We start from the raw sequence: 69,027 nt of genomic DNA, 5'->3' as shown, positions 1-69,027 counted from the left end.
CAAAAGATATCACGATTGATGACAAATTTCAAAATGGCGGACAGGCTGATCATCCAATCGTGACAGAATCGTAATCGTACGATCCGGCATGACACGAGGAATCCGTAGACACCGAGATCTCGGTTTTCTGACAAACATTTACGAGCAAAAATAGCAAATTTTCGTGACAATCGGTCACAATTTCTAGGACTATTAGCGAAAAAACGCAATACTGTACTTTTCAAGATGGCCGCTACTGTAATAGGCAGAGTCTTAGTGTAACGTGTGGGAATATTTTTTAGATAGAAGTATGATTTAAATATCAATATAATCAATAAGTGTTTTCTTTCATTTGTTTCATTAAGCTGTGTGTTTTGGTCATGTGCTTTCTATTTCACTCAGTGGAAAGTACTGGGGCAAACAAAGAAAACAGAGAAAGTTGGGGGTTGGAGTCGTAAATTATCTAGATCAACACACACACACACACACACACACACACACAAAGAGTGTTTTTCACATAAAAATGTTATGAATCAATCCACTGCATATGTTTTAAGTATAATCATGAGTTGTGATGTGTTTTAATGAATCATAGGATTAAGAAACAACGCTATATAATTAAAAACATTAGATGATTAGTGTTTTCTTTTTACTAAAAGAATGTTAAGAATGTTGGTATGTTGTCCGGCCACAATAAACTGTTTCTAGGAGACCACTCCCCAAAAGAAACTGTCCCTGGAGAACATTCCTCAGGACTGGCGATTGACCACAGGATATACTGTTTTGAAATGTTATTTTACAGGAACTAAGAAAAAGGACTTCACGGTGATTGGTGGAAAGGGCAGCACCTAAAAGGCAGAGGAGGAGTCAGAAGATACGAGCGACGTCACATACTTAATAAATATGGGTGTTTTTGAATATTTTGTGTTGTTGGCTTGTGGTGGAGTGAGGAGATCGTCTGACAACCCAAAGCTTTGTTACCTTTTTACATCTGATAATAAAACTTCTGTTTAATTTTGGAGAAACGTCTCTGTGCAAATTTTTGAGCATGCAGGACTGCCTTTAAAGTCCAACAAATGGTGACCCCGAGACGTGATTTGACGAGACGTGATTTGATGAGAGACGAAGGCATTTTCTGCCAATTTCGTTCGGAACGAATTCAGATTCAACACACAGGTCGACCTAAAAATAAAAGGTAAGCAGAAGCCTGTTTATTCAAAATTCTGCTATTGAATATACCTAAATTGCTGTGTTGAATTTGATGAACATTCCGAGTAAGTACAAGTAAATTATAAAAAAGAAGTTTGAGAAATCAGATTTAAAAAGGCCAGGGTATTGTAAATCCCTCATGAGTCTGGGACTCATAAGTTGCGTTGTGGTATTCGCGTCTGGGACGAAAAAGGCCAGGGTGAAATAAATCCCTTTGAGTTTGGAACTCATAAACTGCGTTGTGGTAATCGCGTCTGGGACGAAAAAGGCTAGGGTGAAATAAATCCCTTTGAGTTGGCGAACTCATAAAAGAATATTTAAAAATTGTCTGTTATATGTTTGAATGTTTGAAAAAGTGAATGCAATTGTTGATGTGAAAATTAATGTGAAAACTGATTTAACCGTGTGAAAATAGATACTGTATAATTTTTGCAAACTGTGAATAGAATTTGTGTATAAAATGGCTGAATTTCAGAAAGGAATTGTAAGTGTTGGGTAGCATATGTGATGATTGTATGAGCGGAAAATAAGAGAATAAACTATAAAGTGATTGTGATGAAAAGGAGATAGAGAAAATAATAATAAAAGCAATAACTATTTAAAAGCTAAGGTTTGTTGTAATAAAAAGTAATGGCAGCCATAAATGCTCCAAAAGGCAGAGAGAGAGACAAATGGAGGGTGTGTGTGCAGAACCACCTCCTTATGTGACCTCTAAGGTCAAATTACCCTAACTCACAGGAGTTGTAAAAGTTTCTGGAGTTAAGAGATGAAAGAAAGATGGGGCCATGTAAGACCAAAGAGCAGACAGTAAGGATAGCATAGGAAATAAAAGTAAAAGCAAACGTTATTAAGGGCAGAGTTAAATAGGAAAATTAAGGAGATAGAAAAGGTTGTGGATAAGACATGAATAATTAAGAAAAAGCAGACCACTAGCAGGCAGAGAGACAGAGGGAGGAAGGGAAAAAGAGCCATCATTTGATGAAGGAAGGAAGGTGTCACAGGAAATAAATCATTTTAAACCACTGACTGAGAAACCTTTATTTTGAAATAAAGATACAGTTACCAAGAGACCCTATGTGTTCTGGGCCACATCAGACCTTGAGAGGCTAATGGTCACTCACCTCCCTGACATGCACAAAGGGGCTGGGAATTGGATTAAGGTGGTATTAGCAAAACAAGGGCAAACTTTAACATCGGAACTTGACAGAGATGTGGACTCTCATTACATGAATGGGATTATTTTGATGCACGTGAGGCAAGCACTGCATGCTGAATTTCAAGCCATAGAGGACCCTAAGGACACACACAAAAAAAAGGGGGAACAGCTTTGAGAAAGAGAAAACCCAAAGATACACGCCCAGAGACATTAAAACAGAGACTTAAACTCCATGGCACATCTGAGTGGAGTTTTTTTTTTTTGGCACCAAGTGATTCATGGCTCAAAAAGAAAATGGACTGAACAATGAGATATTGGCCAGCCTGAATGGAAAAGACTGCCCCCACTAGTCCATGAAACAGCCGCCTGTGGGTGAAAGGGAGCAGGTGATAGTAGACTTTTGAGGTCCAGGTCAAAGAGCAATAAACCATTACAGAGAGAAAAAACAAAACAAAAAAAGAAAAACAAGGATATGTGGAAAGCCCAGTGTAAATATATAAAAAAATAAACGAGATGTGACCAACCTTTCCTTATATCAAATCAGACTCCTATTAATCTGTTAGAAAGAGATGCATTGTGTAAATTGGGTCTTCAAATTTGGTGTTCTACAGAAGGAGTATATATATATAGACATAGACAAAGGAAACTCAACTGATGATCACTGTGCCAAAAGCAAGCATGTAAAGGATAGGACAGATAGAGAAAGATGTAAGACAAGCAGTTGATAAATGGGATAAATTCATTGAAACGCAGATTTCTAAAGCACAGTTACCAAAATCAGAATTCCACTGTGCAATGATAGATGACCCCCTGAGAAATTCAAATCATACTAGGTAAACAAGGAACAGCTATAAAATAACTGAGAATGAATTTTAAACAAATGGTTCAGCGTAGCAAATTCTGTACTACATACTGCATATCCTTATATGTAGGGAAAAATTGGGAAACAACAGATCTAGAACTGATGATGAAAAAAAATTGCACTAAGCCAACCACAGTGAAAGACATGTTGTCATTTTTAGGCCTCACAGGATTCAGTAGGCACTATATTCCTATGTATGTTTCACTGACCAAACCACTCAGACAGTTGATCAAAGAGCATGGCATGAAAAATCTGAAAGCAGAACTTCAGTGGACACAAGAGGCTGAACGGACGTTCATTGACCTCAAGACACAGCTAGCTCATGCCGCACACCTGAATTGTGCCAATTATGAGTTACCTTTTTTCCTGGATGCCTCAGAATCTGGCTCCAGCGCACATGGTGTCCTGTTTCAGAAAGACCAGGGCAGAAGAAAAGTGTTGATGTATGCGAGTGTGTTGTTAGACTGTGTAGAACAAAGACAACCACTTTGTTCTCGATTTGCAGCGGGTTTAGCTAAAGTTGTGCATAAAACATCACACATTGTAATGGGCCACCCACTGACAATACTCACCACACACTCCATCATGTCATTCGTAAATTCAGCATCATTCACATTTTCACCACTGAGACAGAGAAGAATAGCTAAGATTTTGACCAGTCCCAATTTCACATACACACATAAAGGCATTAATATGGCTGATCTGATGGGAGATGGACAGCCACACGATTGTGCACCCATCACCGAGAGAGCATCCAAAGTAAGAGAAGATCTGTCTGCGGTGCCATTGACAACCCCACCGCCAGTTATGACATTGTTCACAGATGGTTGTTGTTTCAGAGCAGAGGATGGGAGCCTGAAGGCAGCCTATGCAGTAGTTGAACAAGTGGGAAGCTCATTAGTGACAAGGAATGCAGGGAAGTTAGAAGGAAAACAGTCAGCACAGAGAGCAGAGATGATAGCAGTGACAAGAGCCCTGTACTACGCTGGTGAGACCCGTGTGAACATATATTCCGATTCAGCATATGTTGTAACAGCTGTCCACGTGGAATTGCCCTTATGGCAGAGGTGTGGTTTTATCACATCCTCAGGTCGACCAATCACGCATGCATGCGAAGCCAGAGACCTTTTAGAGGCTCTGATGATACCCAAAGAGGTAGCAGTTATTAAATGTCCAGGACATTCCAAAAATGATTCCCCTATCACTGATGGAAACAATGCAGCTGATCTAGCTGCCAAAACTGAAGCTGGCTATGTTGCAACTCAGCAGGTGGTAAGATCAGATAGAGCCTGTAGTGATCTTTTGCCTCGTTTCACTCGAGAATATTTGGTCAAAGAACAACAGAAATCTGCCCCTGAAGAACAATCAGTCTGGTCACAGCATGGAGGCATCTGTGCTAGTGATGGTCTATGGCAAGCGCCAGATGGACGCCCGGCATTGCCTGTCTCTCTGACCGGTTCAATGTTAACACAAGCCCATGGGGTAAGCCATGTCAGTGACAAACAAATGATGAGAGCTCTCGAACATTGGTGGCATCCATTTTTGCAATCCATGGTGTCAGGTCATGTGACGAGTTGTTGTATCTGTCAGGAACACAATGTAAAACCTAGCATCAAACCCAAACGGGGGTGTTTCCCTTTGACATCTGGTCCAGGGGAAGAAATTGTGATTGACTTCACGGACATGATTACACGAGTACATGGCAAACGCTATGTTTTGGTGATTGTTGATTATTTCACTGGTTGGCCAGAAGCATATCCTGTCGGCCGAGAGGACAGTACGGCCGTAATAAAGTGTCTAATCAACCATTACATTCCACACTATGGGTTCCCACGACGTATCAGATCTGACAATGCCACCCATTTTAAAAATGAACATTTGAAAATTGTTGAACAGGCTCTACGCCTAACACATGCGTATGGTACGGTTTACCATGCGGCCAGCCAAGGTAAGGTTGAACGTTTAAACCTGACAATTAAACTAAAATTGGCTAAAATCTGTGCACAGACTAAATTGAACTGGCTGTCAGCTTTACCCATTGCTCTCATGTCTATTCGTTCTTCTGTCAACAGGATCTCAGGCTTTACACCTTTTGAATTGCTTACAGGTCGTCAATTTCCAGGACCAACCACGGCGTTGAGAGAGGACACAGTGCAGCCATTGTCACATACTGTGTATTTTGATAAACTAACAGCTCTGATTCGAACCTTTTCCCATCAGGTAACTCCTGTACCAGCACAACCGGAGGAACTGCCATCTCCAGTCACAGCTGACTGGGTCAGGATCAGGATCTTCCGCAGAAAGTGGAGTGAACCACGTTGGTCTAAGCCCCATCGAGTAACAGCTCGCACCTCACACTGTGTGCAACTACAAGACAAAGGCGATACTTGGTTCCATTTAACATCCTGTGTAGCTTGTGACCCACCTTCTAGGTCTCTTGCTGACACTGGTTTGGACCTGAGGACTCAGGTCCAAGAGAGGGAGGATAAACAAAGTGATGGTAAAACAGACGCTGAAATTGGTAAAACAGACACTGAAATTGCCACTGGACAACACCAACAGCTCCAAATTATACACAAAACAGGCGACATTTTCACAAGCCCACACACAGAACCATTGGCCCATTGTGTAAGTGCTGACTGTGCATACGGAGCAGGTATAGCTAAACAGTTCAAACGGCGATATGGTACAGAGAAAGTAATTGATCAAAACAAACAACCAGGTGAATGTGCAGTAACTAAAGAAGAAGACGGCAGAATTATTTTTCACCTAATAACCAAAGAACAATACACTGATTTACCAACATATGACTGTTTCACAGAAAGCCTAAAACACATGAGAGATTGGTGTGTGGCTAATAAAGTAAGAAGTATCTCAGTACCCCGGCTGGGGTGTGGTCTAGATAAACTAGACTTCAAGAAAGTGCAAAAGATTCTGAGTGAAATGTTTACGGAAGTAGACATACAAATAACCATTTATTCCTTATAACCAAGTTTTACTATTGTGTGATTTTGAGTGTTTTTCAATATTTTTCATTTTTTCAGGTTTAAAAAGTGTATTTTTAAGAATGTTTTCTTACAAGTTTTAGGGTATTAAGTTTTTAAGAAGTGTTGATTTTGTAAAGATAACAAGGCATTACTAGAGAGGGTGAATACAGCAGCAACAAGATGAAGCTGTGGGAAAATTGGAAGTTGTTGTGCGTATTAGGGATAATTGCAGGAACCATCGTAGGGATAATTTTCGGAATACAGAAAAGTCAGGAAGGTAATAGCACCACACTGCTAACTAGACACAGAAGATCAACTGCATCAACAGACCCATGTGTTTGCAGAAATATGGGGGAATAGAATTAGATTATGAACAGAATTCAACCACTTCATTTCAATTCGATTTATGTAAAGGGGGAATAGAATTAGATTATGAACAGAATTCAACCACTTCATTACAATTCGATTTATGTAAAGTAATAGACCTTGGGGAAATGGAAAGCAGTGGTGATGTCTATTGTAGTGTCAATAGGAGTTTTCCTAGGCATATTAATCACCTGTGGGTGTTGTTGTATTCCCTGTATTAGATCACTGTGCAATAGATTAATTGTTACAGCTATTGAAAAGAAAGAATCTCCACCCCCATACAGTATGCCTTTGTTATCAAGTGATCTAGTAGAAGATGAAGGAGAAGATGATGTGTGACCTCTTACGAGGTCAAGAGAGGGAATTGTGGGAATATTTTTCAGATAAAAGTATGATTTAAATATCAATATAATCAATAAGTGTTTTCTTTCATTAAATCATTAAGCTGTGTGATTTTGTCATGTGCTTGCTATCTTACTCAGTAAAATAGTTACTGTGGCAAATGGGGGTTGGAGCCATAAATTATCTAGATCAACACACACACACACACAAAGAGTCACAAAGAGTCATAAAGAAAAGAAATGTTATGAATCAATCCACTGCATATGTTTTAAGTATAATCATGAGTTGTGATGTGTTTTAATGAATCATAGGATTAAGAAACAACGCTATATAATTAAAAACATTAGATGATTGAGTGTTTTCTTTTTACTAAAAGAATGTTAAGAATGTTGGTATGTTGTCCGGCCACAATAAACTGTTTCTAGGAGACCACTCCCCAAAAGAAACTGTCCTGGAGAACATTCCTCAGGACTGGCGATTGACCACAGGATATACGTTTTGAAATGTTATTTTACAGGAACTAAGAAAAAGGACTTCACGGTGATTGGTGGAAACGGAGCAGCACTCCTTAAAAGGCAGAGGAGGAGTCAGAAGATACGAGCGACGTCACATACTTAATAAATATGGGTGTTTTTGAATATTTTGTGTTGTTGGCTTGTGGTGGAGTGAGGAGATCGTCTGACAACCCAAAGCTTAGTTACCTTTTTACATCTGATAATAAAACTTCTGTTTAATTTTGGAGAACGTCTCTGTGCAAATTTTTGAGCATGCAGGACTGCCTTTAAAGTCCAACAGTCTCCATAATTAACACACCTGGTGAGTTGATTCATGTGTGTCATGAGCAACGGACAATAGTCTCTCCCAAACGTGGGAGCGAGGGGAGGGTCGGCCAAGGAAATTTTTTTTTGTGCCATGAAAAGTGAGATATTTGTCATACAAATGTAGTGAAGTACAGTAAAAAGTAAACAGAAAAAGTAATACTTAAGTACAAATACTCAAAAAGTGTACTTAAGTACAGTACTCCAGTAAATGTACTTCGTCACCCACCTCTGAACTAAATAAACCACCAAATCAGGGTATTTAGCCTATTATGTACTTTGCAAAGTGCAAACGCCATAAATTGGGTTTTACTAATATAATTTTTAATTTTGTCATTTAAAACACCTCTCCCCTTTAAACTTTAAAACTACGCAGCTTGAAGAGATGCATGCAAAACACGTCGGACTTTAAAACTACGCACCTCGCGCTGCACGGAGAGACGCACGCACCGAGAGACACGTCTGACTTTAAAACTGCGCAACATGTGCCGCACGGAGAGACACGTGTGACTTTAAAACTGCGTACCTCGCGCTGCACGGAGAGACACGTGTGACTTTCAAACTGCGCACCTCGCGCTGCACGGAGAGACGCATGCACCGAGAGACACGTCTGACTTTAAAACTGCGCAACATGTGCCGCACGGAGAGACACGTGTGAGTTTCAAACTGCGCACCTCGCGCTGCACGGAGAGACACGTGTGAGTTTCAAACTGCGCACCTCGTGCAGCACGGAGAGACAAGTGTGACTTTAAAACTGCGCATCTCGTGCAGCACGGAGAGACAAGTGTGACTTTAAAACTGCGCATCTCGCGCTGCACGAAGAGACGCATCCACGGAGAACCATGTCTGCATTTAAAACTGCGCAGCTCATCCTGCACGGAGAGACACATCTAAAACGGTCATTTTAAAAGGGAAGAAGACGCGCTTGATTTATAACTGCGCAGCTCGCAAGTGACGTCACAGACCAACAAATCGATAATGAAATTCGTTGACAACAAATTTCATTATCGATTATTATCGATTTTATCGATTAGTTGTTGCAGCCCTAATGCGCTATTTCATTTTGCGCATTTTGAAGGGTAATGGAAACCTGGCTTGTCAACAAGACTCGATGAGCATGATTATGCAGGCTACTGGTAAGAAAACATTCTTACCAACAGTATATTGACAAAAATATGGGACAAGTTACATCACATATTGATTCAGGAACAATGTTTTTCCCAATGCATGACAATCCCGTATTAACCGGATAAGTTGTCAACTGAAGAGTTAGTCTGTAGGCCTACTTGTTTTCATCTATGAACATAATTACATATAGTTGAATATCATGACAATTGACTGTTTCATATGCCTTTATTAGCTAAATATATGGAAAAACCATTTTTCCAAGTTATGATCCAAATTTTGTATCTGTCTAACTGTTAGAGATTAGTTCAGCGGTGTGAGGGTTATGTTTTAGGCAATGTAAAATGTATATCATTCATGAACATGATATGAATGTAAACCAAACCAAAGTAAGCCACTTAAACTTTTTCTTAATTGCTTTTGTAATAATTATAGTAAGCAATCAATGTCTAGGCCATTAATGTATTCATATGGAATGCATTAATGCATTATTTTGTGAGGTCAGGTGACAGAAACAGTCCTGTCATGTTGTGGAGAGGCAGGGTCACAGATGAGGTCAAACAATGACATAGTATGTTAATTGTGAAATTCAGTACTGTTATAAATGTTAGGTTGAGAATCTACAATATAGTTTCTCCGTGTGTGTTTAAAATGAGAGCTTAGAATTTTTCAGATGCCATGCACCACCAATTATGTCATTTTATTAGGTGGCAGAAGCAGACTTGCCAAATCGTAGCTCAGGTGGAGAGGCAGAGGCAGGGTCACAGGTGATTAGGCTATTTTTGTTATTTGTTGTGCATTATATTAAGGTTATATTAAGGGTGTTATATAAGTCTGTTAAGCACTCAGTCACACATACAGTAGTTTTGCATAGATACGAATGTATATAAAAAGTATTTTTATCCAGACTGTAGATGCTGTTTATTTAATGTATTTATTTAGAGGGAATGATAAAAAATTGAACTGAACTAAGATAGAGGTCAAATAGTAGGTAGTGGGTTCCCTTGAAAACTTCTGTGTATATTAAAGTTTATACCTGTAGGTTGCAGAGGTAGATCATACTGTACATCATCTGTGTGACACAGAAGCAGTGGCGGAAATTATGAAAAGGATTGTTCCTGTAATTGTCATGGATGCAGAGCTGAGAATGAACAGAGAACAAGACTCAGAGACACAGAATAAAAATAGTAAAACATTACATTGAATACAGGCCTTAAGTCTGGGACCAGAATGGCCATTGGCAAGAACTCACATTCTCTCCAGGAATACCACTAATTATATCATCTGTGTACAATTTTTGTTAAATTATAGCTATAGTTTTCTTACCAGCCACCTTTTCATCATGATAGGGTTTATATTAAAGTCCCTCACTAGTCCCAGGTCATGGTACATATGCTCCAGGCAACTCAGCATCTTAAAATAAAATAAAAAACAATGATGATAGCATCTTCTGCAGTATGAAACATGACAAGCCCAGAGCACTTCTCCTCCGGGTAAGGAGAGGGTTTAATAGTGAGGAGTCGGGGTGGAGGAGGGATATTGCAAAAATGTGGAGTGAAGGAGGTAAGGCGATTCATCTATTTATAGAGTTTGCTCTTAATTTGATAGGACGGGAGATGTAATGGCTAATGGCTGGCTGCTGCGTAATTATTTGCACATCCTCCTCACGAACTTTGTTAATAATACATAATTAGAAAAAAAAAACTTAGCTCTGTATACTGTGATAGGCTATATGAGACCAATTTTCTTTTATTGCACTTATGCTTTTTGTTGTCCTTATGTTGTTCCAATTGCTTCCATTGTTTCCTTCATCTGTAAGTCGCTTTGGATAAAAGCGTCTGCTAAATGACAAAATGTAAATGTAATTTCACAAGTTCGCATTAGCAAATAATTAAATAGGCGGCAGTTTAATTAAGCAGAGAATATTGTATGCGTATTTGGCGTGCTGTCGGGGGAGAGGGCTCCGGGGTCGGCATTCTCTCCCGAACCCGGAGCACTACCCCTTGTCCGGGACGAGGGCTCCGATCTCTGTGTTTGCCCGAGCCCAGAGCGCTTCCCCCAAAATATGCAACTAGCGCGGGATGGCCCCCAAAATATAGAAGAGCTTGAGGCCGGTGAGTTGCTGTCCTTCGTTTTGAGTAGAGTCGCGGCTGAGACCTCTGGAATAGGATTGGCTTCTGTGGGCATCTGTGAGGTACAGATACTGCTGCAGCCGTGGGAGATACAGGTAAAGGCTTCTGCTGGGGCGACACTGCTGCGGCAGTGGGAAATACAGAAAAAGGCCCTTACTGGGCGGCACTGCTGCGGCAGTGGGAAATACAAATAAAGGCTCTTGCTGGGGCTGCGGCGGTGGGAAATACAGAGAAAGGCTCCTACTGGAGCAACACCGCTGCGGCGGTGGGAAATGCAGGTAAAGGCCCCTGCTGGGGCGGCACTGCTGCGGCGGTGGGAAATGCAGGTAAAGGCCCCTGCTGGGGCGACACTGCGGAGGTGGTGGGAAATACAGGTAAAGGCCCCTGCTGGGGCAACACTGCTGCGGCAGTGGGAAATACAGGTAAAGGCCCCTGCTGGGGCGACACTACTGCGGCAGTGGGAAATACAGGTAAAGGCTCCTGCTGGGGCGACACTGCTGCGGCAGTGGGAAATACAGATAAAGGCTCCTGCTGGGGCGACACTGCTGCGGCAGTGGGAAATACAGATAAAGGCCCCTGCTGGGGTGACACTGCTGCGGCAGTGGGAAATACAGATGAAGGCCCCTGCTGGGGCGACACTGCTGTGGAAGTCGGAAATACAGATAAAGGCCCCTGCTGGGGTGACACCGCTACGGCAATGGAAAATATGGATAAAGGCTCCTGCTGGAGCGACACCACTGCGGTGGTGGGAAATACAGATAAAAGCCCCTGCTGGGGTGACAGTGCTGTGGCAGTGGGAAATACAGAGAAAGGCTCCTGCTGGAGCGACACTGTTGTGGCAGTTCGGAAATACAGATAGATAGCAAGTGGGGAAAGGTGCCTTGCTCAAGGGCACCTTGGTCGTTGCCCGTCGGCATTGACCTCTGCATTTAACTCGACCCGTGAGTAGTGAACACACGCACTGCAATACGTTAACACACTTGTACCCCGAGCGGAGGGCAGCTGGCGCTGCAGCGCCCGGGGAGCAAGTGGGGTAAGGTGCCTTGCTCGAGGGCACCTCGGTCATTGCCCGTCGGCGTTGACCTTCCAGTCATGGGTCCAATTCTCTAACCACTAGACTGTGATGAAAGACGCGGGGAGTGGGTGTGTCGCCGTTACCCAAAGTTATCATGTATGCAATAAAATGATGTATGTCTTCAAATTGCTGTGTGCCAAATGCGATTTACGTCCACAGTGTTTTAGTTTGTGTCTGGGGTCATATGTCTGAGATGCCACTGCATATGGGTTTAGCGGACGAGACGAAAGAGTTCTTGCGCTTTCGGCATTGTCGGAAATACTGATACATTCCACCGTTTCTGTCATTTAGGTGTAATGACTGCGTGAGTTGTTTTGAGCGAGACGTGAGTGGGAATGGCACACTATGTAGAAAACTTATTCACGCTGTATACGTGGTATGGACAGGTTGTAGTTAACTGGCAGTTACTCTTGGATGCACCGTTTATGTTTACTATTCTCCAGTAAGCATATATTCTGCTCGCTGCCGCTCACTGAATGAACGCCGAGAAAGTGTGCCCGTGCTGGCAAGTGATGTCTCATACTTTCAGCACAGCCGTGGCGACGCGGAAATAGAGAGATTGTCCTGCTTTGCCTATCAGGGGTACGTTTCCCAAAAGCATCGTTAGCCAACTATGGCCACAAGTTCTGTCTTTCCAGCATGGTACAACGATTTAGGTGTTTTCCGATACCATCGTTCCAATGCTCAATCGCAAGCAGCATATCAAGTTGCGTGGTTGAAATTACGGGTCTAGAGCTGTGGTTATATAGTGGTATACTTGGTGTTATGATGTGTTGGCTTGCGTGCATCGTGCTTTTAAGCAAATAAGCAAGCACCGTGTAGTGCATTCTTTATGCATCATTCTGAATGTATATGAATTCAATTCATTAATTTAAAGTTCTAATGTTCCTTTAAAGTAGTCAGATGATCTAAAAACTAGATTCAAACTAGATTCAAACTAGAGCTGAAGATCTTTGCCCGAACCCGACGGACCCGACGTGACCCCATGGGTTCGGTCGGGTTCGGGCTTAATTTCTATCATTTTACACTTGCGCGGTAAATGAGCGGTCATGTGATGCGTTCCGATTAGCGCGAGAAAGATGTGAAAATGGATGCTGAGGAGGTGAAACGGAGGCTTGCCTCTGGCGATTACGTTTTGGTTGCACCAGCAACTAAAGCAAAGTCTGAGGTGTGGAAAAGTTTTGACCATGTGCATAATGAGAATAATGAGCCAGTGGGATATGTGAAATGCAAAAAATGCGACATTCTGTTAAAGTAGGACAGCAAAACGACAGGGAATTTGTCACTGATAAGGCATGTTGATCAAAGCTGTTCAACACCTGCCAGTGCCCAGGATCAACCTACAATCAAATAGTTTGTCACAGCATCAAAACCCATCCCTGCAAAGGTGAAACAAACGATGACTGACAAGTGTGTCAGCTTTTGCTGTAAAGACATTAGGCCTTTTAATATCGTAAATGGCAAGGGGTTTGAAGAGCTGGCGCAAGAACTAATTAAGGTCGGGGCTGTGTATGGGAGGGTTCCCGTAAACTCTGTTATTCCCCGCGATGTGACAATTGCGAAGAGGTGCACTGACATGGCAGAAGAAAAGAGGGAAGCTTTAGTACAGAAACTTAAGACTTTGTTGAAGGAGGGCACAGCCGCAATGACCACAGACATGTGGACAGAGGATTATCGTAAAATTAGTTATTTGACAATCACATGCCATTTCATAAGTGAGGATATGGAACTGGTGAATAAAACCCTGACAACTACAATGTTCCCTTTGGAAGAGGCAAAGACGGGAGAAAATATCAGATGGGAGATATTGAAACTACTGGTGACAAAGTTTGGCCTTGAAAGCTTCCTCTCTCAGCAAAATTGTATGGGTGACCGATGAGGGGAAAACATTAAATTAGCTCTGCGGCCATACCAGAGATTGGACTGCATTGACCATGTCATTAATACGGTACTGCACCATGGACTCGACATTGCCGAGTTATCCAAAGCCGACGGTGCTCCGGACATAGGAGATACCATTTCTGCTGCTAAATCATTAGTCAGGTATGTTAAACAGTCAGGGTTGGCTGCGCAACTGTCAACAACATTGCTGCAAATGGGAGACACTCGGTTCAGTACGGTGTACCTCACACTGACATCTATACAAGCCATCTATCCTGAGCTCCATGAAAAACTGGAGACACGAGGGGGGAGCGCGCGCATTGAAAAAATAGCGCATAAAGTGATAATACAGGACCTCCACAAGATCGCAACATTCCTCTGGCCAAAATTTAACCAGCTGAGAATGTTGTCACACTCAGACAGGAATGCCGTACATGCTCATGCCCACACTCTTCTGCAAGCCATGGCTGTAGGTGCACTAGATGTGGAGATTCGAGACCCAGAGCTCTCCGGATTTGAACCCACTCCTCCTCCGGCAAAAAGAGCGAATTTTGTGGAGTGGGAAAATGTACAGCAAGCTAACTGGGAAGATGACGAGGTCACTCGCTACATTAAAACGGCTGTCATGGAAAATGAAATGGATGTTCTTGGCTGGTGGAAGATCAACAAACCATCCTACTCAAAACTTGCAAAATTAGCCAGATCAGTATTATGCATCCCGGCCAGTAGCAGCAGCAGTGAAAGGGTGTTCAGTGCTGCCGGACGCACCATCAGTGAGCACAGGACCGCGCTGAAGCCATCTACAATGGATTCAATAATTTTCCTCCACAAAAACATGTAGCCTAATCTTGGTGAGTAAAGGTTTTTCAAATTATAACTAAATATTAATTGAGTCTTAAATGCATAACGTAGACAGAGTATAATGACAGAGTTGGCATTATTCTTTTATTAAATTTCAGCTGTGCCGTCGCGTTTAGGCCGGATTGTGGAGAGAAGTGGCAAAGCAAATCCCGCCGAGCCTTTATCTTAATTTCGTTATTGCCAAATACCCATCTTAATTTAGAAGTTATCTTAATTTAATTAGTTAAGAAAGACTCATTTTATTGGCCTATATAGGCTAAGTGTAATGCCTATTTACTGTAGAGTGCTGAGATGTTACGATGTTACAGAGGACTTATTTTATTTCTTTGTTCCAACTTCCAAGTGGCCTATAGCCTACATTAGTCATTAATAAATTATGTTAAAACATGTATAAATGACTCATTCTTGACAAAAGCTGTGTGCGTGTGCACATTTGAATAGCCTAATGTCGGGCTGTAAACGGGTTCGGGCTTTTAAAAAGCTGTCAATCAAAATGTACTTGATCGGGCTCGGGACGAATTCTGTCGAGCTCGGGCCCTGACAGGCCTAACTTTTAAGGCCCGATTACAGCTCTAATTCAAACAATAAGATTAACCGTGTTATCGATATAATAATCGTACATTTTCTGTCGGCAAAGGAATCTAAACAGTTGCTCACCTGTCTAGTAAAACACATGCAAGATCAGCGTCTCTGTCTAGTAAAAATTTATTTGTTGACAGAACCAGCTGCAAACAGTAAAGAATAATTGTGCTCCATAACAACTGTGCAGAACAAGATAGTTGCTTGATGGACGCTACGAACTAATACTTTCACATTTGTCCGCGAGATTGTGTTGTCATGGTTTCTACGGGAGTAAACGCGGGAACTGAGGGTAATGCCAGAGACTGTGTTATTAGGGAGATGCAAGGTTTGGAGGAAGCAATAGCAGCTTACACTATTCATGTGAGGCACCTCAGCCAATCATATAACAGCCTCTAATCTGCCCTCCTGCACGCGGTGATATTTTGACTAAAAGTTGCAGGCTTTCCATCCAGTGTCTTTGATAATGCGGATATGATGCCATTGACAGGCGACTGCCAGACACGGCATGGTGTCACTGGTTAAAATGACAATTCTCTCACGATTTGCAAATGGTTGGAAACATTTGAGATGTTATAGGTACTTAAATGAACAAAATATATATCGCTGGCCTAGTGGTTTTTGGATATTTTACTTCAAAAAGTTATGGAAAGTGCGCGTGTGCCTGAGCCTGTATGCTTTAGGACCTTGGGGAATCCCTGTGCTTAGTGACGTAGGGTGAAACTTATGAATGAATTTGGCATCGTGAAATAAAACGACAGAGCAAGAATACGACAGCAAAATAGTTTTTCCAGATGCGGCGTACATTATTAACAGCAATAATATGACGTTAAATCATTTTGAACAGATTAATTAGAAGACGGTATTAACTATGTTGTTGAACCAGCGTGGTTCAAACGACAGATGAGCAATGAGGTTATTTCCGGGAACAGTCATGGGTAGCTAATTAGTTTTTCAGACGATGTATCTTACTATAGTGGTTGACCAGCAATTTGTCATTGTTCAGGAAAACAAACCCAGCATGATCAGCGGAGGCTCAAACACGAGTAAACACTGCTTATATGAATGCCTTATGTATGAAAACGAACGGTAACGGTATCAGTAATGACATTGAAAATCAAGTTGATAAAAGCAACTGGATGAAACAACTGAAATAATTGTTTCACCCAAGATGATTGGTTTCACTTCGCAGAACGAAATACAGCCATTTCGTGCGAACTGACGTTGTCGTTTACACTACCAGAGAAAACGGTTATAGCATAATAACTCTGGCGTGCTGTTTGCCCGATTGGGATGGAATATGGTGATCAATTCCCTTTAAATACCTTGTGTCCACCTCGGCAACAATGAAAACCTTCTTTAGTTTACCCATTTAGGAATTGTTTTGTTGAAATGAGCAGCTTCAGAGGATGAATAGCGTGTAGTTTGGTCATGTAAAGCGAGCGAGCTGTTGTGTCTGCGTGTGGCAGCGCTGCAAAAATGTAGAGAGGGGATGAAAGGCGCCTTGGCCTGCACAGCTAGCGGAGGCATCCTCACGCTGGCGTCGGCTCCTGGAGCTAAGGCATAAGGAAAGGAATAGGGGAGAGAGAGAATGAAAGGCACCTGGGCCTGCACAACTAGCAGAGGCATCCTCACTTTATCCTCGGCTCCTGGAGCTAAGGCGGAAGGAAAGGAAGAGAGGAGAGGAGAGAGGGAATGAAAAGCATCTAGACCTGCACCACTAGCGGAGGCAGCCTCACGCTAACGTTTTGCAGTGGGGCTGCAGGCCAGCGATCAGGGAGGAAATTGATAGAGAGATATGCAGAAGGTTGCGTGAACATGGTTGCTACTGGCAAGCACGTGCTCGCGCTGACTAGGTGGCTGTGGACAGGTGTAACACCGGGAGAGGATGAGCCAGGAGAAGGTTGGAGGCTGGCGTCGGCGTGATCCGGGGCACGGCCCAGGCTAGCAGAAGGCCTGCTATTTTTGCTTGAGGACCGACGCCTCTTCCTAGCAATGCTGGAGTAATCGTTTTTCTCGGGCCGTGGGAGCGTGATGCTGCCGACCCGACTGGTGTTGTTGCCGGCTTTCGATGGCGGAGTGGATTTGTGAGAAGGCGCGTACTGCAAAAATGTAGAGTGAAGGAGGTAAGGCGATTTAACTATTTATAGAGTTTGCTCTTGATTTGATAGGACGGTAGACGTAATGGCTAATGGCTGGCAGCTGCGTAATTATTTGCATGTGCTCCTCCCGAACTTTGTTAATAAAACATAATTTATCAGCAATTGTTGTATGCCAGGCATTCTTATTCTTAAAAAAAGTTCAACCAAAGGCAGTTTAATCATTGATTTTTTATTTTTTATCATTTTGATAGAGTAGATCACATTGGAGATAACACTGAAACATTCTTAAAACCTTTTTCATTTTTAAAATATGAAACTTCATCAAACATATTTTTATTTTTACTGTTTAAACTATTACAATAATAAGAAGAACAAGAGTGAAATAAACATACACCATTCCAATATTGATAAAAAATATACAGAATCTTTTTCAAGCTTATGACAAAAAGTGAGATTTTACTACCTACTATATACTAACTATAAAACTTTGTACTTAGCTGGGCAAACAGTCCTTTTTCTAACAAAGACATTCTGTTAGTACATTTTACATTTTAATGGATTTTATGCAAAGGTTTGGTATTTTTTGGTATCTTATATTGCAGTTTTTAATTAAAATTCTGACATCCAACAGATCTTTCATTAGGCTGATGCTCACCTCATTAGGTTCCCATTGCCACACATCGAAGATTGGCTGCCTCAAAGCTTCTACTGTCTCCTGGGAGAGGTGGTACTACACAAGCCCACACAAACACACAAGCAGCAGACGCAGAAGAAAGAAAACAGGCCAAGAGAGAAGAGGAGAAAGATCCGACAGTGCAGTGTTAGACTCTTACCTCGTTGGATTCCCACAGCCAGACGTCGAAGGCGGGTTTTCTGAGGGCATCTATGGTTTGCTGGGAAAGCATGTACTGCAGGCGACAGAGCTCCCAGTTAACCCCCAATAACCAACGCCTGGCTGTGGCCATGGCGTACATTTCATTCACACATCTATGTTAAATGTACTATAAAGCATTATAAATGACATGGGGAAGATTATTATTAAAGAAGTTTTAAATTTTGTCATTATTTACTCACTTTCATGTTGTTACACCTATGCTGTTAGAAGCAATACATTTTGACATCTGAATAAATTCCATTAGTTACAGCATTTAAAAATTTTTGAGTAACTTTTTAATACGTCTTGTTTTAAAAAATTGGTGAGATTGATGATTCAATCTTCTCGTCTACACATTCAAACTGGCATGCTACTTTCGGCTGTAAACATTCGAGAAACAAATGAGGTTTGGTATCAATGACGTCAAAACGTGAGAACTGCAGCGGAAGGAAATATTTTCAGTGAATTTAATTTCAGTCTGCTGTTAGCTTTAAAAGACTTACAATATAGCACACAAGTTGTATGGGCTTCTGTTACAGTGGCACAAAAAAACAGCATAAAGATTTTTCACAATTTCTCTTTTTGTGTTCCACAAATAAAGAAACACATAAATAAAAACAGCAAACAGGTTTGAAATAAAACATGAGTAAATAATGACAGAACTGTGAGTAACAATAGATTACTTTCGTAACCCCGGTTCTCTGAAACATCGAGTGGAGAGATCCACCTATGGGAAGGGCATCCGTACCTGACCTCTGCAGAAGCATCCAATTGCATCAAGTCTCGCTAGAAAGACAGAAGCGCGCAGCCAATGCCAGGTAAGGCCCCACCCCCTTACCTGAGAGCATATAAGGTCTGCCTGCTGCTGTTCTTCAGTAAGTATATTCACTTCTCGTGCAGCAAGCGGGGCAAAGCTGGTGGATCTCTCCACTCAATGTTTCAGAGAACCGGGGTTACAAAAGTAACTTATTGTTCTCTTTCATCATCTCATGTTCGAAATCCACCTATGGGAGAGACATGGATAGCTCCCCGATTGCCCAATACACTGACAGTGAGGTTCTGAAAGCCAGACAAAAAGGACGGTAACCCCCAAAGACGCGGTGCTTGACATGACATAATCATGCACCTGGCAACCCTGATGCACACACATAGCCGCTGTGCACATGCAGGACAGGCAACATGTATGAGGCACACACATATAATTAACCCAGCAACACATATATAACACCCAGGCAGGAATGTAAATGCATGCTTGGTGACATGAATGTGCATGGCCCACCGGCCCGTTCAACCTTTGTTACTACAATAATGTGTAAACAGAAGGTAAAGGGATATCAAGATGGGGCTATGGCGACCCCACTCCTAAAACAGAATGTGCTACCGAGGTTTTGATGATATCCAATCAGTATAAAAACACAAACGTATGGGGAGAAGCCCAGCTGGCAGCAGAGCAGATGTCCTGCAGTGATACTCCCCTGAACAAACTCAACAGGCAGCTAAGCCCCTCGTGGAACGAGCTCTGATGGCTTCTGGGGACAGCACTCCCTTTGATTCATATGCCAAGGCTATAGCGTTCACAAGCCAATGTGAGAGGCGCTGCTTAGATATGGGACTCCCCTTGTGAGGGGGCGCCCATGAAATAAAGAGCTGGTCGCTCTTCCGGAAAACACTGGCCCTGGACATATATGCCTGTAATGCACGAACAGGACACAGAGCATTCAGCCTCTGATCCTCTGCAGAGGAAAAAGGCGGAGGGTGAAAAGCGGACAGCTCCAACATCTCCGAAGTAAACGCAGGGAAACACTTAGGCATAAAAGCCGGGTTAGGCTTAAGAAAAAGCTTCTCTCCACTCAGAGAGAATTTAGTGCACGAAGGATGTACTGAGAGCGCATGTAGCTCACTGACACGTTTGGCTGATGCCAAAGCCAAGAGCAAAGCCATCTTGAAGGACAACAGCTTCAAGGAAATACCTCCCAGGGGCTCAAAAGGATATTGAGACAAGGTCTCCAGCACCAAGGAGAGGTCCCATTCAGGGACGGTTCTCCCCATGACTGACAATGAGCGACAGGCACCCTTCATAAATCTAGGGATTAAAGAATGCTGCCCGACTGTTGAGCCCTCAAAACCCACATGACAGGTAGACCTTAATTGTGGAAAAAGACCTGCCTTTATCCATAAAGTCCTGTAAGAAACACAAAATATCAGGAACTGAGCACTGATATGATGTGAGACCGCGCCCATCACACCACCCTTCAAACACTTGCCACTTACAACCATATAAGGACCGTGTAGAAACGGCCCTGGCATTTTGTATAGTAGCAACCACACGCGGGTGAAGCCCAAGCGTGTTTAAGTTTGTCCTCTCACGGGCCAGGCCCAGAGAGCGACCCTGTCTGTGTGGGTGATAAATCTCCCGTTTCGCCTGAGACAATAGGTCTGTGCGAAGGGGGAGGCGCCACGGCTGGGCATATAACAGAGGGATTATCTCTGCCAGCCACGGTACTTTGGGCCACCTGGGAGCTATTAGAAGGAGTGACAGGCCCTTCTCTCTCACTCTGGCCAGTGTGGGAATTATCAGGCACAAAAGAAGAAAAGCATACAGCAGCACCTTGGGCCATGGGTGGCCAGTGCGTCCACCCCGAGGGGCGCGTCCAAAGAACATAGGACAATGGGAGTTTTCGCGTGAGGCGAATAGATCTACGGTTGCGTGACCGAATCTCCTCCATATCATGCCCACTATCTGAGGGTGGAGGCACCAATCTCCGTAGAGTGGGTTCTCCCTGGGATAGAAGGTCCGCACCTCTGTTCAGGATGCCTGGAAAATGAGTTGCGCGTAACGACAGGAAAAAACGCCCGCTCCACACCAAAAGCTTGTGAGCTAGAGCGTGAAGTTTCTGTGAGCGTAAACCACCCTGGCGATTGATATATGCCACTGCTGTGGTATTGTCGCATCGTACGATCACATGATGTCCCTGCAGGCGAGGCAGAAAATAATTCAGAGCTTCCCATATGGTCAGGAGCTCTAAATAATTTATGTGTGCTGAACGTAGTCTGCTTGGCCACATCTGCTCTCCTGGGTCGCACCCCAGCCTGTTAGGGACGCCTGTCATCACGACTTTCCGCATCATTACCATTCCCAACGGGTTCCCTGTGCATAAAAGTCTGCATCCCTCCAGTGGCGAAGAGTTGCCATTCAGGTGCGCGTCACTGATGCAGAGCAGCCGAGATTGCGTATCGGGCTGAAATGTAGTGACAAAACCCATTTCATGAATGCTCTCATTCTCAGGAGTCCCAGAGGCAAAACCTGGATAGCTGAAGCCATAAGACCCTGCAATCTGAGGCATGTGCGATACTGCACTCTTGCCCCCTCTCTGAACTGCGACACACAGCTCATTAGAGAGAGAATGCACTCCTGGGAGAGATGCGCTCGCATGGAGACCGAGCTTAGCTCCAAGCCCAGGAAAATCACACTCTGACTGTGTGTAAACTTGCTTTTGTTCGAATTCACACTGAACCCGAGAGATGTGATGTGTGTAAGCACACTGCAGGTGTCCCGCAGCACTTTCTCTTCCGATTCGGCCACAATGAGCCAATCGTCCATGTATGTCAAAATCTGCAGACCTGACATTCTCAGGGGAGCCAAGCCTGCCTTCGCACACAGACAAAAAGTCAGATTGCTGAGTGATAGCCCGAAAGGAAGAACGGTGAATTCGTAACATATGCCTAGATAGGCGAAACGAAGAAACTTCCTGTGTGGTGGATAAATGCTTATGTGGAAAAAAGCATCCTTGAGATCAACCGATGTGAACCAGTCGTTCTGTTTTATGGTGCGGGCCAGAGTGCTGTGGGTTAAAATTCTGAAATTGTATTTCCTCAAATGTTTGTTCAACACTCGGAGGTCCAAGATGGGGCGGAGAGAGCCGTCCTTCTTTGGGACCAGGAAATAACGTGAATAAAACCCTTGATTTATCAGGCTGGGAGGCACCACCGGAATCGCTCCCTTCATTAAGAGAGAAGAGATTTCTTCTTTCAGAATGTGAGCAGAGCTCTCCTCCGTGTGAGAAGAGAGAACGCCGTTGAAAAGTGGGGGTTTCATTACAAACTGCAGTTTATAACCCTGCATAATTGTTCGCATCACCCACTCCGGAGGCGCAACGGTCTGCCAGGCTGACTCGCAATTCGCGAGAGTCCCCACCAGGGCCGGTGAAGCGCCGAAATCCTTGCATACCTCATTGGCTCTTTTGCGATGCAATGGCACCATCTAGTGGACAGACTAGGGGCGACATGTGTGGATTTAGAATGAGGTTTTCTCTCTGCAGAGAGACTTACCCTCCCTGAGACGAATTCAATAGATTTGTTTGTTTTATTGTGTTTTTGTGTGTTTTGTGTTGGGGAACACCGGGGCCGAAGCCTTTATTAGTTGGGTGAGGGGAACAATGTCTGCGTTGTCTTCATCGCCAGAACCAGCCGGTGAAGATATCCTCTTCGGGGAATGCAGGATTAGGCAGGTCAGCCCAATTAAGTGATGTCGCACCCCAGGAGGCCCACAGAGGCACGTCACCATCACCGTGTCCCCCATCTGAGTCAGAAAGGCCAAGCTCGATACACTGGGTAGTGGCAACTTTGAGTCGACACCGCAGGAGCTTTTTCGGCAGCACAAGGCAATGGCTGCAATGCTCCAGGTTCTCCAAAGCCTCTTCTGCCTGCTTGAGGCCCAAGCAGACCATGCAGAACTCATGAGAGTCCTTGGCAGCGATGAGAGCCCCACACGCGGCCAGGCAGGCCCGTGATGAGCTGTTCCCAGGAGCAGTGGCAGATTTAGAGAGCGACATACCGGTGAAAAACTTGTTAAATTCCGTGGCGGGCAGCCGTGGAAAGTAAAAGGGGGGCAGGTGAAAAAAGAGCACGAGCATGGGCGGCTCAGGATGCGAAAAACACAGCTTACCTGGCTGAATAGACGACTGTCACGTCTGGCGGAGGCTGATCAGACGATATGTCCTCCTGAAGACACACAGTGAGCAGCGAAAATCCAACCGAACTGTGTTACAGCAGAGATCGCAAGAAGCGAATAACAACTGAAGAACAGCAGTGCAGGCAGACCTTATATGCTCTCAGGTAAGGGGGTGGGGCCTTACCTGGCATTGGCTGCGCGCTTCTGTCTGTCTAGCCAGACTTGGTGCAATTGGATGCTTCTGCAGAGGTCAGGTACGGATGCCCTTCCCATAGGTGGATCTCGAACACGAGATGATGAAAGAGAACCTAACGTATCCTTAACCATACACAATGTAGTTATGTAAAGCATAAATATAGTGAATTACAATCAAAATAATTGAGAGATGGTTAGTGTATGAAAATAATAAAGGCAACAAATTACAAACACATAAATACATCTGACATTTTACCTTTGGGTATGAAGGCACATCTCTGCGAGGAGTTAATTTCTTGTTTTCATCTAGAAAACTACTGCAAATGTTAAAATAACAGCAGAGTGTGAGGTCATTGCTTCAGAAGAGAAAATGCTGTGTTTTAATTTTTTATGTCCCATGCCAACAACTCTTAAAAAACGTATCTTGATAGACAGCTACGTTTGATTCAACTAGAATCTGAACCTTACTAATAAGTGAGCATGTGAGATCCATGTCAGCTCATTAACACCCAAAAGGGAATAGAGCAGATCTTATGTTAGTATTTTAACAAGAGCTGACTAAGACAACACCTGGGCCGCCTTTTAATTCTCCTCTGATTAAAAGCAAACAGCAGACAAATGTTAAACTAAAATCTAAATTGACCCGTTAATGTTTTTAATACACATTCCTAGTATTACTGTATGTTCAAATGTTACTGTATGTTCAAGTGTTCTCAATAAATCTTTCATAAAATACAAAATCATTTATAAATATTGCAGATTTTGAAAGTAAAATGGAGGAAAAGCATTTCACATTGACTTTAAGAACCATTATTAGTTATATCCATTTGATCTGAACATTTATTCAGTTAGCCAGTTCAAAATGATATTTACATTTGATATAACAATATAAAAAATTATTTACTGCTTTCTATATTTAATTCTAACAATTCTGATAACTGTGTGATGGCTTATGGGAAGTGTTTAAGGTGCCTAACCTGTTGTTCCTGGAGGCCATCTCCTCCCGCAGCTTCTTGATGTCACTGCGACATTTTTCAATCTCCACTACTTTCATACCCTCCACTGTCGAAACAGAGAAGTAATAAAACGAAAATGTAAGACTATGACACAAAGGAAGGCGAACATGGTTTTACATATTTAAAGTGGGCCAAACAGAGAGAAAATATGGAAATGAGCTGGTAAATGTGCTTATCAGCTGCATACCCACATGCTAGTTTTCCTGTACAGTTTTCCCTACACACACACTCAAGCATGCACACTGCTGAGAAATTGCAGTAAAATGATATTTGATATGTGCCGCTATCTGCCATGTTTCTCTCTACTGTCCAAAATCGTCCTGCTGATCTATATTACAACCATCTATGTAACATATAAGTATGTTACAGAAATGTCAAGATAGTTTACAGGTATTTTCGTTCACCTCTCACAATCTCTGATATTATTCTGGAGACGTGTATAATTTAGTTAGTGTGGTCATGCATAACTTGTTATTTCTGACATTCCAGCTCAGTTTATAGACAACAGTGATATATCACCACACATTGACTGGTGAATAGTCTGCATTGATGAAAGAGTCAAAGTCCATCCCCTTGGTGAATGAATACTTTACAGTTTTATATGGATTTCTATGAGAACACACGGCTTATCAGTGAAACTAAGTCTGCATGGACAGTGAAGTGTTTCATTTTTTCATGTATAATATACATTTACATTTACACATTTAGCAGATGTTTTTATCCAAAGTGACTTACAGAGGAAACAATATAACGATTTATCATAAGCAGGCTATAATACAATAAGTGCTTATACCAAGATCGTCTTGGTTACGTATGTAACCTCAGTTCCCTGATGGAGGGAACGAGACGTTGTGTCGAACCGACAGATGGGGTTTGTCTTGAGAACCGATCATCTTCTGACTATTTGGAAAAGGCGAATGAAATTGGCGAATGAAATTTGCATGCTGGACTCCGCCCCTGATATCCGGGTATAAAAGGAAGACGGCGCGCTCATTCATTCACCTTTTGGGCTGAGGAGCGTGAGAGCATCCCTCGACCACCAGGGAGGAGATTAGTGGAGACACCAACATGGTCTCGCCATCAGGGAGAACTCATGGGAAAATATGCGGACTGAAGGAGTTAACCGCAAGGTGGAAGTCCACCTAGGGAGGTCATGGGTTACCAAGGTGGGAACCACTCATCAGGGGGTTACCACGTCTGGAGCACTAGGTCCCGTTAGAGCTATGTGGTAGATAACTCAGCTGGTACCTGGCCTAAGGGGGCAGGAAGGTGCTTAGTGATGGATGGAATGCCTATTCTTCACCCGGTGGGGGGGAGAAGGGAGGCAGAAATAGCACACTGACCCACCTAGAGGGAAGGGAGGAAGGTGCTTTCGCAGGCGTACGCCCTACCGGCCGCCGTCTCTTACCTGTTGCCTTGCAAGACACGGGCTGACACCGGTTCTACGCGGAGGCTGTAGAACCTCGCGAAGGTGTTGGGCGTAGCCCAAACCGCAGCTCTGCAGATGTCTGCCAGAGAGGCGCCCTGAGCCAGTGCCCACGAGGAGGCTACACCCCGGGTGGAGTGTGCCCTCACTGCCAAAAGGCACGGGCGATCTAGAGACCGGTACGCCGTAGCGATGGTGTCCACGATCCTGTGTGCCAGTCTCTGTTTGGAGACAGCCCTCCCCTTCTGCTGACCTCCAAAACAGACAAAGAGCTGCTCAGAGCTTCTGAAGCTCTGTGTGCGGTCAAGTAGAGGCACAATGCGCGTACTGGACACAACACGGATGGGGTTGGATCTTCCTCCCCGGTGGGGAGCGCCTGCAAGTTCACTACCTGGTCCCGAAAGGGAGTGGTGGGAACTTTGGGCACGTAGCCAGGCCGTGCTCTCAGGATCACGTGAGAATCTCCAGGCCCGACTTCTAGGCACTCTGTGGACACAGAGAATGCTTGTAGGTCCCCTACCCTCTTGATGGAGGTGAGCCGTCTTCATTGTAAGATGAGAAAGAGCTGCATCTCCGAGGGGCTCGAAAGGGGGCCTCTTGAGGCCCACCAGGACCACTTCAAGGTCCCAAGAGGGTATGGAGCACGGACGACCAGGTCATGCGGTCCTAGAGACTTGCCAGCAACTTGTTTGTGATGTGCGGCGATGGCGGCTACATACACTTTCAGTGTGGAAGGGGAGAGATTTCTCTCAAGTCTCTCTTGTAGGAAGGACAGCACGTTCCCGATTGAGCATCTCTGTGGGTCTTCTCCTCGAGAAGAACACCAGGACGAGAAGAGGCGCCACTTCAAGGCGTACAGCCGCCTAGTGGTAGGAGCCCTAGCCTGAGTTATTGTCTCAACCACCGCTGGGGGTAGGCCACTCAGGATCTCCTCGTCCCGTCCAAGAGCAGACATGGAGATTCCAGAGGTCTGGTCTCGGGTGCCAAAACGTGCCCTTCCCCTGCAAAAGAAGGTCCTTCGTCAGGGGAATCGGCCAGGGGGGAGTTGTTGTCAGGCGCACCAGCTCTGAGAACCAAGTCCAGTTGGGCCAGTAGGGCGCAACTAGTAACACTTGATGCTCCTCTTCCCTCACCTTGCACAGAACCTGTGCAATGAGGCTCACTGGGGGAAGGCGTACTTCCACTTGTCCCGCAGCCAGCTGTGCGCTAAGGCATCCATGCCGAGGGGACCCTCGGTCAGGGAGTACCAAAGCGTGCAATGGGTGGAGTCCGGGGAGGCAAACAGGTCGACCTGTGCCTGGCCGAACCGCTCCCATATGAGCCGGACTGCGCGGGGATGGAGTCGCCACTCTCCGCGAGGCGTCGATTGATCAGAGAGCGCCTCGGCTGTCTGGTTCAGGTCGCCCGGGATGTATGTGGCTCGCAAGGATGTTGTCAACTGCTGACTCCAGAGGAGGAGGCGCCGGGCTAGTTGTGTTAGCTGCCGTGAGCGTATGCCACCCTGGCTATTGATATACGTTATGGCAGTTGTGCTGTCCGACTGGACCAGCACGTGCTTGCACTGCACGAGGGGCTGCAGCCTCCTCAGTGCAAGTAGCACAGCCAACAACTCTAGGCAGTTGATATGCCAGCGCAGGCGGGGGCCCGTCCATCGCCCCGACACTGCGTGCCCGTTGTACACGGCACCCTAACCCTGCAGGGAGGCATCCATCGTCACCATGACGTGCCTTGAGACCTGCCCAAGGGGAACTCCTGTCCGCAGAAAGGTCATTGAGGACCAGGGGGTTAGGGTGCGTCGGCAGAAAGGTGTGATGACCATACGCCTGCTGCCGGTGTGCCACGCTCTGCAGGGAACCCGGCTGTGTAGCCAGTGTTGGAGCGGTCTCATGTGCATCAACCCGAGGGGGACCGCCCCCGCCGAGGATGCCATGTGTCCCAGGAGCCACTGAAATTGTTTCAGGGGGACCGCTGACTGCCTGAAAAGTTCCATGCCGAGAAGAGACATGCTCTGCACGGTGGAGAACTTGCTCTTTTCCCAGTTGACCTGTAGCCCCAAACGGTCTAGATGCCGGAGCACCAGGTCCCTGTGTGTACACAACAGATCTCACGAGTGTGCCAAGATGAGCCAGTCATCGAGATAGTTCAGTACCCGCACACCTCTATCCCTGAGGGGGGCGATGGCGGCCTCCACGACCTTCGTGAAGACTCGTGGGGACAGGGACAGACCGAAGGGGAGGACCCTGTACTGATATGCCCGCCCCTCGATAGCGAACCGTAGGAACGGTTGATGATGAGGGAGAATCGAGACATGAAAGTACGCGTCCTTCAGGTCGATTGCCATGAACCAATCCTGACATCTGACAGACGCCAGAATGCGCCTCTGTGTGAGCATCCTGAACGGCAGCTTGTGTAGGTGCCTGTTCAGGGTACACAGATCTAGAATGGGGCGCAACCCCCCGTCTTTCTTGGGAACGATGAAGTACGGGCTGTAAAACCCGCTGAACATCTCGGCTAGAGGGACGGGCTTGATCACTTCCTTCGCCAGAAATGTGGCGACCTCGGCCCGAAGCATGGGAGCATCCCTGCCTCTGACTGAGGTTGAGAGGATTCCCCGAAACTTGGGCGGGCGTCTGGCGCTGGCGGGCAGCACGGATCCCTCGCCGCCCGGGGAGGAGATCGGCTCTGCTGACTTACCTGCTCGGCAATGACGCAGCTCAACGCACCGTCTGACTGAGAGTACTGAGGGCTGCTGTGTGTGCTCCACGTTGTGTCTCGCCATGACGCAAAGTTGAGTTGCCGACCACCGTTGCGTAGAGGGTGAGAGCGGCTGTAATCCCACCCCAGAGAGAGAGGAAACTCTTTTTGTGAGTATGTGGGCACTAGGCCCCCGGAGGGGCCCAGCAGATGCTGAGACGGGGCAGGAACCGTCCCAATCCGACCGCCCAGCGATGGGATGGCCCGATGGTACGCTCGATCTCCCTGGGGTCCTCCCGTCAGGGCCGCTTCTGCTTCCACGGTGGCTGCTGACGGGGCAATGGTCTCCTCCTCGACATCTTCCCGGAGGCCGCCTGCCTAGGGGGCGCTGGAACCGGAGCCGGCGACGAGGAGGGCCGGGGCTGCTGGGAAGCAGACGCCGCATGGGATCTCAAAGGCCGGAAGGTGGCCGAGTCGCGGCGGGGCAGGATATGTTTAATGGCCTCCGTCTGCTTCTTCACCGTCGAGAACTGCTGGGAGAAGTCCTCGACGGTATCACCAAACAGCCCCCCTTGCGAAATGGGTGCGTCGAGAAAGCGAACTTTCTCAGTGTCACGCATCTGAGCAAGGTTGAGCCAGAGGTGTCTCTCCTGGACCACCATAGTGGACATCGCCCTACCCAGGGCCCACGCGGTCACCTTCGTCGCCCATAGGGCGAGATCGGTGGTGGTGCGAAGTTCCTGCATTAACGCTGGGTCGGTCCTCCCCTCGTAGAACTCCTTCAACGCCTTGGCCTGGTGGCCCTGCAGGATGGCCTTGGGGTGGAGGGAGGAGGCAGACTGGCCCGCGGCAGCATAAGCCTTTGACACCAGGGATGCCGAAAACTTACCTTGGACGGGAGTCTAGGCCGACCCCTCCAGATGGCGGCCGTCTGCGGGCACAGGTGTACCGCGATGGCCCGTTCCACCTGGGGGATGTCGACATAGCCCCTGGCTGCCCCACCATCGAGAGAAGTGAGGGCGACAGAGCTAGTCTGACGGAAACGAGCCGAAAAGGGGGCGTTCCACGTCTTACTAAGCTCCTCATGCACTTCCGGAAAAAACGGGACCGGGGTTGGGCGTGGCTGGGAGTCGCGCCCAGACCCGAGGTACCACGTATCCAGCCTCGAGCACTGGGGGAGAGGCGGTGCGGTGGCCCGGGCAAGCATGGTTGACATCTCGACATCCGCTTCTTCCTGGGCTCGACCCCCCGAGGGAGGGAGCTCCGAGGTATCATCGGGATCGGATGCCAAAAGGTCACCCTCCGATGCTGCAAGCGACATCTCATCGTCATCACGCACTTCCGAGTACGTGGCGGAGGAACAAGATGGGGTAGGACCGTCAGACAAGCGAGATGGGGTGTGAGCGGTCCGCGAGCCTGTGGCTGACGGTTTACCACTCACAGAGATACCCATATCACCCCCGCCGCTCGCCGTTGGCGACGGCAGGGCCGTAGCCACTGCGGTCCGAGGACAGGAAGCTGGCGAGGTGGCAGCTGCTTCCAAAAAGAACACAGCTATCCCTGACCGCATCGTCTGAATCGCCATCCACCCACAGTGCGGGCAGGACGTATCCACAAAGGCTGCCTCAGCGTGCCGGAGACCCAAACACTTGAGACAGACATCGTGTCCGTCCCCCTCCTTGATGAGCGCGTTGCATCCACGAGAACAGCGCATGCCACGCTGGATAAATTTGCTCTTTTAGATAAAAAGGAAAAAATTCGAACACCTCTGGAGCTGCCGAAACGCCCAAGGGAAGTCGCTGCAAGAAGGGACAGTCCGCTGCACCATGTCGTAAGGATCCAGCAGTGTAGATGATCAATGTAGATCAGAGAGAAGATCATAAGATCGAAGGCTCCGAAGAACAAAAGGTGAATGAATGAGCACACCATCTTCCTTTTATACCCGGATATCTGGGGCGGAGTCCGGCATGCAAATTTAATTCGCCAATTTCATTGGCCTTTTCCAAATAGTCAGAAGATGATAGATTCTCAAGACAAACCCCATCTGTCGGTTCGACACAATGTCAAGAGACCGACAGAAAGGGAAACTAGTTTTCACAAAGCCAGAACAATACCTGTTGAGAGAGGGTTAGTTTTCTTTAGAGAAGTCAACATATACCAGTCAAGTATTCACAGAAAATATATGTTTTAATTTGTTTTTTGAATGTCATGAAAGATGTGGTTGACCGGACTGCATTTGGAAGATCAGCGAGGAAGTAGAATGAGTGGGAAAGTGATTTAGTGCCCTTTTGTGAAGGTTGACCGGACTGCATTTGGAAGACCAGCGAGGAAGTAGAATGAGTGGGAAAGTGATTTAGTGCCATTTTGTGAAGGTTATTAAATGGGAAGAGAAAGTTTTAAGTCATATGTAAGTTACTCCAACAAGTGTGAACTCTGGCTTTTGTGAAAACATTGCTCTGTTAATTTAACCATCCAAACTAGCCCGACATATCAACCTCGGCTCCCATAAGAAAGAAAAAAATACACAAGATGTCTGTAATATTTCAATTATTTCTGAGATTACAGTGGAGCAAATGTAAAGTCTCCTATGTCTCAGATATTTCTATTAATAGGTATTATTTCTTCAAGTCTGCATTCAACATTCCATATTATTAAAATGTCTTTTGAACTGAAACAATTCACATTAAATGTACCCAAATTCAGATTACTTGACCTATACAATTCACATTAATATTACAGCTCTGTACTCTATTGTATTTTCACAAATATCTCATTTGTTTCCGTCTTTATTTCTCCTAAGCAATGTAATAAATGAAAATAAATCTGAGACTAAGTTGATAAATTAAATGAAACACAACTGAAAAATCCATTAAATCTACTGATCTATAAAAAAGCACTTGGCTTTGGTACCACAGTGTTTCATGCATTCTGACTGCTTTACAATGTTAAACGTGCTGGCTTCTCATGCTTGACATGTATCAACAAAAAACGAGTTGGACATATGACGTAGTATTTCTGTGCTCGATACACTCCCCCAGCCTTCGTATAGGTTTCGGAATTTTTTTTTCGAACATGAAAACTAGACTGGTCGAAGATACAAAGTATATGCAATACTACTCTATAGGTACTCAAGATAAAATGAGATTGGCAGAAAATGCATGTGTTACATCCACTTTAAATAAAAGCTACATAATAAATTTGCACTCTTCAGATGCCTTATTCAACACAACACAATTTAATATGGAAAACAAAAAGATTGCATAGAGACATGTAAATGTTCAAACAAATTTTAACCAATGATACATTTTGCTTAGAAGAACTGTGGCATGAGTTTTACAACCTTTGATGTAACTTGATGCACACAGCACTTCAGATGGGTACAGAGCCTTGTATAAACAATGCTGAAGAGCTAAATGAATAACTTTCTAGTCCAAGTAATGAAAAGACTAAAAGAGCCTGTAAATGTGAATGGAATGTAAATGACAGCAATATAACTGGAAAATAATATCTTTGTTCTTGCTAAATAATATCAAAGTGAATATTAAAGTGAAGAATGTTGGGAAATGTGGTGATATTCCAATAGTTAAGCATGTAAACTGTTGATATCTCAAAGGCTCTAAAAATAGCATTTTCAGCAAATCTGCATTTATTGAAATATCTGCTTTGAAGTGCAACATGTTACATTCTGTTAATGTGCGTTCTAATATATGCGCAGTGATCTGTGTAAATTGCATAAATATTTGTTGTTGTTATAAATTACAAAGAATATGTTTAATAATGTGTCATTGGCTATGCGAGTTATCAGCTGTGGTGTGGATGGCTCCTTACATAAACAAAATGAACACAAAGCACCTTTACTTCCTCATATTTCAGTCATAGGTTGCATTGTTGTCATGGGTGAGTCATTCATTTTAGCATTCTCTCTATCCATGAGCTAAAAAATATTGGATTTTAAACTCACATTCTACTCTCTTCTCCAGCATGGCTAGACGATTCGTCACCTCAGTCTTCAGTTCGTTGATTTTAAATGCCCTTTTTGAGAACAGTGACATAGAAGAAGACAGAAAAAAATACAAATCAATTATTCATCCAGCACTATAAAAAAGGTGTATTTAGAAGAAGGTCATTCTGATGTTGAAAATACCTGGAGAACTGCTCTGCCACCTGGGTCAGCACATTCTGGAACAGCTCTTCTTTATCTGAGAGAGATGACAAGACGTCTCGGTTACGACTGTAACCTTTATTCACTGATGGAGGGAACGAGACGTTGTGTCTAGACAGAATGGGGTTTGAACTTGAGAACCTCTCATCTCTTATTATACTTTTAAAAGGCCAATGAACTTGGTGAATGGCATGGCATGCCAGTCTCCGCCCTGTGCATACGGGTATAAAAGGAAGATGGCGTGCCCATTCATTCACCTTTTTGGCATGAAGGACACAACGTCTCGTTCCCTCCAACAGTCGTAACCAAGACGTTCCCTTTCTGTCGGTCTCTCGACGTTGTGTCACTGGAAAGCACTACACCCTCGCCTGAGGGGAAATGCTTCGGAGACCACATCCTGCCGTACGAGGGAATACATGGAATTCCTACACGGTCTCACCAGTGGGGAGATCTCATGGGAGTAGTAGTGCGGGGCCCCAACCAGGGGTGCACAGAAGCAGTGGAGTCCACCAAGGGGAGGTCACAGGTTCACCAGCAGGGGAACCAAGAGTGAGGAAATGTCAGATGGGACGACCCAAGGGGGGAGTCACTACGTACGGAGCACTAGCTCAGGTATAGGGGTTCACCTCGTGAGAGATAACTCTACCTATACTGGGCTTGTTATACGGGCCGCACTGCCCAGCTCGTAAACCAAGAAGTGCTTAGTGATGGATGGCATGCCTGTACTTCGCCCAGTGGGGGAAGTAGGGAAGCTGAAATAGCACACTGACTCGCTTGATGAAGCGGAGAAGGCGCTTCGCAGGCGTACGCCCAGCCGACCGCCGGTCTTACCTGTTGGTACCATGCAAGATGCGGGCAGACACTGGCACTACACAAAGGTTGTAGAATCTCACAAAAGTGTTGGGTATAGCTCAACACGCAGCTCTGCAGATGTCTGCCACAGAGGCGCCCTGAGCCAGTGCCCACGAGCTCTCACTGCAAGTGGGCACGGGAGATCTTGGGACCGGTACACCAGAGTGATGGCGTCCACAATCCAGTGCGGAAATCTCTGTTTGGAGACAGCTCTCTCCTTCTGTTGTCCTCCAAAGCAGACAAAGAGCTGCTCAGAGCTTCTGAAGCTCTGCGTGCGGTCCAAGTAGAGGCACAGGGCGCGTACTGGACACAACATGGCAGGGGTTGGGTCTTCCTCCCCAGGGGGGAGCGCCTGCAAGTTCACCACCTGGTCCCTGAAGGGTGTGGTGGGAACTTTCGCCATATAGCCAGGACAGGGTCTCAGAACCACGTGGGAGTTGCCTGGCCCGAACACTAGGCACTTGTTGGACACAGAGAGTGCATGCAGATCCCCTACCCTCTTGATGGAGTCGAGCGCCACTAGGAGAGCTGTCTTCATCGTGAGATCTGCTTCTCCCAGGGGCTCAAACGAGGCCCTTTTCCCAGGCCCACAAGGACCACAGTGAGGTCCTAAGAGGGTACCGAGCGCGGACGGGGAGGATTCAGCCTCCTCACGCCCTTCAGTAATCTGATGACCAGATCATGCTGTCCGAGAGACTTACCGGCAACAAGCGTGTGATATGCTGCGATGGCAATATACATCTTGAGGGTGGAAGGGTAGAGGTTGCTCTCTAACCAATTGGAGGAAGGACAGCACAACACCAATCACACTACTCTGCGGATCTTGCCCGCGGAAAGAACACCAGGACGACAGGTGCCTAGTGGCTGGACAAGTCACTCAGGTGACAAGTCACTCAGGATCTTCTCGTCCCGGAGCCAGACGTGGAGGTTCCAGAGGTCTGGTCTCGGGTGCCAGACTGTGCCCTTCCCCTGAGAAAGAAGGTCCTTCATCAGGGGAATCGGCCAGCGCCGAGTTGTCGTCAGAAGCATCGGCTCTGGTTGGGCTAGTAGACCTCTTCCCTGACCTGTGCATCACCCGGTGTGACTCGACAGCAGTGTTGTGGCTGAAGTCGTGCCTGATGTCCTGGGTCTCCCTGGGCTGTCCCCATCAGGGTCCGCTTAGCAGGTTTCTTCCTAGGCGGCTGCCGATGGGGAGTCAATGCTCTCCTCCGTGGTGCTCTCCGTCCACAGGGGGCCACCTGAGGCCCGGGCAAGCATGGCTGACATCTCTTTACTTACTTTTTGCTTACTTCAGCAAGCTGGCGGCCCAAGCATGTGATGCGGGTATCGTGCCCGTTAGGTTCGAGGAAGAGGCGGCCGCGTCCAAGAATACAGCGCTGAGACATTCCTGGCAACACGTGCACACTGTAGGAAATTCAGAAATTTGCTCTTAAATAGACACCTAGGTCTGCTACCGAAATGCCCAGGGGAAGTGACACACGAGGACGAGTCCACTGTTCTGCTTTGTAGAACTCCAGTAGGATAGAGAGATAATGCTCAGCATGTGATGCCTCGCTGGTTCCGAAGAACAAAAGGTGAATGGGCCGCCATCTTCCTTTTACACCCGTATGCACGGGGCGGAGACTGGGATGCCATGCCATTCGCCAAGTTCATTGGCTTTTTAAAAGTACAATCAGAGATGATAGGTTCTCAAGTTCAAACCCCATTCTGTCTCGACACATGTCGAGAAACCGACAGAAAGGGAACAATGTGCATCCTTAATCATGGCTGAACGCTGAAGTATTTCAGTATAATAATCCATGTTTACTCTGACAGCGTAAATAAAATATAACATTTACACAATAAAGGTGTAAATTGAATGAAGCATCCAAAGAGTATAAATAGTCTGCTTAACAGAGAGGAGATAAGATAACATAATGATAAAGGTAAAGCAAGAAATTCCAATTTTACTGACAATCTCACCTGGTTTAGTATCAGAGAAACCGTGTTTACGTAGCCACATCTTGTGTTAACAGACCACTTACAATTTTATAGAGTGAAATTTGCTAACATGCCCACTTCTCAAATGTGGATCCACTGATTGTCATGAACAAAGTTCAGACCAAGTGCCTAATAAAAGACTGACTGTTGGCTGACTGTCTCTCATTATCCCCAAATCACTTCACAGAGGTCACAGTCATCTTAGGGCATTTTCACACCTGTGTATCGATTGCTTTGTTCTGAAACCGGGGGTTAAATCGCTACAATATTTAAATTTATTTTAGTTCGGTTCGTATTGACAAGGCAATATTTCCAAACGGACCAAACTTTGTTAATAAAAGTCACGTGCGTGTAAACTCTCATTCGATTGGTCAGAGTGCATCTGTTTATTTTCCGGCCGGTAACACGAGTGATAATGAGCGTCAGCTGCGCGTTGTCTCGCGTATCTCACGGCAGAGCTCGGGAAGCATAAAAGGAGGAGAAGGACGAGAGAGAACCAGGCCTGGATTTTATGTTATGTTTTATTGCGTTTGTGTGGCCGGCAGTCGACTGTGAGAGAGCTGTCAGCACTTTACTTTCATTTTGTTGTTTGTTTATTTTATTAAAAGTTTAGTTTATGAATTAGAATGTTCGCCGGTTCCCGCCTCCTTCCCTCCTTACTTTGAACATTGTTACAGGGAGCCATTAGCAAAACAATCCCTTTTGCGTCACGCAACTTTACATAATTACCCATCATACATTGTGATACAGTCTGGTTCGTTGGTCCGTTGGGTCGGATGGCTTTCACACGTCTACCGAACCGCTCCAGAGTTCGTTTGCAATCGGGTCGAGACCACCTTGTTCAGGCGGTCTCGGAGCGATTGTTTTGGGGCGGATCCTAGCGCGATTGCCGTGTTCACATATGCCTAAATGAATCGAACCAAGAGAGAAAACGCACCAGGTTCCGAAACAAACCCTTATCTGTGAAAACGCCCTTAAACTCCATTTATGGTGAAAATCCCTTGCTGTGTCCCAAATTGCGCACTTATTGTCATGGTTCTGCCTCCTTGCTCATGATTTTCTAGTCTAGTGGCAGGATCGTGACAGATCCCTTGTGTCTAGTGTGAGAAAGACATGGCATTGTTTGTATTACACATGCCATGCACTTTGCTGTGTCTCGTCCCTCTTGTTTCTCGTATAGCTTTCCTCCTGTGTCTCATTACCCATACCTGCCCATTGTTATCCTCCCTTGTTAGTCTCCCTACTTAATGCCCTTTTGTTTGCTGTCCTGTGCTCGTTTGTTTTGCTTGTACCCCGTCTTTGACGTTGTGTCATTTTGCCCTGTGAGTTGTCGAGTCAAAGTTAAGTCTGTCATAGTTTGTTGTTTAGTATTGTTTATGTCGAGTGTGTACCTGTTTAGTCCAGTTTTAGTTAGTCAATGCTCTGTTGTCTTCTAGTTGTGTTATCCCGTTTTCTTGATTTACCTCATTGTGGGTTTTTGTTTTGTGTTTTATTTGTTAGATAAATCCTCTTGTTAACCCCTTCACCGCTGCTGCCTGCAATTGGGTTCTTCCCCACTGCACTTGTGACATAACAAACGAGCCACTACAGAACCCAGTAGGCAGCATCATAGACGACACCCGATCCCAGCTGAGATCTCGCCAGGCCCGTCTACTGCTCGGCCTCAGGCAGGGAGATCGCAGCGTTCGGGTCTTTTCCTGGGAGTTCCTGGACGTGGCTTTTGGGACCGAGTTCAAGGAGGCAGAGCTGGCAACCATGTTCAACAGCTGCCTCTACAAGCCTCTTAAGAAGGCGGCGATGAGGACGCTGAGACCCCTGTACTTCGGAGATCTGGTCTGGTATGTGATCGACCGGGACGAACCCTGGCCAGCTGTCCTAGCCTGGGCTTCCCCCCCGCTGGCCACCGTTCTGGAAAATTGCGTGACTCTGGGGTACTCAGCACCTCCATCCACAGGCTCTGCTGTTTTGTGTTTTATTTGTTAAATAAATCCTCTTGTTAACCCCTTCACCGCTGCTGCCTGCAATTGGGTTCTTCCCCACCGCACTCGTGACACTTATACTATGCAGTAAAAGTATGTACTGTTTTTGTTATGGAATAATAGGTAGTGCTTAACATACCAACTTGTTGCTTGGGACATACTAACGCGAAACAGAAGTGGCTGTTGTTGCCTGGACGACACTGTGATCATTAACAGTCATGAACATCAAAATACAGCTCTTTTGTCCATTTAAGAATTTACTTTACATTATTTTTTATGTAATGTTTAATGTATACTTAGATATATTAATTTAGCAATTTTATTAATACAGTGTAGCGTCACTAAATGCTCCAATGCTCGTGCATTGTATATGGTGTCTTCGGTGGCGTTCCTTGTTATTTGTATCCTGATTACCTGTTTCTCCCGTGCTCGTGTTCCGTTTGGAGTGTCCTGTCAGTCTTAGTAAGTGTTTAGTTTGGTTTATCTAGTGTTGTTTATTTTCAGTTTAGTGTTAGTTAGTCTTCGTCATGTCATTATCTTATTGTATTGAGTTTTCCCCCATCGTGGGTTTTGTTTTGTGTTTTATGGTAAATAAAGTCTTGTTTTTGTTAACCCCTTCACTGCTGCCTGCAATTGGGTTCCCTTTCGCACACGATCCGTGACACCATGTATACATAAATATTGTACATGATGAATATTAATAAATAGTATGCTAGTATGCTATTCAAAGCCACAGTATTTGTGCAGGGATGTTAAAAAACAAAGCAGGATGGAACATTTTCGATTAGAGAAATTGTTCAAAAAAGGAACTTACGTTTTCTCAGCTCAAGATAACAGAGACACAATTGAAAAGACTGTCTGAGTGTTTCAGCAGTGACAAATGGCCTTACTCTTCTGCACACTCCACATTTATGGTGATTTATATTGATATGAATGATCACCCCAATTGTGCATTCCCCTTTCAGTCTTTATCAAAATATTTTTTTTATTCCCATTTAAAATAAATGCAAACACTATTTATTTATGAAAGTACATCATTTCACATGAGGCACATGTGTCTTGATTATTAAAAGGTACAGAACATCTGACACTTACCTGCAAGCTGTCCCCCAGTTATTGGCACCACTTTGTATGGCGAACTTGAAAAACACCAAGACACACAAATGCAGTTACAAAACAGCTGCGGCCACACTAAAATACGTCCCTTCTTCCTAACTGACAATCAGCAGCTACTCATGTCCAAATGCGACAGGTGCAGCAAATGGGCACTCTTTAATTGTCAAACAGGAACTTTACCTTTATCTGGCCGTCAGCCTTTGTTTGCCTTACATGAAGGGCAGATCTTTACATAATCCACAGATAAGGTTTTTACAGTGGGCCACTTTATTTTTGACTCACCTGAAAATGTTTTGACAGTGTCTTTATGTATGAAGTGTTCTCTATTTTGTCCATAAGTCTGTCTGCAAACAGGTGTTAATAGATTGCTGAGAGTTTAGCTCTTCACCCTTTAGTCAGTTTGATTTAAAAGACTATCAAGAGAACTTGTCCAAAAAAATCTAAACAGTATTAAAAGCAACAGCTTCATTCTTCTTACAGAATTTGATTGTTATCTGTATAAAATTCCATATAAAAGGTAATTAAACTACCTGTTGTTTGTTTTAGGTCTTATCTATTATAAACAGTACATGGTGAAGCATTTACTGTTATGTCATTCTGAAAAGATTTGGGTGTAACACTTTTGTTTGTGTACTGAATCAGCTTACTTACTGTAAAAACTCACATTTGAAGCGGTTATATGATTGAATATGATTATAAAAAGGGGCAGAGGGCAAAATTACCTCTCAGTGTTGTTTGGCATTGTGGGGTCAATAGAGACCATAGCTCCTGTTGAGTCCAGAAGGGAAATGGTCGTGTTCCTGTCAGTAGCAGATACACTCTTTAAACACAGGAGCACTTCACAAATGAAAACACTTCAATAACACACGCACACACACGCGCACGCACGCACACACACACGCACGCACGCACGCACGCACGCACGCACACACACACACACCCACCCACCCACTCACGCACGCACGCACGCACGCACGCACGCACGCACGCACACACACACACACACACACACACAAATATCATGTTGTACCTGGAGAGCCCTGTGGCAGTGCAGAACAGCTCCTTAATGTCACACGGACTACAGAAACGACTAAAAACCACCTGAAATAAAAACAAAATGCAATAAGTGTCTTTACTTGTGATTGTGCAACTGGGTGCATTGTTTTATTAGTTCTATTACTGTAATTCGTTTGACTACTAAAATAATGAAAAATTACAGGCTACGATTTCATCTGTGTGATAACATAAAGGTGCTCAGAACCTTAATTGTACTATGTCTAATATAACCACATTTCACAACAACAAAATTGGAATGCAGATCTGGAATTTTTGTCTTTGTCCAATGAATAACTAAAATGTTTTCATATATTTTAACCTAATGTACAAAGTAAAATTGACTTAACGTTAACACTTTTTTTTATTAAATAATGTAAGCTCAGAACAGATATTCTGGAAAAAATCAAAAAGACACAATAAAAAGCTTATGCTAATAATTGTTTTCCTTAAAACTTTAACTTTATCATACAAGACAGAAGTTCCCCTAACTGAAGAATCATCTTAGAATTGACTATGGCATAGTTTGACCATGTTTTTATGTCGGTGTCATTACACAATACGTTATTGATTATTACAGAGTTTGCACACCATCAAGACCATCGTTTGTACTGCAGTGTCAGTCCTGACCCCTGAGTACTCTGACCCACTTCAACACATGTCTGACTGATGACATTAGCAGACACAACAAGACAGCAAAAACAGGTGACAATTAAAAAAAAATGGGGGGGGGGCTGCAGCTGACAGACAGAGAGAGAGAGAGTCAGTGATAAGGAACTTTATAGTATTGGGATTTATAGTGTTTAAGGGATTGTTCAATAGTGCAACTACACTGCTTTTAAATTGAAGTATGAGAAATATTTATTAGTATAAGAATTGCTTGTAATTTAGCACTTTGTCAGAGACAAAATTACGATTTTTTTATTTTGAACTTGGATGTGTACTCGAAGCTTCCATCAGCAAAAAAATGTTTTTTTTCAAGCACATGTATCAATTAAGCCACTTCTTATTCTAAATTGCAAGTTGAGGGGATAGTTCAACTTTGACTTTCTTCTCAAGAACACAAATCTGAAATTTTGAACTCTGAAGAGCGCTGGTAACCAAACAACACTGGACCTCCACTGACTTCTAATGTATGAACACTTGTGTTCCACAGAAGAAAGTCCACAGAAGAAAGATTTTTAATGACATGAGAGTAAATGCTGACATAATTTTTGAGGGGTGAACTTTTTATTCAAATTCCTGATTTTATGTTTGTTTGTTCTGTGTTTATAATTGAAAAATATTTCAATAAAGTATAAAAAATAGCAAATTTTGTGAATTTGGAGCAAGTGAGATCTTAGGCATTGTAGTATCGTTCAGTGCGATGTTTCAGTTATTGAATAAGCGCTAATGAATAAATGTGTGGACATGCAGCTACACTAGTATAAAAAATGAAGATAGGCCTATTTGTTTAGCCAGTACTCCAGAACTGGAAATGTTTGTGCTTTTTGCAAACAGTGTGGGTGCAGACATACACAGATGTGCTCATTAAATCCCGTGTGTCATTGTGCTGTAGGCTTTTATATGCTGATTGTCTCGTTTTTGTCCCATTGCCAAGACAGAACAATGACAGGCAGAGGAACATTTATAACTATTAGAACTACTTAGCATTTTATTACTCTGGTGTAAACAACACATTCATTTGTTGTTATTGAATTAGTTATAGATATACAGCAGTGGGATGACAACTGATTATCACCTAGATACCTGTAAATGGAACACAAATATCCCAACAATCTGTCTCATCTACGTAATTTATTATCATAGACAGTCAGACCCAGCTGTTTAACCTTATGACAGCAAGAGCTGAGACCACACACTACTCAAAACACAAGACTTTGAAGAAGACTTTGTGAAGTGTTATAATAGTGAAAAGCACATGAAGAGGATCAGGATAAGTGTGTAACAAAAGACAATAAATAGTTAAATGAAGCCAAATTGGGAGACATTAAAAAGAAGTTGTGAGTACACCTTAGGTGTAGTAATTGAATTGATACCATTAGTATAATCACAGTATTACTACAAATATCTTTGTCAAACTTGTTAATGTAGCAAAATTTCATTTGTAGTATACAAATAAAACCATGCATGTTTAATTTCGTTAAGGAAAGGATGTGCATGAAAATTGTAAAAAATACATATTTAAATCCTAAACTTAGATTTGAATTACAAACTATAATAGTCTATTTTAGTAAGGTTTTAACCAAGGAAACTATTTAAAAGCCTCAGTTATACCATATAAACATAATGATAATATAACTCACTTTTAAAACTATGTATTAAAAGTGCACACGTTTCCCCCACATTGTCACAATGTATGTCTGCGCATTTACCTTCTGGATCCGTCCATCCACGTATAGGTATATCATCCGATCCGCCGAAGACGCGCTGCCCATCTCGCTGCCCTTTCTCTCCGTCCGTTGCCTTGAATTTAAAGATCTGAGCGTTTCTTTCAGCAGCAACAAATTTAATAACGCAGAGACTGTGTCTCTCATTGCACTGATCTTTCAACTCATCGTCCCCTTCACTCCCACTAGTTCACTCGCGAGAAGAGGAAAAAACACTCGCTCTCATCATGATCTCCATAGTAACTGAGGCCCACAAGGACAAGCAAGGATGGAGAGGCTGACCGTGTGTAACAAAACTGCCATTTAGTCCTGATGCAGTTTTGCTATACTTTTGTTTGAGGTGATGTCAAATCGATATAGCCTATCATAAAATATTTTTTTCTCTTTTTAATTTTCTTTTTCAGTTCGATTTTTTTTAAATATTGGTAATATTGCTTTAATTGCGTCCCCGATGTCACTTTCCATCGTATTAGTCTTTTGTTATATCCCTTTTCTTTCTGATGTTTCCGACAATATGGAGATGCCGGGTAAGCCATTCACAAAAACCAAGATTCCTTAAAATTCAATCTTATTTTACAAGACCATTTTGACCTGGACCAGTGTTGTTTACATCTTGCAAAATGGTCAATATAAAAATATTTAATAATAACATTTTTGATAAAAAAATCACCTCCAATAAAACAGGAAAACATTGGAACAATTTGTAGATAAATTGTTATTTCTTTTATCTTGTTCTTGTTGTTTGTTCTTTCTAACGGTTGTATTTTCCACAATAAATCAGATAGGCCTAGTCTGAGCCTACTTAATTAATTGCATCACGTCCAGGGCCGGGTTTCCCGATAAGGATGGATCTTAGCTCTTAAGAGCGTTTTCTACGAGCCACTTTGCGAACGTCCGTCATCGTTTCACGTGCGTTTCCCAAAAATGCACTTTAAGGTGGGGTAACCGATTTCCGAATTACGCTTTAGACAACTGTAGCGGTTTTAGCTAACGTTATTATATTGATGAGCAAAGCTCACCAAATATGGTTCTTCACCAGATCTTTTAAGATCATATCCATGAAATGAGTTATTTAAAACATCCATTTCAGTCAAGGAATTAGTTTAGTTTAGTGATCAAATATACATATTTTACGGTCTCTGATTAGTAATATAAAGCATAACAATACTTGTATGCATTCGTCCAGCAAATGCCTCAATGATATTATATACTTTACATTATCTCATGGCCATAAGTAACGTGACTTTACCAAACAGGATTTAGAGCAAAGGTAGCGAATCGAAACACAGTAGAAGGGAGCAAGTTTGTGAGCGTGAATACAGAAAACCCATCACAAATGAATATATATGGTCGTTTATTAAACTCTACTCTACATGATAACAAAACAATGACGATCGCATAAAACGAACAAAACATTTAAACACAAATATGCTTGGTAGCGTGGAGGGAGAAGGAGTGAGAAGAGAGGGAGAGAGAGAGAGAGAGAGAGAGAGAGAGAGAGAGAGAGAGGAGAGAAGAGACGAAAGAGAGAGAGAGAGAGAGAGAGAGAGAGAGAGAGAGAGAGAGAGAGAGAGAGAGAGAGATCATTCTTTAACAAATCATCTTTAACAAAGAGGCACAGTCTTGATAGATAGAAACGGATACTTGCAAGCTCTGTGCTGGACCAATATCCGTATGCGCGTGTAGAGATGGAATTGTTCAAAAGGTTTCAGAAAGGCAGTCCTGCAAAAAGTTGCGGGCCTCGTGATCGGCCCGCATGGCTTAACCACGTGGCAGTAGAAGTCCATTGTTCCATTCCTTCCCCCAGAGAAGAGAAGCGAGGTTTTCAGAGCAGGCTCGATATTTAAACTCACGAGAGGGCAGGCCCACCTGAGTTTGAATCGACCAATCAGAGTTGAGCAGGGAAGAGGTTCTTTGTCCACCCAACAGCTAATTTGCATCTTTATGACCTCCTGGCAACTTTACAAAATATCATTCCCAATTATAACATAATGAAAAGAAAGTGTTTTATGGTCACACAATGTATATATACAAGGAGGAATTGTAAAGACAAACATTTAGATATCAAAAATGGACAGGTTTGAATTGCAACAAGTCATGATTCATTCAGATGGAACGCATACAAACAAAGCCTGAATTAAACTTGTATATCTAACTGTGACAGACTATTTAAAATGGCACGAGCGCCAACACACAACCTAGATAGTTAGATATATGTATAGAAAAGGACAGCTTAATCACATAAGTTCCTATTGTCAGGGACATTTCTCTGGTTAGCCTCAGATGTTAAGTTAGAGATGAGACAGAGACTTCTCACCAATGCTTTGAAGCATAGGGGTCGTAAATATCCAACAGAGAGACAAAACGTTATCAAAACTCTAAAACCAGACCCCTGGAGCCAGGTTTTTGCTACGGTCTTTTGATGATGATAGCAAAAGAAACCAGGACAAAAGGGAGTGGGGGTTGATGGCTCTTCTTTCAATGACTCCGACCATTTGGCTTATGCTAAATTCTCTACACAACTGAGTCGGGCCGAGTACCAAAACAACCTTGTAGCCAATCACAGGGGCGTAGCAAGCTTTTCAAAAGTGTGGGGGATGGATGTGTTTGTTTGTTAACAATAAAAACGATGAATACAATAACAGAAGGGTACAAAAGGTATAACATACAAGATATAAAAAGCTTCCCATTTAAATGAGTGATACTACAAAAGTATAAAAACACACTTGGTGGTAAGCTTGATAGTGATGTGGGTCTGACAGGACTGTGGCTGAGACTGCTAAATTTTGCTTACTTGCGCCTTGAAAAGGGGAGATATAAAAAATAAAAAAACGCCCACACAAAGCTTTTTCTCTGGTGGTATAAATAATGTAACAATTTACTGTTTTTAAACATTAAAATAATATACACTTTTCTTTCATAGTTCTTCAACAGGTATGCAAACAATGACATAATTTCTCACTTTTTTCTCCTCAACAGGTACAATCAAACACAACAGGTAAGTATCCACAAAAGTATTCAGCTAATCAACAAACAATGCTCAAAATATCAAAATCAATTGCACTGGCAATAAACCCATAAATACACTGTTTAACAATGACAATTTGTCCCTCCTTCTCGTCAATTCCCTGCCTTCTTCATCACAGTTACTTTATACATTGCATGCCATATACATAACCGAATTTAGCTAGCTGCTGAACAATATCCCAATTAGCAATTAGCATTAGTCTAAAAAACAAATATAATACAGAAAACACTCCACATGTCAACAAAACATAAACAGAACATCTTCCCAAAAACATATCAAGCTTATTTAAAAACCTCGAAAGCATAAACACTCATTCAAAGTACTTGGAAAAGGGAGATGTAAATAACCATAACCATAAGTTCCCGCCTCCTCAGCACGAGCTGACGATAAATCTAACACACCAAGAGAGGCAGGTCTTAAGGCAGAACAGCCAATCATCAGCCGGTCACACTCAAAGCCGGTGTCATGTTTGAGAGGGAGGGGAGAGAAGGCACAGAGCGGCCAGAGAAACGGAGGAGCGACTGCGGTAAGCCGTTTGTGCAAAACTGCGGAAAAACTGCAGAAAAAGTGCGGGTGTTGAACCCTCTCACCGGGAAAAGTGTGGGTGTTTCCACGGGTGCGATGCCCTGGCCAATCAGCAGTAAGGTGCACCGTGCCCAGGACGGACATTAGCCGAGCCGAGCGCTGACGAAAGCAAAAGATGGGGGTATGGGTGTGTTTGTTTTGGTGATTTGAACATCAACAACGGCTAAGAGAAATCGGACACCCCACCTTTAATATTGTTTAACATATTTTTTGTGCAACGTGTAATACTTTTTCTATGTGTAGATAGGACTTATCTACTGTAATTGTGCAATGTATTTAGCACGTTCTAGGGAAAATATAAAAGTTAAAATCAAAAGTATGTGTTTGTTGAACCACATTTTATTAAACTTTTGGGTGGTGTGGAGGTGGCAATTTCAAGTTAAGTTTTTATTAGGACCTATGTATTATCTAGCTTTCTAACTCCAAACAAAATGTTTATTGTACACATACATTAACAGCACTTTATTAATAATAAGCTAAAGTGTGTTCATTATGAATATGAACATTTCAATTAGAGAAGGATAAAGGGAAGAGATAATCAATCCAATTTCTCAGCAAATCAGGCATTCCGTTTCTTTGTTGTTGGAACTTGTTGGTCAGTTGTTGGAACTTATGATAGGCAGTGTGTAATATATAAGGTTTGCAACAGCCTGAAAACCTTTAATCACATGGTTCCCCTAAATAATTAGAGGATAGTTCACAATAGTCTCAAAGAAGAAATTATGGCTGCACTAAACAGCAGCAGGAGAAAGACAAAGACACTGACAACCACCTGACCATTTCTCTTTTAAACACACATTTTTTACTTTGCATAAAATGTGGAGTAACTTTAATACAGCAATCCAGCAACAAACATGCATCCCTTGTTAAAACCAATAACTTGGCCATACTATATATTTTTTATTCTTTAAAAAATCTAACTATTGCCATTGTGTAATTTTTTTTGTAGAAATTTCCCTTTTATAGAAATTCTTCAAATTACGAAACTCAAACCGGTGCGCACTGCGCAACGTTTTGCTACGGTTTCGTAGTACCATGGCCGAGAAGTGCAAAACAAAACAACAAGTTGCAAAACTAAAAACAAATCTAAAAGCTGTTTAGATTTGTTTTTAGTTTTGCGATTTGTTGTTTTGTTTTGCACTTCCCGGCCACCATAGTTTCCGGGTTGAACACATGTTCCCTTTCTGTCGGTCTCTCGACGTTGTGTCGAACCGACAGATGGGGTTCGTCCCTGAGAACCAATCGCGTGTTGAACTGCCTGGATCATTTCACGCAGTCAGCGGTTCCCCTGAAACTATTTCAGAGGCTCCTGGGACACATGGCATCCTCGGCGGCGGTGATACCCCTCGGGTTGATGCACATGAGTCCGCTTCAACACTGGCTTCAGAGTCGAGTTCCCTGGAGAGCGTGGCACACCGGCAGCATGCAGATGGTGATTACGCCTCGCTGCCGACGCACCCTAACCCCGTGGTCTTCCATGACCTTCCTTCGGGCAGGGGTACCCCTAGGGCAGGTTACGAGGCATGTCGTGGTGACAACGGACGCCTCCCTGCAGGGTTGGAGTGCAGTGTGCAACGGGCACGCAGTGTCGGGGCTTTGGACGGGCCCCCGCCTGCGCTGGCATATCAATTGCCTAGAGTTGTGGGCTGTGCTACTTGCACTGAAGAGGCTACTGCCTCTCGTTCAGGGCAAGCACGTGCTGGTCCAGTCGGACAGCACTACTGCAGTAGCGTATATCAATCGTCAGGGTGGCGTTCGCTCACTGCCGTTAACACGACTCGCCCGACGCCTCCTCCGGTGGAGTCAGCAGGTGATCCGCTCCCTGCGTGCCACGTATATCCCAGGCGACCTGAACCAGACAGCCGACGCGCTCTCTCGGCAGTCTACGCCTCGCGCAGTCCAGCTCATTTGGGTGCAGTTCGGGCAGGCCCAGGTAGACCTGTTTGCCTCCCTCGAAACCACCCATTGCCCGCTTTGGTACTCTCTGACCGAGGGACCCCTCGGCACGGATGCCCTAGCGCACAGCTGGCCACGGGACAAGCGGAAGTACGCCTTCCCCCCAGTGAGCCTCATTGCACAGACCCTGTGCAAGGTCAGGGAAGAGGAGCAGCAAGTGTTACTCGTTGCGCCACACTGGCCCAACCGGACTTGGTTCTCGGAGCTAATGCTCTTGACGACAGCTCCCCCCTGGCAAATTCCCCTGACGAAGGACCTGCTTTCCCAGGGGAAGGGCATGTTATGGCATCCCAGGCCAGACCTCTGGAACCTCCATGTCTGGCCCCTGGACGGGACGAGGAGATCCTGAGTGGTCTGCCCTTGGCGGTGGTAGCTACCATTTCTCAGGCTAGGGCACCTGCCACTAGGCGACTGTACGCCTACAAGTGGCGCCTCTTCTTGACCTGGTGTGCTTCTCGAGGAGAAGACCCACAGAGTTGTGCGATCGGGTCCGTGCTGTCCTTCCTACAAGAGAGACTCGAGACTAACCTCTCCCCCTCCACACTGAAAGTGTATGTAGCCGCCATTGCTGCTCATCACAACTCAGTTGCTGGAAAGTCTCTAGGACAGCACGACCTGGTCATTAGATTCCTAAGGGGTGCGAGGAGGCGTAACCCGCCTCGTCCGCGCTCCATACCCTCTTGGGACCTGGATGTAGCCCTGACAGGTCTCACCAGGCCCCCCTTCGAGCCCCTAGGGGATGCCTCTCTTCCTCATCTTACGATGAAGACGGTTCTCCTTATGGCGCTCGCCTCCATCAAGAGGGTAGGGGATCTACAGGCTTTCTCCGTGTCCCCTGACTGCCTAGAATTCGGAGCCAGGGATTCTCACGTTATCCTGAGACCTTGGCCCGGCTACGTGCCCAAGGTTCCCACCGCTCCCTTTCGGGACCAGGTGGTGAACTTACAGGGCCGAGTACTTCAGGATGCGAGGGAAGGGAACAAGGAAAAGAAGGGAGGACCGAGGAATTAAAAGAAGTGAAATGGCATATCCTAGCTCCCTTTAGCGTCACTTCAAAGCTTCGTCAATTAATGATGACTGTACACATTGCACATTGAAAACATTAAAAAATAAAGTTAAATACATACTTTAGGCAGATTTCATAATCTCCATTACAATAAAATAAGTTAAAAACATGCTTAAAAGTGGTCAGAAATTTATATAAGGCTTATCAAATACATTATACATAAATATTAACTATATTAATATATTAACTTTATGAATATTAACAATACTGTCTGAAATAACTATACATTTACAAAAAAGCGTAATTATCACATTTAAGCATGTTTGAATATGATCTAAAGATGTGACAATGTGCAGGGGGAGGAGAATAATGCGCACGTCAGGTTTAATGAATAAAACACTTCCGCAAAGGAAACACATGTGTATCCTCACTCATGACTCCTCAGAAAGACTCCTCTCTCCTCGATCCTTGCCTCCTCCCAGTGCAATTCGAGAATTGAGACGTCCTTAAAGATGGCTGAGCTCAATCGGTTTCTGGGTCATAGGATGGAGGACGGAGGAGCAAAGAAACGAGGGTGCATATTGAGAAGCACCCTTGGAAACGGTTTGCAACGGGGTTTGAGATACGTTTTCTCTTGTTTGGTGGGTGTGTCAAGAATGCCAGCCCAATCGGGTGTCGACTGCAAGTGACGTCACAGGAAGCGAAGGTGTCTGAGAGTGCAAGTCTGAGAGTGCAAGTTGATAGGCTGCAGACAGACCCTTCTCGACCATTCAGCAGCAACATGTATATAACCCACGTGGTATTAAAGAGACAGCTCACACAATGGGTCCATTTAAAGTAATTTAAATGTGTCCGCTGCAGCTCGGTATACGCAAGAATTGAAGATATTAGAAGAGATGTATTTTGCAGTATTCAACACGTGTTTATACCGATTTCATTAGGCTCCGCAAATGCTTCAAAAAGAACAAATAATGGCCTTCTCAGCTGCCATAGTTCAACTCTTGCATCATCACAAGGGTGTTCAACCGCACCACCGTTTCCATTTAAAAAACGTTCTCTTTCGAGAGAGGTCTCTCTATATTGCGTGAAACGCTAATCCCCTTCTCTAACCTTTACTGAATCCTTATTGAACAATGCCAGTGAAAATAAAATGTAACTGGCCAATGCCGGTCTAGACGGCGCTTAGGGGCGTGGCGCCACCCCTATATAACTAGCCGTCTGACCGCATTCCTCAGAATCTTTCTCCTTCACTCACCTTTTGCATTCTGTTGAGGATACGCTTCAGAGAAGAGGAATTCATCGGATCCTTCTGCTCGTGTGTTCCGGTATGCCGATTTGCAACTTATTTTCGGGTCCCATCGACCCACAGGACACGCACTCACACTCCGTGCTCTGCCTGGGTCTGACACAGAGAACGATTGATTTATGGATGTTGTTGTGTCAAATGTAATAAAAATGCACACATTTTCACAATCAGAGCATTTTCCTCCTCTGATGAACGCAGCAACCTCGCCGCCTCCGTGCCGCGAGCTGCTGTTGTCTCATCCTGTGCCAAGCTGGTTGCACCCCCGGCTTTACGGCGATGCACAAATCCCGCCTTATGTCCCGTCTCATACTCTGGTTACCGCGAGTCAGAGCTCTCTTGGCGGAGCTCGGAGCGGCGCTCGTACGCCGCCGCCGCAGCTGAGTCCGCCGACGGCGGCTTCCCTCTCGCGCGGAAAAAACCGGAGAGTGCAGAACGAGACGTTGCGTCCCTTGCTGATTTGCAAGGAAGCAATGGCAGTCCATCCCGGGTATCTCGCCCTGGGTGCTGAATATAGTAGAGAACGGCTACTCGCTCCAGTTTCGGCGCAGGCCACCCTGCTTCAATGGCGTGGTCCTGTCCGTAGTCTCCCCGCGGATATACCGCTGTTGAGACAGGAGATCAACAGCCTCCACGCGAAGCAAGCGATAGAGGTAGTCTCCTCAAGCGAGAAAGAGAGTGGCTTCTACAGCCGCTATTTTGTCGTTCCAAAGAGAGATGGGGGCTTCCGGCCGATTCTAGACCTGAGACCCATCAATCGTGCGCTGTACAAAGCACAAAGCACGTTAGCTCCACGCACTTTTACAAAGATAGTGGATTCGGCTTTATCCCCCTCTGAGAATGAGCGGTATGCGAATTCTGAATTATTTGGACGATTAGCTAGTTTTAGCCCACTCGCAAGAGATGCTCGACTCCCATGCATACAGGCTCCTTTCGCACATGAAAACCTTGGGGCTGTGTGTGAACAGACAGAAGAGCGTGCTTCTCCCCAGCCGGTCAATCGTGTATTTGGGAGTGTGCTTAGACTCGATCACCATGCGCGCTCATCTGAGCCCAGAGCGCGTGCAATGTATCACGTCGACCTTGATGTCCCGTCTCGCTAAAAGTGTTTCAGAGGCTTCTGGGGCTCATGGCGTCAGCAACCGCAGTGTGCCACCTCGGTCTGTTGTTCATGTGTCCCCTCCAGCTCTGGCTGAGGTCCCACGTGCCGAGAAATGCTTGGTTAGCAGGGCACGTGAGAGTCACAGTAACACGCGGATGTCTAAACACCCTGAAGCCTTGGCGTAACCCCGACAGGGATGGGGAGCCCTGTGCGACGGCGCCCCGGCCTCGGGCTCCTGGTTGGAGTCAGAGTGACAGTGGCATATCAACCGCTTAGAGTTGAAAGCGGTTTTCTTGGTCTTCTTCCCGCAGATCGAGTCTCAACATGTACTAATTCGTACGGACAACACGTCAGTAGTGTCATACATAAACCGAGAGGGCGGTGTCCGTTCACGAGCCCTCTTCGAGCAGGCGGTGCAACTCCTCCTTTGGGCCGATCGTCACCTGCTCTCCATCAGGGCGATGCATGTGCCCGGTCAGATGAACTGCGAAGTGGACATGCTGTCGAGGGACGGCCCCCCTCATGGGGAATGGAGGTTGAACCCTCAAGTCAGTAAGCTTGATCTGGGATCGGTTCTGAAAAGCAGATGTCGATCTTTTCACGACGGAGCAGAATACTCATTGCCCTCTGTTCTTCTCCCTGTCAAGCTCCCCGCTGCGGGGGGATGCGCTCACGAGCCCGTGGCCGAGAGCCAGCCTCTGTGCGTTTACACCAGTGAAGATTTTACCATTGGTGCTACGCAAAATCAGAACAGAAAAAGCTGCCGTGACGCTGATCGCCCCGAAATGGACGAATCAGCCGTGGTTTCCCGACCTAATGGAGCTGCTGGCAGCGCCTCCGTGGCCGATTCCGCTGAAAAGGGACCTGCTGACCCAAGCGAGCGGCACAATCTGGCACCCCAACCCCGAGTTGTGGCGTCTGCACGTGTGGCGGGTTCACGGCGGCAGAGAGCTCTGGGGAGTTTAGCGAGTCGTGCCATGGATACTATCACAGAGTCACGAGCTCCCTCTACAAGGTGCCCTTACGCTTTTAAATGGGCGGTTTTTGTAAAATGGTGCGGGGAAAACGGTCTCGACCCGGAGCTATGCCCCGTATCTGACATTCTAGCCTTTCTGCAGCAGCGCTTGGACGCCGGCAGCTCGCCGTCTACGCTGAAAGTTTATGTTGCTGCCATTGCCGGTTTTCACCCTCCAATTGACGGTCGCTCGGTAGGAAAGCATACTTGGGTGGTGAGATTTTTACGGGGCGCGAGACGACTAAACCCCCCTCGCCCTCCTACGGTGCCGCCCTGGGACCTAGCCTTGGTTTTAAAGGCGCTTTCACTTCCTCCGTTCGAGCCCTTGCAATCATTGGGACTGAGGGAGCTCTCCCTAAAAACCGTCCTACTGCTTGCGCTCGTGTCTGCTAAGCGTGTAGGGGACATACACGCGCTGTCTATCGATGATACCTGCATGCGGTTCGGACCTAACAACTGCAGCTTCACGCTCAAACCTAAAGTGGGTTATGTGTCTCAACACCATTTAGAGCACAAGTTATATCCCTGTCTGCTTTCTCCCCGGAGCCGCCAGTCGCAGGATTACGTTCAGCGCGCGCTGTGCCCGGTGCGAGGTTTGAGGATTTACATTTCAGATTTCAGACAGTCTGACCAGCTGTTCGTTTGCTACGGCGGACCAGCTAAGGGACGTCCCGTTTCAAAGCAGCGGTTGTCTCATTGGATAACAGACGTGATAGCACTGGCATATGCCAGTCAGGGCTTGGACTGCCCGATCGATCTTAGGGCCCACTCTACTAGAGCTGTGGCCTCTTCATGGGCTTGGTCGAGAGGGGTGTCTGTTCAGGACATTTGTGAAGTAGCGGGCTGGTCTTTGCAGAATACCTTCGCCAGATTTTACAGGGTGGATGTGTCCTCTCTAGCGGCACAAGTCTGTTTCAGCGCCACCCACAGCTGCCTGTAGCGACTGACGGCTTAGCTATGCTGCGCTCAGCTAGGTCGTATAGGCGGTGGGGGAGGTGTAGCGTCTACGCCTATGAGCATGTAGTCGACGCTTTCTGCATAGCTTGGATCAGTATGTATTGATGACAGTATTTGTTTTCGCCCGTTCAATTTCCTCGTCGAGCTACTAGGTGTCCTTTTTCGCCGGAGGGGGCAAACCTGCCTCCGGCAGTTCTTATTAGCATGCGCCCAGCTATTCCGTGTGCTGCTATCTATCACCCTTAACATCATTTCTTTGCTGTATGTCCTGCCGCTCTGAGCCTAGTGCGGCATCACTGCTCAGTTCACACTAAAATGTTAGTAGGTATGCAAATTTTTGCCAAAACTTAGGACCGTTCGGATTGGCTCCCGCTTGCGTGGTATCCAATTGGCTTGATACTCGTGGCTACGCCCTGTGGCTGAAGGGGGAGGTTTTTCTCCTCTTTTATCCTGATCATGCGTGGGAGCGCTAGTTTTCACTCTTTGCTGCTCTCACGGCGTGATTTTATTCGGTTCCCGTAGCGTTTCACGCAATGTAGAGAGACCTCTCCCGAAAGGGAACGTCTCCAGTTACTGTCGTAACCTCGGTTACTGAGAGGAGGGAACGAGACATTGCGTAAACCGCTGTGCTCGCGTGCTCAGATCGTCGCGCTGTAATGTTTCAGTCGTAAGATTCTGAGGAATGCGGTCCAGACGGCGAGTTATATAGGGGTGGCGCCACGCCCAGCGTTTCACGCAATGTCTCGTTCCCTCCTCTCAGGGAACCGAGGTTACGACAGTAACCGGAGACGTTTTGTCGGGGTTGAACGCAGCCCTGGAGTCATTCAGGGAAAGCATGTGATTCCCTGTAGCAAATGAAACGAATGATCATAACCCAAGCAATGAAATGTCCTCATTATATGCACGTGTCAATTCACAGTCTTCTTCCGACTGTTAGACAGCCCTCTGTATCTATTTTATTCTCATGGATTGACTGTCACCAGTTTATGTGTCACCTGCACATAGACACTCAAGGCACTTGACGACTCGCATTGACCTTTTGAAACAAGTCCAGTGTCTGTGTGGATATATAATATCTTACTATCTTGAGCCAGATCTTGACAGAATCATAATTTCAAGTTAAAAAAAAATTGCATAAAATGTACACAGTATGCACAAGCCACAGAAGGAAGAGGTAAGCTATTTGTGTACTTTATTCAAAATGTCTTCTGTATACACACATAGCAACATAATTCAGACAATTCCCAAACAAGGGATCCTGTAAAGCAGCTGATAATATTTGAAAAAAAAAAACACTAATAGAAAAAGGCACAATGTAATTTGCATTTCATTACACCAAAGTACTATTCATAAATTATATAGATGCATTCAATTATCTAGAGTGTGCTCTCCTTTAAGGACAGATGCACATATGCGTGACACATGGTTATATAAGAGGTCCAGCTTTAAAATAAACATCTGCATGTGCCTCTAGCATTGCAGATCAACAGAATCCTGAACATTATACACTTTACACATGAATAGCTGCAGGGTCCTAAATAAAAATTCTGTCAACAGAATTTATTCCCACAGATTTAAATTGACCATATACAGAATGGCAGTGAATTATTTATATATCAAATAACCAACAAAAAAGGTTTGTTTCGTATTATTTATATTAAACAACCTAAATTCGGAATAGATAAATATATTCAGAGCAGTAAAAATGTTGTACAGATATCCTCCTTTTATAATCAATCTTCCACAATATTCAAGACGCAGGCCAGCATTAAAAGACTGACAAGAAAAATAAATAAATACAATATTAAGTACATTAAGAAAATAATTTGTCAAAGTGAACGATCACATGGCAGAATGCCCTAGTGGATCCCCTATATACAAACAGGATAAGAACATTTTACAACGGCACACCAAGAGACAGGAAACAGTGATACAATAAAGGTTTTAAACAATGCACATTATTGGCTTTGGTTCATAAAAAGGCAGATGAGAACAATATAGGCCTAAATATATTATAGATTTATCATATATACATAAACCCATTATATTCACTCCACAGGCTTTATTCATGACAGAGAACATAATGAATTTCTGTTTAAACAGTTCATTACACTTCTCTTGCACAAACTGTCACATTCTATTCCATGTGACAATTTAAATTATTACTTTAGTAAGGCGCTACATGCCTGGCAGTAGTTTCGTGGTCTAGGATTAGAAATGACACTGCATTTATGAAAGATTCTCCTCAATACCAGAAAAAAAGAGGCTCCTTTTGGTTGTGCAGGTGTACGGTCTTCAACTCGAGTTAAGTTTAGGTTTGATCTCTAGGTCATGTTCACTTGTTTGGGTTTAACCCTCAAGGGACAAATCCAAGCAGAGCCGCAGATTCAATATGCCATCACAAGACTCAAAGATCATGAGAGTCTGTGAATCAGTAAAAATATGTTATATAAAGAAAATATCTCCTCAAAGCGGTTTGGCTGTCACCTTACACTGATACTCATCTGAAAAAGGTAATAAATTGTCTTTGTATTGTCCAAACAAAGGGTAGAGAACTGGTCCCAAATTCAAGTTGTGGTCCAGGTTAGGAAGTGGTCAGATATTATAACAGATGAGAGATGAATTTAAACATTTACATTTAATTCCGCCTCTCTCCATTTCTCTCCCTTGGGTAAGTGCAAGTACTCAATGTTCCTTCATTCTGAAAGAGGAAAATTATAGAAAATAACTACTTTTCCTAAAACCAATAACAAATGTATTTGGCTTTTGATTTGCAAACAAAATAATAATAAAAAAAATTATGAAGCATCACTCACTCGACAGCAACTCCTGGACGGTTCTTACGAGAGCGAAGCTCCTTCATTACTAGTCTCAGCAACAGCTAGGAACAAATATACAAACAAGGTTGATAAAACTGTCTGTATAAGTATATTCGAAAGGTAAAAATGAATGGTCTTTTACAGAAGAGTAATCATAGGTGTTAAACTCACCAGAAGTGCCAAAAAGTCAGCAGTCATGAGCATGTAAAAGACCTGATTCCAACCTCTTGCTGACAACAGCCCTGCAAGCAAAGGTCCTACAGCAGCGCCTGGGAACAAGGAAGGTGCAAGAGTGACCTCAGTTCTACCTGCAAGTGCCTGAGGCTGAATCCAATGTCTCACAATACCACTTACATACAATATGAATGTCAGCGGAGTGGATGAATGATATGTGCTTACCAACAGATCCTGTCCCGTCTATAATAGCTGTAACTGTAGAGAGAGCCCTGGCATTACCCTTTAGACTCTTGTGGGTGCCCTATAGACATAAAAAATACCCATCAATCAAAACATGACCAAGCAGAAGATTATGCAAGCCCACATTAGAGTTTATACAGCGCTTACAAGATCAGCAGAGACAGCTGTTGTAATGAGAGCATAAGGTCCATTGACTAAACAACCGCACACCAGCAGCATTCCTTTACATAGAATAACAAAAATATCAAGCGGTTAAACAAAATTCATAATTTTTCTGTTTGGGAAAATATATTTAATAGACAACGTTTCAGAGTTTTAACCTTTTACGTTTTTTTAAAGTGTTCGTAATTTTATTATCCAAATAAAATTTTTGAAAACAGAAAATTTCCTTATGACATGACACTCCGATAATATATTCAATGTGCTTGCGTTTCTTTGGAGGGCAAGTTAAGTGTTCATTTTTAATCTTTTTAAAATAATGTTTAATGTTAAAAACTAATCAAGTGTCTCTTTTCCACATGTAATGCAAAGCAAGACACATTTATAACAACTCTCTACAATAAAGCAAAGCAACATGGGTCAATACTCTTACAGTATATAAACTTTGAAAGGCAACACTATGAGACATGTCTTACCAATAGTGGGACCAAACCCAAACTGACTCATCATAGAGAAGCCATACAGCTTGAAAAAAAAGAAAACACAAACCACAGTCAATCATGGGAAAAATTATCCACATGTTCACTTCCCCTGCATCTAATAGTTTCATACTGGTAATGTTTTAAGCATCTGTATTGGAGTTAAACATACTGTAGGTGCAGCCAGTAGAAGCATCACAGCACATGTGGTGGCCCTCTTTCCCATCTTATCAGACATTACTCCAGCCAGAATGCCTCCTAGGCACACACAAGCTATGTTAAAGAAGGCCGGGTGGTATGAGGATTAATATGCGTGACAATAAATACGCATGAGGATAAATATGCAACATTAGACTGGTAGAAGTTTTGCTATACCACTCATACCACAGTACATACAACATGGAGAAGAATGAAAATACAAAGTGGGGCATGCTTACAAGTTGTTATCGTACTTTAAAATACTATAACAAAAGATCATACTGCACACCCGTGTCAATACTAAGTAACACAAAAACGATATTTCTACATACCGACAATGCCTCCAACATCAAAAAGAGTAGATAGATCTCCAGCTGTCTTGGCATCAAGGTGAGCTGAGAAGCATGAGAAAATGCACATTAAATTTCAGGATTATAAAATTTTGTATTATAAATGAAAATTTGAATACCGTATCATTTATCACAATCAATGCAGATTACTTATTTTCATCATTTTATGGTTATGACTACTAAAATGCTCTCCATCTCATTATTAGATTTTTTTACTTAAGTCTGAATTTCAATGAGTGTGACATTTTACTGTCAGCTTAATTTGTAGAGCAACTTTTCCCTGACATGCTGATAATAACCATCCTAATGAAAAGTGTCTGTGTTTGAGAGTATAAGAGTGTTTCTCGAACCTGCTTTAGTGATGTAGAGGGGGAGCCAGAAAAGGAAAGTATAACTGACCAACTTGGCAAACAGCAAACATAGAGAGAACTCCACCACTCCCTGCAAACAAAGGCAGAGAGAAACTTCAATAACTTGCTGCAACTTTTCATTGATGGATGGCATCCTGCTTGGCAAGGATAAATGAACAGCGCTCACAGGAATTTGTAAAGCCCCCATGAAACTGATGGCTGATGGTTCTGCTTCACTCTTCACCACCACGACCTGCTGTACAGGAACACACACTCCAATGCTTTCCTGCCCAAGAAGGAGCTCTGTATCCCAGCTCTAACAAACACAACCGCAAAGAGGGAAAAAAAAACATTAAATATTAACACGTTATAAGGGAGTGCCTGAGAGACTAAAGGAAAACATACACGCAGAGGGATTCTGACCTGTGTTTTAGTTCCTTGTTTGTACTGTAAGTAGAGGTCTTTATGTCCTTTTACACCATTCCAGGTTTTATGCAGTTTCTGAGAAAACACAAAACATGTTTGAACATCTGACAGAGACGTTAAAAAAACAGAGAAAGACTGCTATTCTGAGTATATGCTGTAAGAAAGTGGTGACATTACTATACTGTTTTATCTCATGTCTCCATGGTTTATTCTTAAATGTACTTTCTGTAAAGCTGCTTTGCAACAGTGCAAAATTGTTAAAAGCTTTAAACTGTTACACTGGAAAATAAACAATATTTTGAATTTATTTATTTGCCCCACAATACGAGTCAGATTGTACTTGGTCAATCGGTGAAAAAATTGTTTGTTGTCGTGGATCATATCGGTGTGCATTTGCTTTTAGACGTAACACCCATGGAAAATTACAAATTATTAACTGCCAAGAATATTTAAAGAACCTCTAGAAACAAATGAAATGGCATTAGGGTAAACGATATAAAAAGAATCAAGAATTATGCATTAGCCAGCTGCAAAGTGTTTGAAGTTCCCCTTGAATTTAATTCATTCCTCCTCCACGTCAAAATGAGAAAAAGAAGCATCAATCTACATTTCCTGCATCTGTCACCCCTTTCCTCCATCACTAAAGTCTCACTGAGACTCAGGTGTACGGATCACAGACTCGTCGTCATAGCAACTGCTGTAGAGCACAAATATGTCAGAAGAAGAGATGTTGCCTACTCAACCTTACCCCAAAGGAAAGATAATAACTAACACGGAGGCGACACAAAAGTGAATGTGAATAAAACTACAAGCAAAACTAAATAATACAGTTCATTCACCTGATTACTCGCAGCTGAGCTCTGGGCACTGGCTGTCTTGAGATCATTAGGGTCTAGAAAACAGACAGATTCATATCAGTGAAAAATTGCACCCATTTACACTTGCACAAACAAAGTAAGGCAGAGGCTGTTGGGTTACATTTATTGTTGTATATACACTGAACAAAATTAGAAATGCAACACTTTTGTTTTTGCCCCCATTTTTCATGAGCTGAACTCAAAGATCTAAGACTTTTTCTATGTACACAAAAGGCCTATTTCTCAAATATTCACAAATCTGACTAAATCTGTGTTAATGAGCACTTCTCCTTTGCCGAGATAATCCATCCACCTCACAGGTGTGGCATATCAAGATGCTTATGATTACTGCAGAGGTGTGCCTTAGGCTGGCCACAATAAAAGGCCACTCTAAAATGTACAGTTTTACTGTATGGGGGGGTCCGAAAACCAGTCAGTATCTGGTGTGACCACCATTTGCCTCATCTCCTGGAGTGATCTCCTCATTTTTTCTGTGGCTATAAGTTACAGTACACATGTGTAAGTGCTCTTTATAAACTAACACAGGGTCATACGGGTGCTGCGAGTCATCTTGACAGGTTTAGTTTAATATTCACCAATAAAACAAATTTAAATGCATAATTAATAACATATGAACATATTTACAAATTATTTAACCAAATCGCGTCCAATAATTTGCTAATGTGGTAAGTAACGTTAGCCGTTTAATATGCGGGATATGTACATCCAGCCGATTGTAACGTTAACCCCGCTTCGCGTCAGGCTCCTGTTGGGTTTTACTCTTCAATATCAAGCGGCTGTACATTATGAATTACTACAGTGAAAAGAAACCTTGTAATCTGCTGGAGGCCTTTCACGTGCTCATTGCTTCCCTCTAGCTGTGCGTGTGTGATTCCACCACCTCGATACTCATAGAGAGTTTAAAGCATCTCCGACAAACGGCACAGGTTGCCTCTTAGACATTTCTAGGAACCGGCTTTAACCACCACGAGAACTCATCGTTCTAGCCATTTTTAATAAACTTGCATTTAAACTAGCTAGGATGCCATAAACTAGTTGTACTTCTACCTGTATTCTGCGACCTCAGTTCTCTGTAATGACGCAGTATCGCGGCGAGAAAAGTCTTAGGTCTGTTCAATGATTTTAAACAGTCATTTGGTCCGTCAGACGGAAAGATTTTTTTGTGGAAATGTGACCAAAATATTTAAGACCCGTAGAATCTGAATTTAAGACTTTTTAAGACTTTTAAAGGCCTTATATCAGGAAAACTTTATTTAAGACGTTTTAAGCCTTTTTAAAGTCCCCGTGAACCGGAAGTTGCGATCGTTTTTACTTCCGTATTCTGACATTTCTGAGTGAAAAGGAAATTCAAAGGAGAACATTTGTGGGCGTGGCTTGCGTTTTTCACTGTGAATTGATTGGATGTGTAAAAACAGCTGTTGCATTGATTTTGAAATGAAACTGGCAGCAGACTGACAGTAGAAGGGGAGGAGTTAATGGATGCTCCGGCTAGGGCTGTGTGATTTAGGGAAAATATCTAATTGCGATATTTTCGATTATTTTTGACAGACATTGCGATTGCGATTTGATTTGCGATTTTAACTTTTCTAATTCAAGCTTCAGCTCAATATTGTTGTGTAGAGCACAGTATGGGTATAGTTACCCTGCTGAAAGAAAACAAAAAAAATGTTTCCATTAAAACCATTACAAAATTCATTTTTGTAGTGTGTTTAGGGCATTATTCAAATAGGGCTTACTGTTGTTCAATTGGTTCCCAACTTCCCGATTACATCACACCAATAGAATCCAAATACCAGTGTACACTATTAGTGACATAGACATAGTTACATAGGCTGATTTATTATTTTTTAAGTATGTGGGATTTTTTAAAACAAGTAGAAAATGTGCTGAATGTTTAATTTCATCCAAGTGAAATTAGCAAAACAGTTAGATAGAATTTACATTTGTTTGAAACGCGGAGCTAGGCGTGAGTTGACACAGGGTGCGCGCGTGCGTCAAGCCTCGTCCATATTGCCAGATGCCCGTGTGGAGCCGGACTCAAGTACTATAAACGTCATTACGAAACAGGCGAGTATGACACAGGCTGTGTGTGCGCGTCAAGTTTAAACAACTCGTCCTCGAGATGCGGGAGACGCGCGAGTATGAAACAGGCTATGTGTGCGCTTCAAGTTTGCGGGAGATGCGCAACGCGTGGCAGAGACGTGCGAGTATGACACAGGCTGTGTGTGCGGTCTTATGAATTGGACGGTTCTTTAATATTTATTTGCCTAATATGATCGATCTGACTCTGCAGATGCCATAATAACACACACTCTCTCTCTCCTGCCTTGTGTTTGTTTGTTTTTTTAATGACGGACGTTTACGCAGTTGGCTAGGGCAGTGCTGATTAGGCATAACGGAGGTTCGCTCACTCAGTTGGTTAGCAAGAATGCCACTCAAAGCGGGCTTGGAACAGACGCGTTTGCTATTTTTCACATCGCTTCCACATCGCAGCCTCTTGCGATTAGCAAATCGCAACGTCTCACATCGCGATTGTGATTCGATTTCAATTAATCGTTCAGCCCTAGCTCCGGCCATGCCGTCTAGTTTACATCATTTGAGATGGATAGTCATTTCAGGGCGGAAGTGCATTTTCAGATTTTAACTGAAGATTATGAGGGTACGTGAATTTTAAAAAGAAAGTGACCCACATTGATAAGCCATTTACTATAAACTCTGCAATATTTCATGAAAAAATAAGAATTGTCATTTTTTATTTCACTGGGACTTTAAGGACCCACCCTGGCTAATATGCTGTAAAATTATCTAAAATGATGCTACCCTGTTTTAGATATAAAGCTAACTTAATTATGATGAAATGTAAACATTTTGCAGTGTAGGACTGGGATGGAAAAACAACACAAGTCAGATCTGAACTTGCACATAAACACCACAGTGCGTATCTTCCAGGTCATTTATCTGCCATGAGATTTGCATTTTGTCTGGCTATATGAGACTACTGGGGTGCAGGTGGTTGTGGCAGTTTCATTTACACTTGAGTGCAAACAGTCACTCTGAATAAAGACCAATATGTGATCTGTTGAAAACCATGTCATTTTTAAAACACTCACGCTCTATCAAAAAGAAGAAGCAGATGACCCCCATGGCAGCAATGATAATGCCAGGCACGATGAAAGACAGACCCCAGTTTGAGGAGACATAATATCCAGCGATCAAAGAACCCAGAATGTTCCCCACTGATGTGTGAGAGTTCCACAGACCCATGATGAGTCCTCTCCTGATATGAAAACATGAACAGATTATGTAACGTCAGTTCGAGTGCCATTAACAGATTTAGATACAAAACAGTTAAAAGGTAGATAAACAGTCGAAAAGTACTGTATATGCGCATGGTATTTCAAATCAAGTAGTAAAGTACTGCCTCTCACCGGCCTTTGCCAAACCAGTTTCCAATGCAAGTGACCACACTCGGCCAACCAGTGGTCTGAACCAAGCCATTCACCACCTACAGACAAACAAAAACAGTTATAAAGTTAAAGGGGTGGTGCAACATTGTTTCATGCATTCTGATAAATTGTCAAAAAACGAGTTGGACATATCACATAGTATTTCTGTGCTCGAACCACCCCTCTAGGGTTTGTATAGGTTTTTGAATTTTTTTTCAAACATGAAATTCCCTTACGTAACAACTTTTCTTAGTCCCTTATTGGATAATTCTCCTGGAAAAGCACGCCCACGCGTCAACCAGCAAGAGCAAGAAAAAGAGTCCGCCCATTAGTGATGTGCAGATTGCGGTTACATCTGCGGGCGCTGCGGATAATCCGCGGGTCGTGCAGGTAAGGTAATAAAAAAGTACATTCTGATTAATTGCGGTTGGGTAGCAGGTGGATAAAATCTGTCATTAATTATGCAAATATTAACTACATTCTCTAAAATATGTATGTGTTTTAAATGCATTTTCATCAGGCAAACAGGCACTAATTTGCAGACTCCCAGTTTAAAAAAGCGTGCGTCGCAAGGATGGGACGGGGGTCCATTCTTAAAGAAATGGAGGCGAAAAAGATTAGAGAGAAAATTAAAAAAAGAGAATTAAATAAAACCAGCGTCAACTGCACCGTACTTGGCTTCGATGTTTATTAGTTTATCCAGTCATTGCTTGGGCTGATTATAGTTTGTGTGTCTGTGTTGCAATGACAGAAACAGCGATATACTCATTAAAGTCTGAAGGGAGTAATAAAACTGTGTTTATTTTATTAAAAATGTAAGCAAATTTGGGCAAAGCCAAACTTTTGATTAATAAATAATAGTATTTACTTAAAAGCAGCCGATCAGCATATTATTTATCAGAGATGCGCAAATTAGCTCTAACGTCACAGAAGCTTCTGTTAAAAACGAATGATCCACTGACACCACGCTTAAAAACAAAGAATTAGAATTGGAATGAATAATGTGATGATTGGGTGTGCGTTGGGTGCGGATATCTAGATCAGAGAAAATTATAGGTGCGGGTGGGTGGCGGGTGATGATTTGTTTGAGCAGCGGATTCGGGTGACCGCCCATCAATGCGCTTCGTTTGTTGTACTGAAGTTCCGCTGTGTTTGTTAGTTAACTGCATATTGGTGAGGAATGTTATATAAAAGGTGGATATAACGCTGGATTTGGAGTTTAAAACTGATAGATGGAGCCGTCCCAGCGCTAAAAGATGCCGGACATGAACTGCATGAGGTAAGTGAAACTGCGTCAAATGTCTGTTTTGTTGGCAATCACCGCGTACATGCATTATGTAAACAGCACAAACTTCTAGTGAATCAACAGTTATGCAGGGATTAAAATAAGATTGGCAGAAACTGTGTGTTACCTCCGCTTTAAGAACTAATTGGCATTAAGGGTTTATGGTTTCACACTGTCCATCTGTAAAACCTGGAAACCTGTTTTTATTTGCATTTTTACGGAGTCAGTAAATATAATAATGCCTGTCCATCTGTGGAAATCATGCCAAAATAATCTCTGCTGGCTGTTCAAAGTTACCTTAAACATGCAAAAACAAATGTCTACAGAAGTTTCTGAGACTGTACAAACCACATGACTAATTAATAATAATCTACTGCAATTTCTGATTGGCTGCTGGCACAATATAAAGAGCCGTAGGATGCGTTATTTTATTGTTTTATAAACAAAATTTACCTGAACAAATATATAGAACCCAAGGCTATGGATGTCATAGATGTATCCCAGTCCAAAAATACAGGTGAAAAGGCCACTGGCCAACATGCCGACAGTCAGGTACAGACGAATGGGCAAACGCTCTCCAATGATTCCACTGAAAGGGAAAGAATGACTGTATTACTCACCTTTACATATATACAACAAATCTTTAATCTTAGCAACTATGAACTATTAACAAACATATTATTACGTTTAAATTGTAATTGTAAAAAAAATAAATGTCATGTGCTGGTATATGTATATATGGTATATGTGGTATGGTATATGTGTATAATGTTTCGTCTGTCACTTCTCTTTCACAGTGTGTTGGTGGTTAGTTGGTGAGTGTTTTTGATCTGTTCTTACCTCAGATACATGCCTATAGCATAAGCAAACAGGAAAGAGTAATCCATTGCTCCAAGTAACTGCTTATAGTTACTTCTATCTATAGAATTAAGTAGACAGAGATGTTAAATTTTCAATAATCTGGTTCATAAAGACAGAAATTGAGATTATTTGGAATCAGGGCTGTCACAATATCATATTTTTAGAAACACTACTGTCATAGCAAAATTGTAACGTTATTACGAATTCAATTTCTTTGAAAAAATGTTTGGCCATTGCATTACACTAAAAATGTGAGTGTAGAGAGGCAGAGAGAGTTTGTAACTATAGTGTATCCTAAGGAAAAATGTTGAAAGGGTGCAAAACTGTGACCTACTTTGTTGAAGTATCAACCAGAGACTGCATCTGGATTATTTACAATTTTGTCATATGTTAATATTAACACAATATTAATAATCACAGTTATTAATGTCATGATTATTGTCAGTATCAAATTATTGTGACACCCCTAATACAAATGAGACAAAATAGGATAGTTTGTAGAAAATGGAAAAGTTGTGTTTAGAAGAGTTATAAAGCATAGCAGGACTGCATGTATAGTAATTCAGAATTCATTTAAGAATAGCTTTTAAATTCAATACTTGAATATGAATTGATGTAGAAAAAGACATGCTAAATTTTCATTTCCATTTATAAAAACAGAATTGCAGCAAAACACAAACAGGCAATTCAAATAACTGCTATAAGTATAGCTGTTAAAAATATGTTTCATTTTTCAATGAACTGAAAAATGTTATCATAAGAGGATATAACAATTAATGTTTGAAAAGCCACCTATGGATGTTTGTGTTAAATTGCATTCTTGTCTATTTTTTGCTGTCTTTAACAAAATATTGTCTTGTGTTGTAACTGTTGATTTTTTAATTAAAATTCAGTACATTTACATTCCTGTCACTCTAATTACAGTGGGATGTGGATAATTCAACTCAAATTCAAATTTATGAATTCAAAAGCAGCACATTTGAAATTCTGAATTATGCCTAAGCCTGTAGCATGCAGAAAATAATATAACCAAAGTCATTTTCAATCCTACCAAATGGTTTCCAGCTGCAGTCTAGTTCCGGGTGCAGTCCAGGCCGGTGACTTCTGCTGCTCTCTGTTGATAACTCCATGACCTGAGAGCAGTTCTTATGCAGCTCGCTCTACAGACACAAAACACATGTAGCGGTCACTCAAAGAGACATCAGTAAACAGAACACGAGTCATCTCTGACAGCTACAAATTGACACAGGTAATGACTAAATATCAAGGCTGGGTCAATAGTGCAAGTTCAACACTGTCAAATGGTTCCATGGAGTTCCATGGACTGCAAGATTACACCCTGATAAATGTGTTAATATGTTACAGGAATAGACAAAAAAGATGTACATTTCCTGTACTGTAAGAAGATGGGTTTTCGGTAAAATGTTGTATAAATTCTGATATCTACACATTGATATGTACATTACAGTAGAGGTGACTCCATAATGTGTTTATTTGAAACAATTTGAATTTAATTTGTTACCTTGACAATGCTGATGGGCTTCCTGGATAGATGGAAGCTGGTGTAGAGAAGAAAAGTGAGCGCGAATGTGAAGGCCTTGTACCTGTGTAAATCAAAAAACAAACGCAACAGGGTTAAACAAGGTTGGCCAGACAGGGAAATACAGCTTTCCTGTAGCTCAGTGGTTAGAGCATGGTGCTAGCAACGCCAAGGTCATGGGTTTGATCCCAGGGATTGCACACAAGCAGAAACAAATGTATAGTATAATGCAATGAAAGTCGCTTTGGATAAAAGCGTCTGCCAAATGCGTAAATGTAATGGACATTTTACAGGGAAATTTCCTCTCCTTGTGCACTGTAATGGCAATGATATGGGGCATGTGTGAAAAAGTGACAAACGAGAATCTATTTTTATTTTTTTTAATCTGTTAAATTAAGTTTACTAAACAAATTAATAGTTACAGGCAAGCAAACCCTGCTTACGATATGGCAAAAAAGTAAACTCGATAGTTTTTTTCTATATTGATTGATAACGATATTTATTTCGATATATATTTAATTACAAAACTGTATTTAAAATAATCTAACCAGTTAAAATTCAATTAAATGAATGCACTGTTGCAACACAGAGGATATTAGGCCATAAACAACATGTACCAGTTCATTCAGTCTCATTTTGACTCAATTGACTCGTTAAGTAAAGGGAGTGTTCATTCAGTACATTCAACCAATGAAAGGGCTCCATTACTGCGTACATTCGAACGCTATTGGCTCAGCACCTGCGCACATACATAACGCTGCAATAATGTCTTGCTCGAGTAGTGGGTTTTATTCAATGCATTCAGTGAACCTTAGTCTTTCAAAAAGACATCTCACATAAACTGTAGTACATTTCTTTAATCATGCAAGCATCTTACATACAAGGTTCAATATTTTAATGTGCACACAAACTCACTTCATTACATCTCGAATCTGTACAGGGCAGTGCTGGTTTGTTTCATATGCACCAGCTCATGTTAGCAGATATTGTTAACGATGGATATAAAAACGTTTGTGCTTGAGTTTCGAAGTAACTCGCTTGCAATTGCGCCTCAAGTTTGTTTTATTTAACCGGCGATTGCGAAAAAAAAATAAGACACTTGATAAACCGCGTGATGACAACTCGAGGTTAGTTTCACCTTTGTTTCCGCTTCCAGTCATGTTTTCCTCCTCATGTTGAGTTTTCTTTGCCAAGTGCAGTATGAAATGGACTTTGTACTTTGACGCGCATGCTAAAAGCTGCACGCTGACTGACTGTTGTTGCGTTTATTTCTACGTTCTGTTAGACTGTAAGATTAATCCATATCGAGTCAAAATGCCAATAGCTTATCATCGTTTTTGAAATTCATTCTATCGCGATTCGATATGATATCGTTTATCGGCACAGCCCTACCATTAGGTTTAAATGCTTACATTGACTTGAACATTTTTTTATTGTATTAATTTATTTGCTTACTTTTTATTCTTTTATCTTGGATTTTGCTTTAAAACAAAGAAAACGGCAAGACTAATGAACATCTCTAATGAACATTAGAGAATGAACATCTAATGAACATCACGCAAAGGGCGTGCATAACATGTTATCATGTTTTTATTGTTTTATTGTGTTAGTTAGCTGTATTTTTTTAGTTATTATGGCTTAAATCAAAACAAACCAACCGCAGTTTGATTGATATTAATTGGAATGCACAGTAAAAAAACACGATTCTTGAAAAAATATAAAAACAGAGTTATCTCATTTTGGAACCAAACTCTTCAAATAATTGAAGGGTGTCTGCATTCCACTGAAAACAGTTCCATGTTTGTGATATACTGGGGTAGCTTTCTTTCTTATTTTTTTAACAACAACAGGACAGAATGCATAAACCTTCCAGAACTTTTTATGTCTTGCTCTGTTTATATTCTTTTGTGACACAGTGGAATTTAGTTTTAAGAAGTGTAATAGGGTTGTGTGTAAATGGAAGATCAAACTTATTTGTATAATGTATCGTTAGTTTATTATAAAACTCAATAAATAGAATGTTCAAAAATGATCTTGGCAGCTATTTTTGGCACATGACAGTCCTTTTTTAAAGGAATAGTTCACCGAATAATGAAAATGATCTCATACTTTACTCACCCTAATACCATTCCAGATGTATATGATATCATTTCTTCAGTTGAACACAAATAATTTCGTATTATATTTATGACTAGTTGTTATATGTGTGTTTTGTCACGAGACACACATGAGCCAATGCGATTTGAACGTGAAGTAAATTATGAATACATTTTTGGGGCAAACTATTCCTTTTACGATTACAACATATTCTGCTGGCTTGTTCACAGAGTTTAGACATGGCTAGTCTAGTCTGTATGTCCTTGTTACAGTAAACTCACCAAACCAGACGCAACACAATCTGACTGTTGTTAATGACGTATGCAGTGAAATATTCATATGTTGTAGGGCTCAAATACAGACATGAATTTAGATTTTCATTTGTACACATGTCAGTAATCATGGTATTGTTGTAGAGTCTTGGTACAGGATGCAGTATTGATGCTTGTATCACTGAATTAAGTACAGCCTACATTCCACTGTATCAAAACAGATTGGGAGGAGCTGAGTTGATGCGTCATGACCAAGTAATCCTACATGAATTTGTTCAGTTATACAGCAGGAATTACACTGATTCAGCACACAGAGACTGCGGCTTACCAAGCCTG

General features: G+C 43.3%; 2 protein-coding genes across 2 annotated transcripts in view; both read right to left on the bottom strand.

Moving 5' to 3' along the window:
• Positions 1-9,874: 9,874 nt before the first annotated feature.
• pde9aa (phosphodiesterase 9aa) lies at positions 9,875-42,367 on the bottom strand. Its single transcript, XM_057335827.1, has 11 exons — positions 42,148-42,367; positions 39,750-39,820; positions 39,442-39,519; positions 38,699-38,742; positions 32,775-32,829; positions 32,592-32,662; positions 24,472-24,556; positions 23,751-23,811; positions 18,308-18,382; positions 10,171-10,257; positions 9,875-9,985 (listed from the first exon to the last, which is right to left on the bottom strand). The coding sequence occupies exons 1-11, from the start codon at positions 42,307-42,309 to the stop codon at positions 9,875-9,877; spliced, it is 900 nt and encodes a 299-aa protein (XP_057191810.1). The 5' UTR covers positions 42,310-42,367.
• An 11,924-nt stretch (positions 42,368-54,291) lies between these two features.
• The window catches only part of slc37a1 (solute carrier family 37 member 1), an 18,661-nt gene continuing 3,925 nt past the window's right edge, over positions 54,292-69,027 (bottom strand). The window contains exons 3-20 of the mRNA XM_057335460.1: positions 66,305-66,386; positions 65,834-65,942; positions 64,762-64,840; positions 64,375-64,510; positions 62,619-62,695; positions 62,301-62,467; positions 59,152-59,204; positions 58,310-58,387; positions 58,074-58,202; positions 57,887-57,977; positions 57,519-57,581; positions 57,161-57,246; positions 56,986-57,034; positions 56,498-56,571; positions 56,333-56,411; positions 56,105-56,202; positions 55,931-55,995; positions 54,292-55,815 (exon numbers count right to left, since the gene is read on the bottom strand). Of these exons, the coding sequence (XP_057191443.1) occupies positions 55,800-55,815; positions 55,931-55,995; positions 56,105-56,202; positions 56,333-56,411; positions 56,498-56,571; positions 56,986-57,034; positions 57,161-57,246; positions 57,519-57,581; positions 57,887-57,977; positions 58,074-58,202; positions 58,310-58,387; positions 59,152-59,204; positions 62,301-62,467; positions 62,619-62,695; positions 64,375-64,510; positions 64,762-64,840; positions 65,834-65,942; positions 66,305-66,386 (1,531 nt within the window). The 3' untranslated portion in view covers positions 54,292-55,799. The remainder of the gene's footprint in view (positions 55,816-55,930; positions 55,996-56,104; positions 56,203-56,332; positions 56,412-56,497; positions 56,572-56,985; positions 57,035-57,160; positions 57,247-57,518; positions 57,582-57,886; positions 57,978-58,073; positions 58,203-58,309; positions 58,388-59,151; positions 59,205-62,300; positions 62,468-62,618; positions 62,696-64,374; positions 64,511-64,761; positions 64,841-65,833; positions 65,943-66,304; positions 66,387-69,027) is intronic.

Source organism: Triplophysa rosa, linkage group LG6 (genome assembly GCF_024868665.1).
Source record: "Triplophysa rosa linkage group LG6, Trosa_1v2, whole genome shotgun sequence".
NCBI classification, from domain to species: Eukaryota; Metazoa; Chordata; class Actinopteri; order Cypriniformes; family Nemacheilidae; genus Triplophysa; species Triplophysa rosa.
This window is presented reverse-complemented; position numbering and strand designations above follow the sequence as displayed.

Coding starts and splice junctions, on each gene's coding strand:
- pde9aa (XM_057335827.1), bottom strand. CDS start 42,309: ATGAGAGACACAGTCTCTGCGTTATTAAATTTGTTGCTGCTGAAAGAA. Junction 39,821..42,147: donor TGGATGGACGGATCCAGAAG/GTAAATGCGCAG, acceptor TTTTTATTTCAG/GTGGTTTTTAGTCGTTTCTG. Junction 10,258..18,307: donor GGCTGTGGGAATCCAACGAG/GTAAGAGTCTAA, acceptor TTTTATTTTAAG/ATGCTGAGTTGCCTGGAGCA.